At 44.4% G+C, this 72089-nt stretch overlaps 1 protein-coding gene across 1 annotated transcript; it reads right to left on the bottom strand.

The window, feature by feature from the left end:
* Nucleotides 1-12643: 12643 nt before the first annotated feature.
* LOC129709321 (calcium-binding protein 7-like) lies at nt 12644-71422 on the bottom strand. The gene is made up of 4 exons (XM_055655602.1): nt 70910-71422; nt 69673-69816; nt 13953-14065; nt 12644-12652 (listed from the first exon to the last, which is right to left on the bottom strand). Exons 1-4 carry the CDS (start codon nt 71016-71018, stop codon nt 12644-12646), a joined length of 375 nt encoding a protein of 124 aa, XP_055511577.1. The 5' UTR covers nt 71019-71422.
* Nucleotides 71423-72089: the final 667 nt, after the last annotated feature.

Raw genomic sequence — 72089 nt, 5'->3', positions numbered from 1 at the left:
CCGGGTCTCTGGCACTATAAGACAGCTACTCTAAAAGATGGAGTGTAGTTCTCCTCACGAGTTTTGCTCTTTGTCCACAAGGCTATACTCAGTCCTCTGCCACTTCACATTTGCAGTAAGTCTCCAAGAGGTGAACCAGCATCACGTGCCTGTTTGTAGGTTAATTGGTTTCCGTAAATTGTCCCTCGTGTGTATGGAGTGGACGCAAAAGTGGGTTAACATCGAACTAGTGTGAGCGGATGATCGATGGTCGTCGTGGACCCAGTTGGGTCCCACGTCTGGAAACTGAAAAGAAAAATGATTTTTAAGCTAAAGGGAGTTAATCTTAGGAATTCTCCACCCACGAGAGATATTGAGGCTTAGTTAAAATAAACCGATAATTATATTTGGATATTAGCGAAATTGAACGGATATAGGTGTTTAATGTTGGAAAGTTGAGCTGAGTTTAATCTCACTAGGTGGTAGAGCAGATGTGAGAGGCACAATGCCAATTGCTGCCCCTCTTACAATGCTCCTACACTTTCCAAGGGCAAAAGCAGCCTCCTCCACTGAAACACAATAGCCTTTCACCAGGTGGATGCATACAAAGCGATACCATTACATGGAAGGTCTACTGGCGCACTGAAAATGCTGAGCAAAAGCACAAGTACAGCCAGGTGACATTTCCTCCACACTGTGGCATGCATTGACCTATAAATGTGGATTCACTATATTTATTTTCCCACGGCTCTGTTCCGAGCCAAGTCATAGAAGCCATGTTTGCGGCACGGTGGTGCAGTGGTAGAGTTGCTGCCTTACAGCGCCAGAGACCTGGGTCTGATCCTGACCATGGGTGTTGTCTGTGTGTTGGAACTAGTGTTACGTATTGGAACTTGGGTTGTGTCATGCAACTTGCGATGCGTTTGCTGATAACAAGTTAAACGAGATGCACAACTCTATCAGAAAGGAGTGGCCTCGTTTGCTTCCTCCCTTGTCCTTATTTTCTTTTTGCTCTTCGGCCCCTACTGAGCCAGTCTGAGGCAAGGGCTGATCAGTGCAAGGCAAAGCATCATGAACCTTGATAAGTACTACCCTGCTGAGTTCGACCGGAATGCTCCATATTGGTCCGACTCACAGCAGAAGAATTGCTGCAATAATCCAATTGTCTGCAAAATGCCATCTTTTGGGTTTTAAAATGCTGTTGCTTTTACTGTATCCCCTTATAAAGTCTCCTGGCTGGATCAAGCATGGGAACTCCAATTCCAGCAGCTAACATCAAGGTCAGTTGGCAACAAGCAATTAAAGATTTAAGAGAGTCAAAATGTACTGTTTAATGTTCAGTCATTGTTGCTTAATTATATTTAAAATCTAACCACACAGCGGTGTTCAGATCCGAGACAGTGATAAATAACGTCTGGGTGTAAAGAGACAATCATATTTTTAATAGTGGGCATAATCATATCATTAAGTTGGAACAGTGTAATTGACCACAGAAGCATGAATGATTCTTTAATTTGCCAGTGTGGGAGGTTGTAAATTAATAAAGTTGTGATTTATCGATCTCCCATTCTCAAATTCCAGTGCTCTCATAAGGTAACATTTACACACTCCTCACCAAACATGAACCTGATTACAGCTGCCCCCATGAATTCCTTAACAAATGAGTTGGGTTTATATCCCAGGCAGAGTTATAGAGTCACAGAGTCATACAGCGCAGCAACAGGCCCTTCAGCCCATCTTGTCCATGCTGACCAAGCTTTCCAATGTTGGCCCATATCCTTCCAAACTTTTCCTATTCATGTTCCAGTTCTCCTTGAATAATTGCAGGCTCTTATCCCTCTCAACCTCTCCTGTCTATGTACCTGTCTAAGTATCATTTAAATGTTATTGTACCTGGAAAGGGTGCAGAGAAGATTTAAGAGGGTGTTGCCAGGACTCGTGGGTCTGAGCAATAGGGAGAGGTTGAGCAGTCTAGGACTCTATTCCTTGGAGCGCAGGAGGGTGAGGGGTGATCTATAGAGGCGTACAAAACCGCAAGAAGAATAGATCGGGTGCCTTGCCTAGAGTAGGGGAGTAAAGAACCAGAGTATATTGGTTTAAGATGAGGGAAAAGATAGGCTCCTGAGGGGGTAATTTTTTACAAAGGGTGGGTGTATGGAACGAGCTGCTGGAGGAGGTAATTGAGGCAGGTACTGTTGCAATGTTTAAGAAACATTTATACAGGCACATGGGTCGGACAGGTTTAGAGGGATTTGGGCCAAACACAGAGTAGTTGGCTGGTGTGGGCAAGTTGAGCTGAAGGGTGCTGTAAGACTTTATGATTCTATGACCTGCCTCACCACCTTCATCTGCCAGCTTGATCCATATACCCACAATAGGTGACGGTATTATGGCATCTTCCTGGTCTCAAACGACTTCATTACCTTTGCTGGCAATTTCCATCCTGCATTCACATTCACAGAGTCCATCTCTGTCCCTTCCCTTTCTTGACTCCACCCATTTCAGGGCATGTCAGTGATGATTATTCTCACTATAATTCCTCCCATCCTGTCTCCCGCGAGGATTCCGTTCCATTCTGCCGGTTTCTCTTGTGACTTTGCTTCTTCACGTTAGTTTAGCTTATTGTCACGTGCACCAAGGTACAGTGAAAAGCTTTATGTTGCATGCGATCCAGTCAGACTGTATGCGATTACAATCGGGCTGTCCGCAGTGTACAGATCCAGGGTTAAGGGAATAATGTATAGTGCAAGATAAAGTCCAGTAAAGTCCAATTGAAGATAGCATAGTTAAAGTAAGAAATACTGCTGTTTGAGTCGAGGTTTAAAAGAATGGAGTGATTGAGTGATTGCAGATCCGCTTCTGGGACCAGCAAGCAGAGAATCCCCTGCTTGGGTGTCTCTCGACGATGGCACTTTCCAAGCCTGTGCGTCTCAGATGTGGTTTCTTTCACTATGCCTTCACCTCTGTCATATTTTATGGGACTCCCAACTTTTGCACCTGTTCCATTTCCTGCACTTTGTTCTCAACAGCGGAGTTAACACAGGCGTCTGCAACTTCTCCCTGTGACAGCGTGGGTTTCCTCCGGGTTCTCCGGTTTCCTCCCACATCCCAAAGACGTGTGGGTTTGTTGGCTAATTGGCTTCTGTAAATTGTCCCCTAGTTTGTAGGGAGCGGATGAGAAAGTGGGATAGCATGGAACTAGTGTGAACGGGTGATCGATGGTCGGCGTGGACTCGGTAGACCAAAGAGCCTGTTTCCACACTCTATGACTACACAACACTACACTAAACTAACCAACTCTCTTCACTTTCTACCCCATCTACATCTATAATTCTCTGTCATATCTGTTCCCCTCAATGAGATTCCACCAGAAGACCCATCAACCCATCCCTTCTCCCTATTTCAGAGGGACAATCCTTTTGCGACTCCTTAATTTACCCTTCTGTTTTCAAAAATGCCCAGTTTCCTTCTTGTGGTACCTATCTATGCAACTGGAGAGGATAGAAACATAGAAACATAGAAAAATAGGTGCAGGAGTAGGCCATTTGGCCCTTCGAGCCAGCACCGCCATTCAATATGATCATGGCTGATCATCTAAAATTAGTACCCCGTTCCTGCTTTTTCCCCATATCCCTTGATTCCTATAGCCCCAAGAGCTGAATCAATCTCTCTATGAGAACTCTGTAGGATGCTACACATATTGTGGTAACATATTGTCCCAACATCTACAGAACCAAATGTCTTTCATGATTAAGTTATGTTTCTCTATAGTCTGTAAATACCAATAAATGGGGAATTCATAATATATTAGCACTTCATATTCGGTGGTATTTTGTTTAGGAGGCTTACAACCTAATGGTATGAACATTGATTCTCCAATTTCAGATAATACCCACCACCCTGGTGTGTACACAATCCTTCCATCATTTCTCACCACCCTAGTCATCCTGCACTTTTTTCGCCACCTCCGAACACTCTTCTTCCATTCCCAAGTGCCATATTTCCCTTTTATCCTCCTCTTTCCCCTCTTCTGCCCACCAGCTTTACATCTCACTGCTCCACTTCCCTCACTGAAGTAACCATTGCCCATTGAAATTAAATGGCACATTCCTCTGAAGCAGCATTCTATTTAGCCGATGACCCATGATTATCACAAAAAGATATACAGGTACCTACACATCTATTTCCTTCCTTTTCCTTTTCATGATAGCACCGAAGTAGAGATGGTTGAAATCTTCAAATTCCCGGGAGTAAATATCACCAACAACTTGTCCTGGCCCACCCATGTTGAAGCAATCACCAAGAGATCACCACCTTAGAAGGCTTAGGAAGTTTGGCATGTCCCCAACAAATCTTTTCAACGGCTGATTGGAGGCATCATTTTGATCCACGAAAAGATAGAAAATAATTGGAGCTCTGAGGCTAATCAGAAATTATTTTCTGCCTTTGGTTTGGTGTGACCCCATCACCAATCTGTATTGGCGTTAGGATTGCCTAATCACTGGCCTCCTGAATAGGTTTTTGTGGCAGTGTATATCTGGCATGATGGAGGTCTCACATGTCACAGCCAATGTTCTGCTTCATCTTTGCCCCATGTATGACTTCTCTCAGGGCTCCTGTTGGCAAAGCAGAGATTGGGCCAAATTGGAATGCTCATCGTGAACACGTTGTCCTTAGAGATGTGATCGTCACCTTCTCCTTAATTCTGCCCTCCCGGCGACACCACCCGGCGAGAACGGCCAGGAACATCGGGCCTCCGTAGAGGCAATAGCGGAGGCCTCAATAGGCCTGACTTTGGGAGAACTAGGAATGGGGACTGGACATTGTGCCTTCCTCCACAGTGGTAACCATTGAGGGAGGGATGAATTTTGTGTGTAAGTGATTATTTTAGTTTGTGTCCAAGATGGCTGTCGGAAGGGAGAGTGGACGCTGGCGCGGTTTAGCTGCCGCTGCTCTCTCTTCACATTGTGTTTTTGATTTTTTTTGTCTTTGGATCGAATTCTGTCTTTAATTTGTGTATTGGTGATGTCTTTATTATTTATTTTACTCCGATTATATGTTTTTTACTCTTGTTAAATTCTGTAAGGTGTCCTTGAGACTTTTGAAAGGCGCCCACAAATAAAATTTATTATTATTATTATTACACTGCTGAGGTCCTTGAATTGATTGAGAACATAGAACAGTGCAGCACAGGCCGTTCAGGCTCAATGTTCGTGCCGGCCATAATATAACCATATAACCATATAACAATTACAGCACGGAAACAGGCCAACTCAGCCCTTCTAGTCCGTGCCGAACACTTATTCTCCCCTAGTCTCATCTACCTGCATTCAGACCATAACTCTCCATTCCTTTCCCGTCCATATCCAATTTATTTTTAAATGATAGAATCAAACCTGCCTCCACCACTTCCACTGGAAGCTCATTCCACACAGATACCACTCTCTGAGTAAAGAAGTTCCCCCTCATGTTACCCCTAAACTTCTGTCCCTTAATTCTCAAGTCATGTCCTCTTGTTTGAATCTTCCCTACTCTCAATGGGAAAAGCTTGTCCACATCAACTCTGTCTATCCCTCTCATCATTTTAAAGACCTCTATCAAGTCCCCCCTTAACCTTCTGCACTACAAAGAATAAAGACCTAACTTGTTCAACCTTTCTCGGTAACTTAGTTGCTGAAACCCAGGCAACATTCTAGTAAATCTCCTCTGTACTCTCTCCATTTCATTATAATGCCAAATTAAACTAATCCCCTCTGCCTGCATGTGATCAATATCCCTCCATTCCCTGCAAATCCATGTGCCTCTCTAAAAGCCTCCTAAGTACCACAATCATATCTGCTTCCACCACCAACCCTGGAAGCATATTCCATGCACCCACCACTCTCAAATTGTCTTGACCCTGTATATATTTTTTCATCTTTGCCCCTTTCACCTTAAAGCCGTGTCATCTAGTTTTTTTTTACATTTCTGCCCTGCAAAAATGTTTACTCTACACATGCTTCTCATTATTTTAGATATTTCTAACCCCTCAGTCTCCAGATAATGTTCCATTGAGCCTTAGTTCAAGCATGCGTGTGAATTCTTGTTGCTGGCAGATCCGTCCATTATGATCAAGCCTGATGCTCGTCTCTGTGCTAGCCTGGTGAAGCTGTAACACCAGGACTAGCTGAGCACTTAATAGCAAAAGCAGCATGTGATAGACAGAGTGGAATGGAGACGTTGCAGACTGCAGATGGTTGAATCTGGAGCAAAAACCAAAGTGCTGGTTGAACACAGAGGGAGGAGAAGCAACCAATGGATTGTAGGAACACTGCTCCACCTGCGGACGTGAAGCGGTACACATATCCTGGTTTGCACTGACAGCATCGAAGTAGAGATGGCCGAAAGCTTCAAATCCCTAGGATAAATATCACCAGCAACTTGTCCTCTGGAGTAACCATATTGATGCTATGACCAAGAAAAGACACCAATACCTCTAGACAATAGACAATAGGTGCAGGAGTAGGCCATTTGGCCCTTCCAGCCAGCACCGCCATTCAATGTGATCATGGCTGATCATCCCCATTCAGTACCCCGTTCCTGCCTTCTCCCCATATCCCCTGGCTCCTCTATTTTGAGGAGCCCTATCTAGCTCTCTCTTGAAAGCATCCAGAGAACCTGCCTCCACCGCCCTCTGAGGCAGAGAATTCCACAGACTCACCACTCTCTGTGAGAAAAAGTGTTTCATCATCTCCGTTCTAAATGGCTTATTCCTTATTCTTAAACTGTGGCCCCTGGTTCTGGACTCCCCCAACATCGGGAACATGTTTCCTGCCTCTAGTGTGTCCAAGCCCTTAACAATCTTATATGTTTCAATGAGATCCCCTCAATGAGAATCCTTCTAAACTCCAGAGTGTACAATCCCAGCTGCTTCATTCTCTCAGAATATGACAGTCCCGCCATCCCGGGAATTAACCTGGTACTACTTTCTTAGAAGGCTAAGGAAGTTCGGCATGTCCCCGACAACTCTCACCAACTATTACAGATACACCATAGAAAGCATTTTATCGGGATGCATCACAGCATGGTTTGGGGACAGCTCCGTCTTTGCAAGAAGTTGCAGAGAATTGTGGAAGCATCCCAGACCATCACACAAACCAATCTCCCCTTCCATTGACTCCATCGACACGTCACGCTGCCTCATCAAGGCCATCAGCATAATCAAGGACCAGTCCCACCTTAGTCACCCCCTCTTCTCCCCTCTCACCTCTCCCATCAAGCAGGAGGTGCAGAAGTGTGAAAATGCACACCTCCAGGTTCAAGGACAGTTTATTCCCAGCTGTTATCAGGCAAATGATCCTACCAACAACTAGAGAGTGATCCCTAGCTACTATCTGCCTCATTGGGGACCCTCAAGACTATCTTTAATCACTTTACTGGACTTTATCTTGCACTAAACGTTATCTTGTATCTGTACACAGTGGATGGCTAATGCTCCAGAACACCATCCAGATAAGATCAATCCCAGGATAAAGAAGTCCATGACTAGAGGGCATAGTTTTAAGGTGAGAGGAGAAACATTTGAAAGAGATTTGAAAGAGAATAAGGGGCAATTTCTTCCTGCTGAACATGGTGGGTATATGGAAGTAGCTGCCAGAGGAAGCTGTAGAGGGGGATATAAGTGCGACACTCAAAAGACATTTAGAAAGGTAGACAGATAGTAAAGGATATGGACTGAATGGGACCAACGTAGTATGGACTGGCTGGCAGCAGGGCCTGTTTCCGTGCTGCGTGACTCTATGGCTGCACTACAACACAGGCATCAACCTGACAGTGTGAAAAATTGTGCAATTATGTCCCATTAGCAAATTGCAGAACTAATTCAACGGCTAATTATAGCCCAATCAGCCTGTTATCAATCACTAACAAAGTAGTGGGAAGTATTATTGATATTGCTACCAAGTGGAGTTTGCTTTCCAATAAACTGCTCAACAATTTATTTCAATTTAATACAGTTTGAGTTTTACAGAGACCTTTCAGCTCTAAACCTCATCACAGCCTTGGTCCAAACTTGGTCCAGAGATAACTGAATTAGTTTTGTTTGGTTTAGAGATGCAGCACGGAAACAGCCCTCTCGGCCCACCGAGTCCGCGCCGACCAGCGATCCCCACACACTAACACTATCCTACATACACGTGGGACATTTTACGATTCAGAGTGGGGGAGGAAACCAGATCTCCCGGAGAAAACCCACGCAGGTCACGGGGAGAACGTACAAACTCCGTACCCGGAGACGGCACCTGTTGTCAGGATCGACCCCTGGTCTCTGGCACTGCTGCACCACTGTGCCTCCCAAATTCTTTTCTAACTTTTTTCTTGTATTTTAGTAGAAGGATCCCCTGCTGCTTGTCTGAAACTTGAAATAAATAGTGTGGTCAGCAATGTTACAGGATAAACTCACAGTGCCAATGTGTGGTCCCAGCACATGGAAAACAAACATTATTTAAAAGTAACGAGCGATGGGTGTATTGGTGTCTAAAGTGGGTCAGGTGTGAGGATTCGGTCACTTTGAACCGAAGTTTCAGAACTGGGTGTGAGACTGAAGGGCCTGTCCCACTTAGGCCATTTTTCAGCGGACTGCCGGCGACTGTCAAGTTCACGGCACGCGCCTGAAAAACTGGGAACGGCGACTGTCAGAGTAACACACACACACACACACACACACACACACACGCACGCACGCACGCACGCACGCACGCACGCACGCGCACACACACACACACACACCGCAAAGGCGAGGGCCAGGGAAAGCGGGGGGAGCGCTGTCTGTAATTCACATGGTGCAAAGCCAAGATGATACAGACACACACTGCGATGAACAGGAACGTTAAGACGGCTAGCAAAGTGTTCAGCAAGTCCTTTAAAATAGGGAGGAGTTGGGGAGGGGAGAAGGGGGAAGAAGGGGGAAGAAGGGGGAAGAAGGGGGAAGAAGGGGGGAGAAGTGGGGTGAAGTGGGGAGAAGGGGGAAGAAAGGGGGGAGACACTTTTAAGAAGCCAGACAACTTTTAATGTCAGAGATACACAGCTGTGAAGTTTGGCGGACATTTAACATTACCGGTCGGTTATCCTTGTATCTGAAAACTCCTGTTTACGTTTTTGTCCCCAATGAGCCAATGAAAATGCCTGGTCAGCAAAGGCGATTAACTAAAACTACCAACGATCATCTCGACTACCAATAACTACATGGCGTCTCCACTACAACTGCGACTACAGGATTATCGATTTTCTCCATGGCGACCAATTTTTGGTCGCAGAATATTTTTCAACATGTTGAAAAATTTGCGGCGACCATACTGAGGCCGCGACTAGTTCTCAGAATGCGGGAACTCCTCGCGACCATGAAGGAGACTCGCCAGAGACCACCATCGAACATGTAGCGACCATGTGGCGATCATGAGGCGAGCGCAGTGTCTCAGTATCAGTATCAGTATATCTTTATTGTCATTTCCTGAGTACTCACATACCCAGAGGAAACAAAAAAACGTTGCTCAACCAGTGTCCATTCAGTGTGCAGTACAAATAACAACAAATAAATAGAAATAAAAAAAAATACAAATATCATGAACAAATTTAAATTTAAACACTCTACTCTCTACTAAACATCAACAGGCATTCCGATCGACAGCTGCTGCAGTGTGTCCAGGTTGGTGGTTGGTGCGCGATACTTTGGCAGGGGGCTAAGTCCGTTTATCAGTCTTATAGTCTGCGGGAAGAAGCTGAGGAGCATCCTGCTGGTTTTGCAGCTAATGCTCCTGTACCTCTTCCCAGATGGCAGGTTGGAGAATATGTGGTGCGATGGGTGGTAGGGGTCTTTGATAATGGAGATGGCTCTGTTGATACATCTCTTCCTGTATATGTCCAGCAAGAAGGGGAGTGGAGCACCAATAATCCTGCTGGCGGTCTTCACAATCCTGTCAAGTTGGTGCCGTTCGTACGCCTTGCAGCTCCCGAACCAGGAAGTGATGCCGTTGGTTAATGTGCTCTCGATTGTCCCCCTATAAAAAGTTCGTAGATGTGTAGTGGGGAGACCTGCTTTACGTAGTCTTCGGAGAGGGTGTAGTCGCTGCTGGGCTCTCTTGACCAGTGCTGTGGTGTTGGTTGTAGACATCAGGTCATCTGACAGGTGGAGTCCTAGGAACTTCACGCTGCTGACCCTTTCCACATCAGCTCCATCGATGTGCAGAGGTGTATGGTGTTGTTTTCCTGCCCTCCTGAAGTCAACCACCATCTCCTTAGTTTTTCCCACTCCTGCACTCACCTAAAAAGTTGCCTAAGTGGGACTGGCCCTTTAGAGTTTCAATTTCTCTGTGTGTTAGGCAAAGACTAACCATTGGCTCAATTGTAGCAATTCAGTGTAATTCCCTTGAATGGAAGGGAAACTAATCTGTTCCGATACATCCGAGTCTAATCCTGGGAACATATTTACTAATGATATTAATGCATAGTCCCAGGGTTAATGTGTTTTCTGCAGGCCTAATACTTCTTAAGCAGCTATTAATGTGAAGAAAGTAAAGTTGCTGATGATTGATTTAATTCCCATAACATTGCATTTTTTACATATATAAACATGTTATCCAGAGGAAGTATTTCTCAGTGAACTATAGCTTGGGAAAATTACAGACTTTTATGTTCCTGAATATTTTAAGTTGGAAGAGTGCAGCGGAGATTTATGGGGATGTTGCCAGAACTCGAGGGTCTGAGCTGCAGGGAAAGGCTGGGTAAGGTACAACATTATTCCTTGGAGCACAGGGGTGATCTTACTGAGGTGTATTAAATCATGAGAGGACTGGATAGGGTGAATGCACAGAGTATTTTACCCAGTGTTTAAGAAGGAACTACAGATGCTGGAAAATCGAAGGTACACAAAAATGCTGAGGAAACTCAGCGGGTGCAACAGCATCTATGGAGCGAAGGAGATAGGCAACGTTTCGGGCGCCCGAAACGTTGCCTATCTCCTTCGCTCCATAGATGCTGTTGCACCCGCTGAGTTTCTCCAGCATTTTTGCGTACCTTCGATTATTTTACCCAGGGTGGTGGAATCAAGGTCCAGAGGATGTAGATTAAAGGTGAGAGGGGCAAGATTAATCTTGAACGAGGGGCAGCTTTTCCATCCAAAGGGTGGTGGGTGCATGGAATGAGCTGGCAGATGAAGTAGTCGAGGCAGGTACAATGACAGCATTTAAAAGATACCAGGAGAGGTACATGGATAGCAAAGGTTTAGAGGGATGTGAGCCAGATGTGGGAAAATGGGACTAACTTAGATGGGGCATCTTGGTTGGCATTGACGAGCTGACCTGTTTCTGTGCTGGATGATTCTATGGCCCGATGGAAGAAACATTGAACCCATATCAGTAAGTTGGGAATGTGTAGAACATAGAACCATACAGTATACAGAGGGACGACAGATGGCGCAATGGGCTAAGTGTTCGGCTGGCGACCGGAAGGTAGCCGGTTCGAATCCCGCTTGGAGTGCATACTGTCGTTGTGTCCTTGGGGCAAGACACTTCACCCACCTTTGCCTGTGTCAAAGTGCTTCACATAATTACATTACATTTACACACAGGCAAAGGTGGGTGACCTTTGCCTGTGTGTAAATGTAATGTAATTATGTGAAGCACTTTGGGGTCAATGCAAGTTGACTAAAAATGTGCTATATAAATAAGATTATATTATATATAGGAACAGGCCCTTGGACCCCTACAATATCCATGCCAAATATAGTACCAAATTAAACTAATTTCCTGTGCCATATCGCTCCATTCTCTGCATATCCATGTCAATATCGAAATGCCACTATTGTATCCACCTCCACCACCACCTCTGATAGCAAACTTCAGGCACCCACCACTCTCTATGAAATAAACTTGCTCTGCACATCTCCTTTAAACTTTGCACTCCTCAGCCTAACTATGCTCTCGAGTCTTTGACACCACCACCTTGGGAAAGAAATGTCTTCCCTATCCATGCCACGCATCATTTTATATAGTTCTAGATGCTCCAGAAAGAACAAACCAAGTACTTTGATAATAGATTTTGCAGTAGGACCAGCAAAGTGCAGTGTGGAACACATCTAAAGTGACTGCACCTCGACAGGTATTGATTTCTGATCTGTCTTAGTCCATTTTTGCTCTGCTGAAGTTTCTGAACTCTAACAGAAGTCATCACTCAGGGAAGCTAGTGTATAATTTACTGCAAAGTTACTGAGGTAACAGATGTCTTCTTCACTACGTCTTGTCATACATTGATTTCAAATGTGACATACAGTCAGTGCATAAGGAAGGTTCCTTCAGTGCAAGATGGCATTGATTAAACTAATGTTGCTCTTCATATCTACTGCATGTGGGAAAGAGCATTTACTTATATCACTGAGAGGGTTCTAACACTGTAGATATTCAGATAATTAAACTTTTACTCTGGAGATACAGCGATGAAACAGGCCCTTCAGCCCACCAAGTCCACCGCGACCAGCAATCATTCTATCCTACACACTAGGTACAATTTTTACGGAAGGCAACTAGCCTGCAACTAACATACAAACTCCATACAGACTGGACCCATAAACAGGATCAAGCCTGGGTCAGTGGCGCTGTGAGGCAGCAACTCTACTGCTGCGCCACTGTGCATCCTAAAGTTGCTACAGGAGTTAAATGCACAACGTTTGAAAGAGTCTGGGGTCGAGGGCAGAGGAATAGTAGAGGATGTGAAATAGCAGAATTCAGTTGTTTCCTGATAAACAGAAACCAGTAGAGATCATAACATGAGTGGACTAACTACAGAAAAATTCTTATGAAGCAAGCAGTTCAGTTCAGTTCAGTTTAGTTTATTGTCACATGTACCGAGGTACAGTGAAAAGCATTTAGCTTAAGGGAAAAAAACCCTGCCACATTGAGGGGATTTGCTTGTTGTATGGTCCCAAGGTTGGATTAACTCCAAAATCTGACCTGCTGCATGGCATTGTCATTAACAGAAATATCTACACATGTTTACAGAAATAAAGTTGCTATGTTGCCGTTTTTGAGAACTATTTGAGAGAAACACAAGCTGTCTGCATCACATTCGGTAGAGCTTGAAGCATCTTGGGAGCTAAAGAAACCATTTTAATTAGAGAAAACGATAGTACAAGTTGAATGCAATAGTAAAATTTGTAGGTAGACAGAAATGCTGGAGAAACTCAGTGGGTGAGGCAGCATCTATGGAGGGAAGGAAATAGGCAATGTTTCGGGTCGTGACCCTTTCTTCAAGTCAGAAGAACTTGAAAAGGGTCTCGACCCGAAACGTTGCCTATTTCCTTCGCTACATAGATGCTGCCTCACCCGCTGAGTTTCTCCAGTATTTTTGTCTACCTTCGATTTTCCAGCATCTGCAGCTCCTTCTTAAACATAATAACATTTGTGAACACTTCTGTACACAATGTTGTGCATGAAGGAACTGCAGATGCTGGTTTACACTGAAGATAGACACAGACGCTGGAGTAACTCAGCGGGTCAGGCAGCATCTCTGGAGAGAAGGAATACCAGATGTTTTGGATTGAAACCCTTCTTCAGACCCTGACCCTTCAGACTCTTCAGTCAGAAGAACGACTTTGACCCGAAATTTATTTTCTCCAGAAATGCCACCTGACCTGCTGAGTTACTCCAGCATTTTGTATCTATCGTAGACACAACATTGCTTTATTGCAAGGAAATGCCCGCACTAACATATTAGATAAATAAATGTTGGACAAATACATTGGAACTCATACTGGTGCCTCACAATATAATTTCAGTATGAAAAATACTCAACTTCAGTACACGTTACAGCTATAAGAACAGATTAACCCGTGGAGTGTGTTTTGGTCACAGTGTATTGCATTGGTTTATTCTGATACTTGTGTCTCCCTTGTACACACCATTAGCACCCCCCTACCCCATCCCACCCCACCCTGAATGTCTTACCTTCCAAAAAACATTATCAAACTCAGTCCCGTGAAATTTCTCTGGGATTGCTGCGGATGAGAGTTTGGGTCCCAGCAGTGTCACAAACTCTTCAAAGTCCACCTGTCCATCGCCTAGAACACAATACATCACCATTAGCCTTGAATGTTCCACATCGCTCACAGTAGTAGATCACAGTAACAGTACGAATCACGTTGCAATATTAACATCTTCAACCATTGGCATGACATGGGATGGAAATGAGAAGCACGTGTGTCTTACAATTCAAAATCAGTAGAGCTGCGGTGGGTTTTAGTGACCCAGAGGCGTGTAATAGCAATCCAGATCCAATCAGTTCAAATCATTAATAATTGAAAGATACAGCACGGAAACAGGCCCTTGAGTCCACTGGTCCACGCCGACCATCGATCACCCCTTCATACTAGTTCTATGGTGTCAAGGAAAGAGCGTTCATGTCGCGACCCTGTTTCCACCAATCGTTCCACCACCACACACAAGAAGCACAAGACAGACACCATTGTATGCAGATGTCGGGAAGTGTGTTCAACTCTGGCTGAACAACTTCCAATCTTGTGTGTGGACTCGATAAGAAGAACTAGTTCTATGTTATCCCACTTTCACATCCACTCACCTACACACTAGGGGCAATTTTACAAAGGCCAGTTAACCTTCAAACCCGCGCATCTTTGGGAGGAAACTAGAGCATTCAGGGGAAATCCACGTGGTCACAGGGAGAACGTGCAAACTCCACACCGACAGCACCCGAGGCCAGGATTGAACTCGGGTCTCTAGTGCTGCGAGGCAGTAGCTCCGCTGGATGAACCACTGTGTCGTTAGTTGTGGAATTTAGATACATTTAATGTTCTAATCATTATGAACGATGGCCAAAAAAACTGCCGGGACTCGTTGTGTTTAGGAGAGGGAGAAGAAAGAAGTGTCCCCCGAGTCAGAAAAAGTGATTCCAAGCTTACACAATGTGTGTCGACACTGAAATGGGTGAACAAGCACTCCATTTGGAGATGGCCAGTGGCCTGAGTTTAATCCTCATGGTAGGCATCAGTTGCATCCACCAAGGGTAGAAAAGGGTGTTCTTGACGTGTACTACTTCTTTGTGCCCTCCCTGCTTATTTATCAGGTGGGTTGCCAGGTGATTTCTCCTTTTATAGATGGCCTTAATATCTCTCCCCCTGCATCGCCTCCATCTCCATTAACCCTTGGATTGACCAAGGCTAGAAGGGCAGATCTGGCATCTCTGACAGTGTCATGGACTCATACAGTAATGAAAGAGGCCCTTCAGCCCAACTTGCCCGTGCCAACCACGATTCTCCATCTACACTAGTCCCACTGCCTGCTCTAAAGGTAGTCAACACCTCATAAAAGGGGGAGGTGGATTCAGGTTGGCTCCTACGCGTAGAATGGCAGCACACAGGTAAAAGTGTTCTGCAGGTTGGGACCCTCGCTGGTGTCATGGCAGTGGCCACACACATTAAACGTTAAGAGCATCAGTGACCATCACAAGTTCACAAGTTATAGGAGTAAAATTAGGCCATTCGGCCCATCGAGTCCACTCCACCATTCGATCATGGCTGATCTCTGCCCTCCTAATCCCATTTTCCTGCCTTTTCCCCATAACCCTTGACACCCGTTCTAATCAAGAATTTGTCTATCTCTGCCTTAAAAATATCCACTGACTTGGCCTCCACAGCCCTCTGTGGCAATGAGTTCCACAGATTGACCACCCTCTGACTAAAGAAGTTCCTCCTCACCTCCTTTCTAAATGATCGGCCATTAATTCTGAGGCCATGACCTCGGGTCCGAGACTCTGACCTTGACAGAGGTGGTGAGGTATCTCCTGGCTGCCAATGGAGCATCCCATTCCGACATGATAGGTACAGCACTTCTGCTGCATGTCATGCAACCACATGCACATTGATCTTGTAGGTTTCCATTTGATGTTAATAAAATGAGCACAGTGCAATGAGATTTCCAGCCCAATAGGTTAACACAAATAGGTTATTTTCAGGCATTAGAACATGGGTCTGTTCCAATATTGCTTCATTGACAGTAATTATAAAACAGCCAGGCCTTCTTAGAAAACTTTTTTTAAATAGAAAAAGGAACGAAAAGGCATTTAAATGATATGGGATTGACAGTCTATTATTATGTTAATTTCTGAATGAAATTGTCAGCAAAAATGTTTCCACGTTGATTGAATATGCAACAACGACAGGAAAAAATAGTATATCACTGACAAACTGAAACCTTACTAATAATTGCTGTATTTATAATATTAGAATATTAGGGTTTACTTTAGACCTTAGAGATACAGCACGGAAACAGGTCCTTCGGCCCACTGAATCCGCGCCGATCAGTGTTCACCTCATACACTAACACTATCCTACACACAAGGAACAATTTACAATTTACACAAGCCTACTAACCTACAAACCTGTACGTCTTTGGGGTGTGGGAGGAAACTGGAGCACATGGGGAAAACCCACGCGGTCACGGGGAGAACATACAAACTCCGTTCAGACAGCACCCGTAGTCAGGATCGAACCTAGGTTTCTGGCGCTGTGAGGCAGCATCCCTGCCGCCCCCACCCATTAGTAACACATCCAACCTTCAGTTTTAGATGGTTTAGCAAAGGACCTTACCTCCTCCGCATTTCTGTAAAATCCATTTCAGTAAATTGCATATAGTAACTAATTTCTTAAGTGGAAATCTGGGGAAGAGTTTAAACTAATTGTGCGGGGAAAGGACAAGGCTAACCAGAAAACACAAGGGTGGGATAGAAATATGTACACTAATGAAAGCAAAACCGACACAGCGTTGCATGTACTTGTTGCAAATATCAATGTCGGTGGTGTAACTAATAGGGTTAGTGCATTGCGGGCACACATTACATTGGGCTTGCAGCAGAGATGTGGCTCAAACAAGGTCAGGAATGGACTCACAATATTAATCATCAACTGTGCTGCTAATTTCACCTCCCCCTCCCATGTCTCACCTTCACCTGGACAGCTTCTGAATCTGAAGAAGGGTCTTGATCCGAAACGTCGCCCATTCCTTCTTTCCAGAGATGCTGCTTGTTACTTCAGCATTTTGTGTCTAGCGTCTGAATCTTCCCTCCACTTGACCCCATTCCTGAGAATTGGACAGGCAACTAGAATTGTCATGGTCACCTTGACTACACTTCTTTTCTCTCCAGGTATAACTCTGTGCGATCACCCCTTTTCATTCTGCCAATTTTTATATTCCCCTCACCTCTGTGTTCATGAGGTCACTTTCCACACCAGTGCGAGACATGAGGAACTGCAGATGCTGCTTTACCAAAAAAAAATGTTGGAGTACGTCAGCGGCTCAGGCAGCATCTCTGAAGGACATGGATAGGCAATGTTTTAGGTTGGAACCCTGAGAGTCACATAACAGGGAAACAGCCCTTTTGGCACACTTGCTCATGCCGGCCGAGATGGACCATCTACACTAGTCCCACCTGCCCACATTTGGCCCATATCCCTCTAAACCTTTCCTATCCATGTACCTGTGCAAATGTTTTTCTTCACAGCGACCCTTCCAACGAGAGAGATGGTTTCGTAAAGTGCGATCCGGGTCAAACTATCGTTTTGGCAAAGTATGGGCTGATCAAAGAAGACCAGGATGCACTGGTTGAAAGCAAATTGTGTCTAAATAATGTGATTGAATGTTTTGAATGGAGTAACAAATGGTTTAGCGGGTAGTGCAGAAGATATGCAGTAGACAATTGAAAGGGTAGTCAACAAACCACCACATAGAAATGATTTACAAAGATGACCATTGAAAGCATTGGAACATTGAAAGTCCGTAGAATAAAGGAAAACAATGGTATAATGCAATAATTAACAGGAAGTGAAGAGTGTTCGATTAGACAGACTGAAGCTGTTTGCAAAGCTATTCACCAATGGTCAGTTTTGTGACCAAGAGTTCACAACGTTTATCTGAGATTTAATGCAGAGAGCAGCATTAACTCCAGGTGCACCATCGATATCCCGGCACTCTTGGTTCCAGAGCCTTGCCGGATTATCTGACCATCCGGACCAACAGAGGCCACGTAATAATAATTTAACAACACACCTCGGACCCATTAATGGTCCCCCTCCCGTGTCTCTAAAGCACCGTGAACACCTAGAAACTTAAATAAAGAATAAACAATTAACACATGGCAATAAACTAAACTAAACTCAATTAACCTAAACTAATCTGGTGAACAATTACATTTAACTCGATCCAATGCAGATTGAATGGGCTCTGTGTGTGCATTAGACTCTTTGTTTCTATCAGATTATGTTTCCGTAAATTTGATTTTTGCAAAAACCTTTTCAATATCAAGTGTCATCATGACTCTAATGATACCAGACTTGTTTCTGAATTAAAGAAATTGATGGATAGTTTCATTCCAACTGTTCAATACAGAACATGTTGCTTTGATAAAAGTACTAGTTGACTAATTACAAGCTAAATCAATCTCACTCCTTGCAGTTCAGCTAAATGTTAAATAAACGATTGTGTCCAGGCAAACAGCTTTCCTTGATGCAAGAAATGTTTAAGTCATCATCAAGGACCTACACCACCCTGGCCACACACTCATCTCCCCGCTACCTTCAGGTAGAAGGTACAGGAGCCTGAAGACTGCAACGTTCAGGTTCAGAAATAGCCGCTTCCCCACAGCCATCAGGCTATTGAACTCAACTGAAACAAATCTCTGAGCATTAATGGACCATTCTGTTTATTTACACTTTATCTGCTTATTTATTGATGTGTGTATATATTTATATAATGGTATATGGACTCACTGATATGTTCTGTTTTCTTGCCTACTATATTCTGTTGTGCTGAAGCAAAGCAAGAATTTCATTGTCCTATCTGGGACACATGACAATAAACTCTCTTGACTTGACTTAACTTGATCCAATTTGCTGAATATTGGACCTCGTTTTACACAAATATTTTACAGTAGTTTGGAGAGACAGCAAGGAAACAGGTCCTTTGCCCTCACTGAGTCCTTGCCAACCATCAATCCCTTTCACACTACTTTAAAAAAATATTATTTCATATTCTCATCCACTCTCTACATACTAGGGGCAATTCAATTAATCTACAAATCGTACGTCTTTTGGATGTTGGGAGAAACCGGAGCACCCGGAGGAAACACATGCACGCGTAGGGAGAAAATGCAAACTCCACACCGGCAGCACCCGAGGTCAGGATTGGACTTGGATCTCAGGCGCTGTGAGGCAACAGCTCTACAGAGCTGCACCACTGTAACGCCCTTCTAACATGAGATAACCTCTACCAGCTGAGCCACTGTGCTGCCCTATTTACCCACTTCGCAATAGAGATCGCACTTCAAAATGTGGTTCATAGAACATGACCTATTTGGTAGTGCCTGGACTGTACATTATACAAGTATGAGTTGGACATTCATTTCCATTTTAGCGGAATTTACGAACAAGTATTGACTTCCTTTCCTGAAAACACTTATATCTAGTATTTTTTTGGAGACAAAAAGACGGCAGCACACACAATTAATAAACGTACGAGTCACATGGCCGAAACACAAAACAATGGTGCTTAACTTTTTAGAAGTGCCGGTATATTGGTGCGTTCCATCACTAAGAAAGCACTGCATGTACCCCAATAATTAGCCTGTACCTGCATGGTGTTGTATCTTTTGTATCTTTCACCAACCATGTGCAAATTCACAATTTGAACTACAGGTGCACAACCTTTTATCCGAAAGCCTTGGGACCAGACACTTTTCGTAATTCAGAATTTTTCGGTTTTCGGAATGGAAGATTTTTAGCGTAGATTTTAACGGCTGGCTCAGTGGTAGAGTGCTCGGCTCGTATCCGTAAGGTCGCGAGTTTGCGCCTCGATCCCGGCAGTTACTCGATCGCGAGTTTGAGTCTTCAATGTAGGTTTTTCTTGCAGAATAGGAGAGAATCGGGAGGGTTAGGCTGGGATCCTTCTCTGCGAGATGATCTTAGTGCGGGAGACAAGTGTAGGAGAGGTGTACTGACTGTGTGGGCAGAACTTTGGAAGTGATTGCCCACCATTCTCAAAAGCCGCTGTGTCTCCCTGTCCCTCCAACTCCAGAGGAATCCGCTCCCCGATGCGCCGCTACGGCGACAAGTGGCAGTTCGCCCACAGCCCGAGCTGCGCCCCCTCATCCGCAACCCGGGTTCCTCTGGAGTTGGAGCGGGGCTGGGCTAGAGTTGTTGCTGGCTGTGAGTCTCTGGGATCTCCGTGCTTGCAGTGGGCCTGGGGGTCGGTGTCCCGATGAGGGGGCGCAGCTCGGGCTGTGGGCGAACTGCCACTTGTCGCTGTAGCGGCGCATCGGGGAGCGGCTTCTGGTGGTCCTGACGTCTCTCAGCTCCTGTCCAGGGGGACGGCCGGAGACGTCAGGACCAACAGGAACCCGCTCCCCGATGGGCCGCTACAGCGACAAGTGGCAGTTCGCCCACAGCCCGAGCTGCGCCCCCTCATCCGCAACCCGGGTTCCTCTGGAGTTGGAGCGGGGCTGGGCTAGAGTTGCTGCTGGCTGTGAGTCTCTGGGATCTCCGTGCTTGCAGTCGGTGTCCCGTTGGTCCTGACGTCTCCGGTCACCCTCCTGGAATGGAGCTGAGACTGGGAACTGTACCGCCCTTGCCCCCTCCCTCTGCAACTGCAAACAACCCCACAGTTCCCAGTCTCAGCTCCTGTACAGGGGGGTCGCCGGAGACGTCACAGCCCGAGCCATCAGCTTCTGTCCCTACGGGGACAGCGGAGAGCGTGTTCCTCTGGAATTGGAACGGGGCTGGGCTGCTGCTGGCTGTGGGTCTCTGGGATCTCCGTGCTTGCAGTGTGCCTGGGGGTCGGTGTCCCGTTGGTCCTGACGTCTCCGGTGACTGGCACTAGCTCCGACGTGAAGACAGTGCAAAGCCCCCGCGCCGGTGCAATGCGCGGGGAGCTGGAGAGGGGAGGGAAGAGGTCACACACATGGCCGGGAAGCAGAGGTGTGTAGGTGGGGTGAAACTGAAGGGAGCGACAATTTGCTGCTGCCCGCTGAGTTAAAAAAGTTCCCACGCAAGACTCACGGTACACTGTGTATCGTGAGTCTACCGTGGGAACTTTTTAACCTCAGCGGGCAGGCAGCAGCAGATTGTCAATTATTAACCCTCCCGCGCAATATACCCTCACCTTCTCTTTTATGAATGGGGCTTTAGTTCCCCTTTCTTCGAGGACCGACCGGAGGTTCCTCTGCGGGCCGCCCTCGGTGAACATTTTCAAGGACCTTTCTTCAAGGACTGAAAAAATGTCGCTATTCGGAGGTTTTCGTTATTTGGATCTTCGGATAAAAGGTTGTGCACCTGTACCAAAATTATCTGTATTTGAGTGAAACTTCGAAATAATAAGGAATTATCTTTGCGGACGACCTTGGAGATGAGCCCAGATTGGAGTTGCCTTTCTCCTGTCAAATTGATTAATTAAATACTCACTAAGTACATTGCAATCTGCACAGAAAGCTTTCTATTTTTTTTTGCCACTGATTGACCATTATGAGAGAAGGCTTATATATTTTATTGCAGATTTAAATTGCAAAATGTAATCATCCAACCAGTTAGTACAGGTACGGAGTCTCGGTGTACGACTAATGAGTAACTTACAAAAGTGACAAAGCCAGGTGCAATTATTAGTGGAACTTTAGAATTGGAGCAATTGAACACATGCCCACACTGTTAAAAAGCTTCAGATTCAAGTCTAAGGACTTATCTCACGTGAAATCAAATCTGCTTCCCTCGTTTCTTACTACTTTAATGAACGTGGTAAATCTATCCACTAATGGTTGAAATTTTGTCTGTATTGTTGGAAGCAACATTAAAATTTCTGCATGTATCAGTAGAGGACAATGAATCAAAATTAATGATCCAAGATATCCTAAATTGAATGTCCCCTCTGGAGAATCTGCATTTTGCCGTTTCGCTGGGCAAACATTGCTTTTGTTTTCTTTTTAAATGAAACTTCATGGATGGAATAAGAATTAAATATATGTGTGGGTCAACTTTAGTTTAGTTGAGTTTGTAATTTTCATGTTTACCGAGGTACAGTGAAAAGCTTTTGTTGCATGCTCTCCAATCAGCAAATAGACTATACAGGTACACCATCGATTTTCCGGCATTTTTGGTTCCAGCCATTCCAGATTATCCATTTTCCCAGACCAACAGAGGTCACGTAATAATAATTCAACAATACACCTCTGACCCACTAATTTTACCCCTCTAAAGCACCATAGACTGTTGGAAACTGAAATAAATAATTGACAATTAAGAACAAGCAAGCAATTAATGTTTAAGAAGGAAATGCACATGCTGGAGTCTGAAGTAGGGTTTCGACCCGAAACGTTGCCTATTTCCTTCGCTCCATAGATGCTGCCTCACCCGCTGAGTTTCTCCAGCATTTTTGTTTACCAGCAAACAATTAACTCTTTCCAGACAGAAGCACAGACGCTACATACAATGCTCTCGGAATTTTGCCCAGATTCAAGGAAGTGCCGGACCATCAGTTGCCAGAAGATTGGTGGTGGACCTGTACATGATTACAATCAAGCTAGCGGTCCACTGTGTACAGATACAGGGTAAAGGATAAAAATCACAGGGGCTTGACAGTGCATGAGCGAGGTTGAGCAATTTTATGTGATGTGATACATCTGAGCTTTCTTTGCCTGCAGTTTATGTGCAATATTAAAACCTCTGATCGTTATTGAGGAGGATCCTGAAAGCACTTGAACTCGGATTGCAGGCGGACTCTGAAACGAGTGTGCGGTGAAAACAGATGTAAGCAGTACAAAAGATAGACAAAATAAACCTGGAGTAACTCAGCGGGACAGGCAGCATCTCGGGAGAGAAGGAATGGGTGACGTTTCGGGTCGAGACCCTTCTACACACGACGTAAGCAGAACTTATTTCTGTTTCCATCTGCATTTCTCATCCACCACAAATGGGAAGTTCTAGGCTTATTGGGAGGAGAATCATTTCCAAAGATATCTTCCTTCCATCACAGACAATACATGTTCCAGCCGCTACACTTCATAATGTACTTTTTGTTATTTTTTATGCTCAATATTTCAAGGGATATCTGTACTGCAAAAGGGAATATTTATAATATTTGAGTGACTTGCATAGGAAGCGAATAAGTTACATTTCATTTCTCCTTTGCTTTCCTTATCTGACATTATTTTGTCTACTTTTCACCTCTAGCTTTTGTCACTTACTCAACGCATCAACCCCACCCCCTCCCCCGCTCCCTCACCTGTATCCACCTATCACTTGCCAGGTCCTTCTGTTCTAGCTGTCTCATAAGGTCATAAAGAATAGGAGTAGAATTAGGCCTTTCGGCCCATCAAGTCTATTCCGCCATTCAATCATGGCTGATCTATCTTTCCTTCCTAACCCCATTCTCCCCATAACCTCTGACACCTGTACTAATCAAGAATCTATCTATCTCTGCCTTAAAAATATCCACCGACTTGGCCTCCACAACTTTCTGTGGCAAATAAATCCGCAGATTCACCACCGTCTGACTAAAGAAATTCTCCTTATCTCCTTCCTAAAAGAACGTTCTTTAATAGTCAGATTAAACGAGTACTTACCAGTATGAAGTTTGATCTGTATTTTATGAGGAGTTACGGTGAGGGATTAAGTGAAGACCCCAGCTCCAGTGCGCATGCGGCATACTTCGAAGCAGCGGTGTGGAATCACAGAATAGACACAATATTTGAAGTAAGATAGTAAAGATCACGAGACATCAGTTTATTAGCTTGATCTATATAATGAGGGTGGGAGCGGCGGGCACTTAATCCCTCACCGTAACTCCTCATAAAATACAGATCAAACTTCATACTGGTAAGTACTCGTTTAATCTTACTATTTTACTTCGGAGTCACGTGAGTGATTCCGTGAAGACTTCAAAGGTCTGTGATTTCAAACCGTGTAACAGTTTTTATTTCACTCACTGCCGAAGTTTATGAGGGAGGAAGTGTTATCGTAATCAACCAGTGGATCTGCTTTCAAAAGAAACAGAAAGGTATTTGTTAACAATAACAACATAAAAGAGCTCCTCTGAGCTTAAATTAATATTGCAGTTTGTAATATTCTCCTGCAATTAAATCAGGTTTATCAACGGTTTATAATAAAAACAAAATGTTCTGAACGCCGTTCCCTTGACCATTTTGCTGTATTGAAAATGTGGTCAACCGGGATGTCCATTCGTTCAGCCGCTGATACCAATGCTGCCCTAGTGGAATGGGATTAAATGTATTATTATCTATTCCGGCAGCTTTCGGTACCTGTTTGAGCCACCTTGGAGTGGTTTGGCTCGTACCCCGTCTTGGGTTACTGTGGTTGACCCATAGGCTTTCCTCTCCCTCTAAGATTGTGGGTTGTGTCTATATATAGTAGTAGATGGGTCACCACACTCAACCTGGACTCTGGTGGGTAGGCCCGGAATCCCACCAGTGAATTGGGCGTTCCTGGTCCATATAGCCATATAACGACTACAGCACGGAAAACACAGGCGATCTCGACCCTACTAGTTCGTGCCGAACTCATAATCTCGCCTAGTCCCATATACCTGCGAGTTAGATTTTACCAGACCTAAATATGAACGTGATGCGTCTGGGGTAATCACCATGTTATCCAGTCTGGTTTATGGAGTGACCGGACTCTGTGAGCGTGTACGAGAGCCATAAGCATGAGCGTTTTTTAAAAACATAGATTAAGCAAGCTGAGGGATCTGGCTGGTGCCATCTCTGAGACATGTCAATGTCACACCAATATCCCATACATGGGTATATACCTGGGTGTTTGGGGCTTATATTATAGTTGCCCTTCATGAGTTTACCTTCAGTGGATGGGATCCCATGCTCTGCTGACATGCTGTTTTAGATAAGCAGATAAGGCGCTCCATGCTGTATTTACGGCACTGTAACTCACCTTTTAGTCATGGTGTAGATGTTCCAGGAACTCCAATACGTCAGTGGTTGAATAGTTCGTTGTCCCTGCGTCGTGGCAGTATTTTACCCATGTTAGCTTTTAGTGACTGTTCGCAGGGATGCCGACATGGTGGTAATGGTTCCTTTGGATAATCCCAGTCCCTGGTAAGGTCTATTCAAACCCTGCACCCAGGAGTTTGATGTTTCCCTGGCATGGGTGGCTTGTGCCTGATACTGGGTTGAGTCAGCAACCATGGTCCACTAGGGAAATCCATAGGTGACTCGCCCACCGTGTCGTGATGAACTGGGAACCATGGCTGTGTAGGCCGGTCGGGCACGTTCAATATCTCGGAGACAGATCCCTCTGTATTGCGAAGTGCCCGTCTGATGAGGCAGAAGGGAGGAAGGCAAAGCAGAAATTCCCCCTTCCAGCGTATAGGCATCTACCGCTGCTGCCTCTAATCTGGTTCCTAAGTCACATACATGGGTTACTGGTGATTCCGTCTTGTGCAACCAAATTGATATCTGGCTTTCAAACTGCTTAATAAATTTAGCAGATATTTTGGGTTTGACATCTATTCAATGTAATCATAGATTTTACCCCGTGACATGGTGTCTCCCACTGTGTTCTAGCTTCCTAGGACATAGGCAGCTGATAGTTAAAATGTCTTTTGACACACCATTGCCAGATTTGTTTGACCAATTTGTTGCACAATAATGATTATTATGCTCCCCATATGGTTGATATAAGCCACCACCATAGTATTATCAATCCGTAACCACATATGTACGTGCTGCATTTGAAATGCATATGCTTTTTAGCCCAATAGGCGATCACCAATCCCAAGTAGTTGATGCCCGGTATGTGTAGTAACGATGTTTGTGAATTGGTCCATCTGTTACCTGTGCTGGATATGGAGTTTAGTTGCTCCCCAGCCTAAAGTACTGGCATCGGTTTTTAATAACCAGGTTGGAATTGGTGATGATAATAGGGCTGAAAACTATGCCAAATATATGTCTGCCCACCACCTTAATTGTGATATAGCTTCAGTGGGTACATTCATGATTTGATTATAGTGACCCAAGTACCTTGGCAAAGTAACAGTCATATGGACGGAATTATTATTGAAGCCCAGATAATCCTTGGTAGTTAACGCTTCAATTCTGGTTTATCTGGGCGTGGGATAAACCTCAGCTTTAGGGAGCTGTTTCGTAGCTAGAACTGCTGCCACAGCTAATTCCTTTGTTTCCCCTAATATGAGGATATCATCCAATATATGCCATGATTATGCTTGTTTTCTTAATATTTTCATGGCCATTTGTAATAGTTTAGGGCTGAGGTTAGACCATAGGGAATGCTATATGCTCCCATGGTTGCCCTAACCGGGATATCCATTATCCAGGTAAAATTTTTTAGGTATCTATAATGATCCTAGTGTATGGGTATAAGATAGTTAGCATCTTCCATATCAATGCTCCCCATAGGTATCCTAGGGAGATCAGATGTCTGGCAGTGACAAGAACCCATCTCCATCTTAAAGTGTATATACTCAACAGATTTATTTAGTGATATTAGATCAATGATGATGCTACATTCACCATCTTTTGTAGTTTTGGTGAATATATTCGATACAAATTCCAATGGCTCATGTTTACTCCCATGATCCGTTTAGTAATGAGCCTTTCTAGTTCAGCTTGACCTTCTCACTTCTCTTTTCTTAGAGGGAGAAAATGCCCTTTGGGCGCATTGCTGAACTGGCGGTAATATGCCCAATTTGAATTCGTTTTTATCCTCTAAGACTGTTGAGTATATTTTAGTTATTTGTGACAGCATCCCATGCTTTATCCACAAGTGTAAATGCCCCCCCACGCAGTTAGTAGAACACCCTTGTTTAGTGTAAACGGGAGGAACCAGACTACCTACCTCCATGTTTGTTGTTTTTTCATGAAGGCGTAGTTTGCTGGTATGCTGGTGCTGTCGGTGGGGCGGCGCATCTTCCCACGGCTCCGCTCTGGGCCCCGTCTAAAAAGAACTTTGGGGGTAAAGTGAAGCGGTCGCCAGGCTTTCACCAGTCCTTGTTTGATTCACTGGTGGATGCCGAGGGGTGCTGCCAGCTGGGTGTTGGATGCGATGTCCTGCTCGTTCCATGGCCTGCCTTCATGAGGCGCACAGGTTTATCTGCCTCTCTTCCCGCAGCAGCGGTTTGCATAGCCCCATATATTTGGGGTTGCGGGCAGGTCTATATGCACCATTGTTCAGTCGAGTATCCCAAATTTGGGAACATCTTAGGCGTCAGCACCCTGGTAGTGCCATGGGATAGTCTCATCCTGGGAGAGTATAATCCGTGGAAAAGGCGAGCAAAGGCGGTAACATCTTGACCCTTCTGTAGAATTCGCTGCTTGTCTGCGAGTCTGCTGACCCAGCTGCCTGCGGATTTGCCTCTGGAAAGGCCTGCTCCTGCAGGACTTTTGTTGGGAAGATGGTCGCGTGGAGGAGCCATGTAGTGGCCCACGACACCCAGTAGCTCTTCCTGATCCTGCTCCCCTGGCATACTGCTGTTCTCGTCCGCCTGCCCAGCGTTTAAGCCAGCCCAGCCCTGGCCTCCTTAGCTAGCCTCAAAAGAGGGAGCAAAAGGGTGTGCTAAATTGGAGGAGGCATAGCTCAAACTCCGCTGTTGCATCAATCCCTTGACAAGGGAGATGGCTAGTGCAATAGCACTGGGGTAGGAGTCAGCTCCCTTGGCATTCAGCCAGTGCCCCTTTTCTCCTGGAGGTGAACTCCATGACCTCCTCTGGCTTGGGGAGACAGACATACTTATTTTTGCCTTCTCCAACCTGTTCCAGTTTTGGAGGAAGTTGGCTCCTGTAGAACCTGTAAATTGGGAAGATTTTTCTCTTACCTGCATGTAGAGGCTGCCTGCCGTTTTCCAGGCGGCATTGTGGCGGTTCCCGGGCGGTGATTCTCCTGGTCAGGAGTCTGCAGGGCTGCTGGTCGGGTTTTTTAAACTTCCCGCCGGTCCGCCGCTGTTACCAAACAGCTGTTCAGCGGACCGGTATAGCGCAGCTCCTTGCAGCGGTCCGCAGCGTTAGCGGTCCGGGTGGCACCTTTGGTCCGCAGCGTTAGCGGTCCGGGTAGCGCTTTTTCCCCGTCCACTGTCGGCTCCACGCTGGAGTCGAAACGGGGGCCGCTCACCATGCCTCTCTACTTTGCTCCCCCTGGAGCAAAAACCACAAGGCCCGATTAAGGTAAGTACTTACCTCTCGTTCCTTGGATGCGGGAGCTAGCCCGACTCCCGCTGGCCGCGTTGCACAGCTGTGCGATAATGCCGCATGCGCAGTACCTGCTGGGTTCTTCACGGAATCACTCACGTGACTCCGAAGTAAAATTCTGAGGCTATGATCTCTAGTCCTAGCCTCTCCCACAAGTGGAAACATCCTCTCCAAATCCACTCTATCCAAGCCTCCACCCTACTCAATCAGTCTGAAGAAGGGTTCCTGACCTGAAACATCATCTGTCCACTACCTCCACAGATGCTGCCTGGCCCGTTGAGTTTCTCTGGCACGTTGTGTTTTGCCCATTTTAATGGATGGCAAAACCCAAACACAGAAGTAAATGCAGACTTAAACATTTTCCATATCGGACAACTATTTGGGAAATCAAAATACTCTTGTAATCCACAATCAGCTAAATTATCTGTCCTCTATCAAGAATCTGCTGATTGCCAATCTGATTTTTGTGCTGGGTTTCAAATGGATGTGAGCTGAATTAAAATGCCAGTGGTAACAGTTCCTATTTGGTCTCCTGAAAAATAATGTCTGAACAAGAAAAAACAAGCTCAGTCTGAAGAAGGGTCCTGACCCGAAATATCACCCATGTTCTCCAGAAACGCTGCCTGAGCCGCTGAGTTACTCCAGCACTTTGTGTCATTTTTTTTCTGCAATCATTATTTGATTATGTATTAACAGGATGCTTATGGATATAAACAGGTACATGGCTAGGGAAGGTTTAGAGGGATATCATGAATGCCAAATGCTGGCAAATGGGACTAGCGTAGATGGGGCGTGGGTGAGTTGGGACAGACGATATATATGCCTGCTGCACGACTCTTTGATTCTACTAATGAGCAGTTCTAACAAATGGGGAAATCGAATAGACGAAAAAATCTAAAAGTACGAAAACATTATTCAGTTCAGGAATGAATTAGTTCAACTATAAACTGAATAAATTCTCTTAAAATGTGAAGATAGATGGAAGCAAATGGGCCTGGATGACAAGGAGCGGTTAATGGGGAAAGTATCCGGGACAAATATAATTTCTATACTGAACTGGAGGATATAAGATAGTTACATCTGATACAATAGTGGCATTAGAGTGGCTTTTGGATCGGCATATGAATATGTAGGGAATGGAGGGATATGGATTGTGTGTAGGTAGATGAGAAATGGGCTTGGCAACATGTTCGGCACAGACATTGTTGGAGAAAGGTCCTGTTCTTGTGCTGTACTGTTCCACCTTCTATGTTCTATGTTAAAGACGGACATTGGCAAAGAATGGAAATACTACGGAGCAAAATTAAACTGAAGTCTAGGAATATTATAACTGAGAGTGTCACTGACGCCAAGGTTTGTCTATTAAGCAACAAACAACCCAGAAACTTTGGAGAAACGTCACCTATTCCTTCACTCCATAGATGCTGCCTCACCTGCTGAGTTTCTCCAGCATTTTTGTCTACCTTTAGAAGCTTTGGAGAGTCAGAAAGATGCAGTTGCAACCGATGCTGTCTGACCGGCTGAGTATTTGAAGTAATTTGTGTTTTTTATCTCAGATTTTCAGCATTGGCAGATTTCCTTTTGTTTTTCTTCTACCATGGAATCATTGCCACTTCCCTTGTGGGAACGGCAGCTTTGAAGAGCTTTTACTCCTCTATTCTGGCAGAAACAGGAAGCTCTCCTCAGTGGAAAAATACCACATTGCTGTGATTCATTCTTGATCTTGGTTGACGAACGAGATTCGATCCAGACTAAACACCAGAATCTTTGTAGATGCTGTCATTTTTCCCTTAATAAACAATGAATAACAGATTACTATTTAAAATATAAAATGAACAGACTGAGGTAAAATAATCAGTTTCATACACTGACTGATTGTAAAGCCTCCGTTAACTTAAACTTGTCCAACACATAGCTTCTCTTATCTTATTACACACCAAACCCTTTTGATTGATTTAAAGATTGAAGTTGGAATCTGGGCTTTGGGCCCACTAAGTCCATGCTGACCGTTGATCATCCACTCACTCTAGTTCTATGTTATCCCACTTTCTCATAAACTCCCTACACTCTCCGGGCAATTTACAGAGGCCAATTAACCTATAAGCCTGCATGTCCTTGGCATGTTAGAGCATATTGGAACACCCAGAGGAAACCCACGCAGTCACAGGGAGAAAGTGCAAACTTCACACTGACAGCACCCGAGGTCAGGATCAAACCGGGGCCTCTGGCGCTGTGAGGCAGCGCCTCTACCATTTCCGCCAATGCGCCCTTGTTTCACGTGTTGGCTTTCCATTGCACTTAAAGTCCACATCTTCAGATCCATATCTGACTCTGGTCCCTGCAGCTTTACCCTCAATTCAGCATCTTTTACTCATTTGACTGGTCTTAATGTTAACGCACCTCCTCCTTCCAGCTATCAGCTGTTTTGATGGTTCCCTCCCAAGCTCCCACACTAGACCAGCTCTTCACTTCACCTACCCACTTTAGAAAACCAGTGGCCTAGATTTCGGCAGTAGTAATGATGTGGAAAATAGTGCACTATTAAGTCGTCTGCAACTTGAGGATTTCCACACGTACATTGTTAAAATGGTCCCAGAGCAGCTGACAGTAATTCAGTACTGCTGTGCAGACGAGGCTGTTTGTTGCTTGTCCAATGCGATCAAGGGAATTCACTCAAAGCGATATAAATTTAAACTATTTATGAATTACTACCATGATTAAATGTCCTGGAAATGTTACATTGTGTTCCCAGGTGTTTGTGCATTTGTAATGCCCCACATTGCAAACTCAGCCTAAAAAAATAATTTTGTGTTTTATAATACATTCTAATTAATATTTAAAAATACAAGTACTTACAATTTTAATATTTTAACAGTTTCATTATTATGTTTTATCTCCTGGTTTAATTATCTGTCTGTGCTCTGACCTGTATGGGACTGTGTAATGTTTAAGTGAAAAGTTGTGACTTTGCATTCTAGTGTATCGTGTCAAAATGTGTTTATGACGTTACAGCTGCCAGATATTAGTAATCACTTCAGTGCTCAAGAGAAACCTTCTTTGCACAGACTGCTGGATTCTTTCAATGTGGGCAGCCAGTGTCTTAAGCCAGAAAGGGTTCTTGGGAAGAAAGAGCTACCTTAAGTTTAGTTGCATCTGGTTGGGTAACTATTGTACGGTGAAGACTATTCCATGCTTTAATTTTGCGGGGGAAGAATGAATTGCTGTACACATCTGTCTTGGTAGCTGGTATCTCAAATTGGATCGAATGCCCTTGTCTGCTCCTAATTGGTTTGGGTTTGGTGTAGATTTTGTGATTTATGTCGAGCTGGCCATTTAACATTTTGTAAAAACAGGTCAAACAGTGAGCTTCATGTCTGTCTTGGAGAGGCAGTTTTGGAATTCACCCCAGTGAATTCAGAAGTTTGGTAACACTCGCTTCTCTCTCATAAATATTAGTAACAAATCGAGCTGCCTGTCTTTGGACACGTTCGATGGAAGAAATGTTTTTATTTGTGTATGGGTCCCATGCTGCAACTGCGTAGTCCAAATGAGGTCTAACGAGGGTGAAGTATAGTTTCTCCCTGACAGAAGTTGAACAATGATGAAAGTTGCGTCTCAGAAAATTTAGGACACCTGTTGCAGCATCTGTGGAGTGTAGACACAAAATGCTGGAATAACTCAGTGGGACAGGCAGCATCTCTGGAGAGAAGGAATGGGTAACATTTTGGGTCGAGACCCTTCTTCAGTGATGTCAGGGGAGTGGGCGGGACAGATACAATGCAGTCAGATACAGTAAGACTGGTGGGAGAACTGGGAAGGGGGAGGGGATGGAAAGAGAGGGAAAGCAAGGGCTGTTTGAAGTTTGAGAAGTCAATGTTCATATTGCTGAGTTGAAGCTACCCAGCTGTTTAACCACAGTATCTGTGGAGGGAATTGACTGAAGGAAGAACCCAACCTAAAACATCATCTGTCCTTTCCCTCCACAGATGCTGTCTGACCCACTGAGTTACTCCAGCACTTTGTGTTTTGCTCAAACATCATTCCTTACTTTCTGACCAAAGAGATTCTGGGCCACTTTCTTTTAATTGCTTCTTAATCCCACATTTAATATTTATTCTCCAATTATTATTGTTGTGAATGAAAATAATAGCCACATGATGGGATCATAAAATTTGGAGTACCTCAACGGGTCAGACAGTATCTCTGGAGAACATGGATAGTTGATGATTCGGGATGGGACCCATATTCATGTTCCCCATGACTGCTGAGTCATGGAGAACTCCAGCAGATTGTGTCCTTTTTTTTCAATCCAACACCTGTAGTTCTTTGTTTCTACATTTCCATAGCTTTTATTATCTGGGTAGTGCAATTTCTGTTCAGCGTGTTACAAATCCCAAATCATCTTAACCGGTGTGTTAGTTAAAAAGAAACTGAATTGGAAGCTTGCTCCACACACAAACAATAACAAATTCTTCATCAAATGAATCACCATTGCACATTTCAGCTTAATGTTCGGTTTAGTTTAACGATACAGCAAGGTAATGGGCCCTTCGGCCCACTAAGTTAATGCCGACCTTCAATCACCCATTCACACCAGTTCTATGCTATCCTACTTTCTCGTTCGTTCTTACACATTGAGGGCTATTTTACAGAGACCAATTTGTAAACCCATACGTCTTTGGCCTTTAGGAGGATAGCAGAGCACCTGGAAGAAAATAAAATGACCACAGGGAGAATGTACAAACTTCACACAACCAGCACCCGAGAACAGGTTCTAACCTGAGTCCCTGGCGCTATGTAACAGCAGGTCTACCAGCTGCGCCACTGCGCCACTCTAATATGCATGTTTGCAGGCTTTCACGGTTCTTAATGCTAATTTGGCTCTTTCGGCTATGAGGACACTAATAGGCACGTTTTAAAAGCTTTGAAAATTCTTTGCATTTAAGAAGCAAATGACTGAACGCATACAATTTGCGCAAGTCTAAATACATTTTTAAATTAACTCAGTTACAATTAATCGGATTATTCTCGTGAAGGAATGGAAACTAATTAAAAATGTTGAATTATTGTGAAAAATAAAATTCAGCTGCATTGGTAAAACCCGTATCAAAACAATCAGGGAAATGTGTGTAAAAAACAATTAATTGAGGAGTTCAATTTGAAGTACATATATTTTGGGGAAGAAATAATTACATTATAAATTCCAACTTGTGCCGAGTTCAAGTCACTGCAAGGACTTCCAACACTTGCAGCTTCATTGGAAGCAAATGTTTCATAAACTAGAGCGGCACGGTGGCGTTGCGGTAGAACTACTGCCTTACAGCACCAGAGACCCTGGTTCGATCCTGACTACAGGTGCTGTCTGTACAGAGTTTGTTCGTTCTCCCCCTGCCCTGCGTGGGTTTTCTCCAAGATCTTCGGTTTCCTCCCATGTTCCAAAGACGTACATGTTTGTGCGTTAATTCGCTTGGTATAAAATGTAAAATTGTCATTTTGTGTAGGGTAGTGTTAATGTGCTGGAATCGCTGGCCGATGCCGACTCGGTGGGCCGAAGGGCGTGTTTCCACGCTGTAATTCTAAACTAAACTTAATCTGAGGTGGCCACTGTCTCTCACAAGACACTGCAATTAAAGCCTGATTGATTGCCATCAACACTTGAACAAATTTGTACATAATTTGTCCTCAATCTATGGAGTTTTACCATGCAGACACCCCCAATACCTGAAAACTGTAACATCCAGTTTCAGGAACAGCTTCTTCCCTACAGCCATCGGGCAACTAAACATTACAACCTCCAAATAAGCTCTGAACTACATAGACTTGGGCAGATTGGACAGACTTTGATAGTTTTCTCTGCAACACTGTAGGTTGAGGGAGAAAAAAACGATGCAAGGCATAGATATGTTCGACAGAATCTTTATCCCCATGGCGGAAATACCAAAGACCAGAGCTTCAAGGTGAGGGCAAAGTTTAAAGGTTGTGTGCAGGGCAAGTTGTTTTACGTAGATGGTGGTGAGTGCTTGGAATGCGCTGCTGGGGTTTGTGGTGGAGGCTGAATACTGTAGATAGTGGCATTACAAGGCTTTTGGATAGTCACATGGGTTTGCAGGGAAATGGATCATGTGCAGGTAGATGAGATTAGTTTATTTTGCATCAAGTTCTGTATAGACGTTCTCAGACAATGTCCCTGTTCCTGTGCTGGGCTCTTCTATATTCTAATATATAACAAGGAATTTTTTTCTACAATCAGCAGATGATTTTCAGTGGAAAATTGTAAACAAAAACCATCAACCATCAATATAGGTGGAAAATTAGCAGAACTAAGTCACTGATGGCTCTCGAAACATAAATTGAGGCTTACAGAGTAAAGCAGCCTCATGTGTGTATAGATCAAGAAATTCTGGCAGCAAGATGAAAAGATATTAATTAGCTGCCCTCAAACATCCTATTTTTAAATTGTGAAATGGATAAATATTTAAAAATGAATAGCTGAAGAGTTTTCAGTAAAGAAAGGAAGACAGAACTTCCAACTAATGGGCCTGTCCCACTTAGGCGACTTTTTGGGCGCTTGCAGGAGACTATGCAGTTGCCACATGTTTGTGGGCGGTTGCCGGGGAGTCGCCTTCATGGTCGCGAGGAGCTCCCGCATTCTGGGAACTAGTCGCGGCCTCATTATGGTCACCGCGAATTTTTCAACATGTTGAAAAATTAGCGGCAACTAGAATTAAGCCGCAATGGAGTGTAGCGAGAATTCTCGAGCCGTAGGTGGGTCGGCAGGAGGTCCTAGAGGGTCGCCAGGAGGTCGAAGGTTCTCGGAGGTTCTTTTTAGGTTGGAGCCGGTGCTGACCGGTGAATTTTATTGGTTGATTGGGGGAAAAAAAAGGTAAGCAGTAGTTTTCAGAACCAAGGATAACCGACCAGTAATGTTAAATGTCCGCCGAGCTTCACAGCCGTGTATCTCAGCTTCTTAAACGTTGTCTCCACTCCTTCTCCCTCCCTCTTTTAAAGGACTTACTGTACACTGTGCTTTTGCTGTCTTAATTACAGCGCCAACCTTCCTGTTCATCGCGGTGTGTGTCTGTATCACCTTGGCTTTCCAACGTGGGAATTTTTTAGACAGCGCTATCCCGCTTGCTCTTGCGATGAGTGTGCATGTGTTCCACTCTGACAGTCGCCGTTTCAGTTGCCGGCTTTTCAGTCGACTGCTGGCAACTTAACAGTCGCCAGACGTCTGCTGAAATATCGCCGAAGTGTGACAGGCCCATAAAGCTTTTCACTGTACCTCAGTACACGTGACAATAAACTAAACTGAAACTGAAAATTAATTGTGTAGAAAGGAACTGCAGATGCTGGTTTATATCGAAGATAGACACAAAGTGCTGGAGTAACTCAGCGGGCCAGGCAGCATCTCTGAAGAAAAAGGAAAAAGGATGGGTGATGGTGTGAAGAAAGGTCCCGACCCAAAACGTTACCCAGCCTTTTTCTCCAGAGATGCTGCCTGACCCGCTGAGTTATACCAGCACTTTGTGTCTATCTAGAACTCGGTAGATTCATTTTCTGAGAATTGGCTTTGGGATAAAAAACTTAATAATGATTTATATGGTAACTTGCAATGTATGTTTAATAAGGTGGAATTAAGCGGCGGTAACCATTTTTGAAATGCGTTACAATATGTGGGAATGGCTGAATCATTTGTCACTGAAGGACATTATCCAGCCCGTTGACCTTCTGAAGGAGGATTTAGCCGATCATACTCAACGCTTTTCCCCAGTTCTGCAGTTTTCTTCCTTTAAATACTTCTCCAGGTTGCAACTGAATCTATTTTCACCAATGCATTCAGAACCCTAATCAGTTCCTCATTCATGCCTATCATCCTAAATATGTGTCTGCTGGTTACTGACATGTCATCCATTCGCAACATCATCTCTCTGTAATCTTCCTTATTTTTAAATATTTCCATCAGACCTCCTTCCTGTGCTTTGAAGAGGACAATCTCAACTCTTTGGCCCATTCACACAACTGCAGCTCTACAGCATCTGGTCCAAGCAATGAATCTCCTAAGCAGACACGTAAGACGACAGGTGCTGGAGTCTGGAGCTAAGAAAATAACCTCCTGGAGAAGCCCAGCTGATCGCGCAGTGTTTGTGGAGAAACAGGATGGTCGACGTTTCAGGTGTCAATGGAGGGTCTCAATATGTACTGTTAACCCCCCCCCCCCCCCCCTTTGTTTCTGCAGATGCTGCTCAACCTGATGAAACCTCTTGTATAGTCTCTCTATAGTGGGCATGGTCTTCCTCATATTGATGCCCAGATTAAAGCACTAAGCTCCGATGGGACCCGCTGCTGAGTGAACAAAGAGGGACCCGGCATGGGGGGGCATTCATTCATTCATTCATTCATTCATTCATTCAATCATCATTCATTCATTCATTCATTCATACATGCATTCATTCAATCATCCATTCATTCATTCATACATCCATTCATACATACATTCATTCATTCATTCATGCATTCATTCATTCATCCCATTCATTCATTCATTCATTCATTCATTCATTCGTTCATTCATTCAGAGTTTGACTTTATGCTCTTGTCCCTTTGTTTTATAAAGTCCCATCTCACATGCTCATATATGGTGCATAAATCTCATATGCTCTGCCAACTACTTTGTTAAACTGTCATGCCACCTCCAGTGACTTGTGCACAAACAGCCCCAGGTCTTTTTGTTCTTGCACCTCCTTTAAGATGGTAGCATTTATCATGTAATGTAATGATAAATAGGTGCAGAAGCTTGGATCAGCTTACAACTTTCTGTGGTGAATTCCAGTTGTCATATTTCTGCATATTCCGCAGGTCAGTTAATATTACTAGCTTCCTTTCCTCCTTGCTGTATATCAAGTTTCACATTATCCGCTAATTTCAATATGTACCTACCAATGCCAAGCCCCTGGAACACCACACTCTACCTGCTCACACGCTGAATGAGTCGTTTAATGCAAATCCGTTATCTATTCATTACACAGTTTTGTATCCATGCCTCAAATAGCCACTTTCTCCAATTGTGTAGACATCTATAACGTGATACTTTATCAAACCCACGTGTACATCAATGACACTGTTCTTAATCACTCTTTGCCGCCTGATCAAATTCCTCAATCAAGTTAATCAAATTTGATTTGCCTTTTCCCTCTTTTTATTAATTAATTGGCTGTTAATTTTCTCCCTGATTATCGCTTCTAAATACTTCCCCATCACAGATATTGAACAGACTGGGCTGTAAATGGCACACATTGGTTTTTATGCACCTTCCCTGGAATATATGCACCATCCTTGGGATTTGATGAGGATTGGGAGATTGTGGTGGGAGCATCTCCAAGTATTCCATGCCACGTTCCATTCAGAAACAAGGAACTGCAGGTGCTGGTTTACCAAAAAAAAAAGACCTAACGTGCTGGAGTAACTCCATGGGTCAGGAAGCATCTCTGGAGAATATGAATAGGTGATGTTTCGGGTTGGGATCCTTCTTCAGTCCAGTTTTCCATTTTAGCTAACACCTCATCTCATTTTTATTTTTATTCGTCTTCCCCCCCCCCCCTATCTCCTGACACTGGTACACACCCATACTCCCTCCATCTCACCCCACCCCACATCCCCCTCCTCCCACCCGCTTGCACCTATATCCCTCCCGCTAGCTTTACTTTTCACTTCTCTTCAACTCCTCTGTATCAACACCATTTTTTCTCCTTTAGTTCCCTCTTGTGATCATTATATTATTTGTTATTTCTAGCCTTCATCCAACCATTTGCCCATTCGGATAACTCCCTTACCAGTATCCACCTATCCCTTGCCAGGTTTTGTCCTGCCTCTATCACTTTTCCAGTTTTCTCTCCCTTATAAACAATCACTTAAGGTGGATCCAGCCCCAAAACGTCGCCTATCCATGTTCCCCAGAGATGCTGCCTGACCTGCGGAGCTACTCCAGCACTTTGTGTTCTACGTCAGCCTTTCTAGGATTTCCTCTTTAGCCCGATTCTCTTACCTCATTCAGTATTCTGACAACCTCTCCATCTATCCTAGTCTTGGCAAAGCCCTCTTTGTTAGTAAACAATTCACCCACTGAATGTGTAGGAAAGAACAGCAGATGCTGGTTTAAATCAAAGGTAGACACAAAATGTTGGAGTGGCTCAGCGGGTCAGGCAGCATCTCTGGAGAGAAGGAATGGATGTCGTTTTGAGTCGTGACCCATCTTCTCACTACATTCTATCTCCATCCTGCCAACTCCCCTGTCATCAGTCTGAAGAAGGGTCTCCACCCAAAACGTCACCCATTCCTTCTCTCCAGAGATGCTGCCTGTCCCGCTGAGTTACTCCAGCATTTTGTGTCTACCACTGAATGTTGCTCCTTTATATCAATGCTGACATTCAAGTTTCCCAAGAATATTGATAGAAACAGCATGTGAGTTTCAAGAGGCAGTCTAAATCTCATTTAGCAAACATGAAACATAAATTAGTGATCATTGGATTTCCAATATCCCCTCCAATGCCAATGACACCTATTATTTAAGCAACCACCATCATTTTCATAACGTTTTTCTCGACTCATTTATCAACAGATTTTTTTTCCATCTATTAAATAAAAATCATATCAATGCATATTTAATTATATTCCAACCAATCAAATACTTCAAAGGAATCTATATTTTAATGATGCAATCATTCCATGTTCAATTTCTAATAAACTTTGATTGCTTTTTTCTGTGCACTCGGACAACTTTAATCTCAGTCTATGGATCAGCTTAGTTCAATTCTGGTACCAAGTCTGATGTTGAAACCGTGAGGATGATAACATTGAGGTGTGGAATGAAAAATTAATCTTTTAAGGACCCTGTAGCTTCACTCGATGGCACAGGGATGATTAACAAGTCGAAATGCTGATGGAACCACAACATTAAGTACAGTAAGTTGCTTATAATTTCAAGGACAGCTGGTCCAACTCACAGACCTGCTTCAGAATAAAGGCAATGCGTACTTGAATGAATCTCATGGAAGACCGTGTAGTGCCCTGGGGCATTAGACAAATGCAGCCATCTGAAAATAAATTGCTGATTTCAAAATCCATGTCGCAAATCCTAATTTTCTTCCAGCAAAAAAAAACCCGTATCTGAGAGATTGTATTGTGTAGTCCAGATAAACAAAGTTTCGATGGAACATTGAGGCTAAAGTATAATGATCTCAAGGAACAATTTGTTACCAGGAGGAATTAACGCACGGTTTTAATGATTCCCTTCCTGAACTTGGAAGGATGAACAGCAATGCCTGCAACAGTTCTCATCATTCAAAGGATCTTTTTAAACGTATGCACCAGTGTGAACATTCTGCGGAAAGACTCATTGCCAATTAACGTGCAATTCATGAAATTTAGGGGGTCTATTTTGTTGCACTACAGACTTTACCATGGTACCAGCGTTATGATAAATAATTGATTTATATTTTAAATTATTATATGTATCTGTGTATGTTGCGTTTATGAGCCAGTTGGGCTGCTGCAGGTAAGAACTTTACTGTCCTGTTGTCGGTGCATTTAACTCTTGATTTCCTTGACAGAAGGGTTACTGTTTATGTGGTTATAGAGGGGAGGATTAAATCACCCCGAAACTCACAGTCTCTCCCTCTATCACTACAGATTCATGGACGATTTACACTCTAATAACATTGTGCATTTTAAATATGCCAGCGTTTTGAAAGCAAATTCGGGTTCAAGGTATGAGCGTTTCATTCTAAATTACAATGAATTTATCCCCAGTCAGTCAGTTTATTGTCACGTATACCTAGGTACAGTGAATAGCTTGATGTTGCGTGCTAACCAGTCAGGAGAAAGACAGTACATGATTACAATAGATCCACTTACAGTGTATAGATACATGATAAGGGAACAATGTTTAGTGCAGGGTAAGGCCAGCAAAGTCTGATCAAGGATAGTCCGAGGGTCATCAAAGAGGTAGATAGTAGTTCAGGTTATATTTATTCACTGTATCTTGTCTTCTTGGTTTTTCTCTATTTTCTAAAATAGAATCTAATCCATTACACAAATCTTCTGTGAATTAATGTATTACAAAGCTGGTGGTATAAAATTGAAATCTTTGAGTAATATGTTACCGCCTTTTAGGGTCCCGACCCGAAAGGTCGCCTGTCCGTTCTCCCCGCAGTTGATGCCCCAACTCGTTGAGTTCCTCCAGTTTTACTAGCAGTATGAAACGCCTGCTTATTTCACCACGACACACCAGCTGTGTCGGGAGAGCAAGCAGCACATTCTCAGCTGGGTTGACAATGATGCATCCCACCTTGAGCAGCATGAGTACAAATGGCAACATTCGCAGTGCCCCTACTCAACAGAGCCTCCCCACAGCTAATTGTGAAAGAGCATTGATTTGTGGGGAGCGCCACAAGCCGTTCAGCTTAACATGGACTTCGTGTTGTAAGTGATCTCAAGCGTCTAATTGCAGTGACGGATGCAAGTTCAAAACAACTCTGCACAGAAATAAACACAAATAAATACTATGAAAATGCAAATTGAACACTTAATTTATGATCTCTCTTTATTACTGTTTGAATTACTGCATCTCCTTACTTTACGTAGACTGCTGGGAGTAGTTATTGACTGTAAAATCGGTATTCTATATTCTGCATCTTGATTCATAGTTTATTCATAGAGTTACATAGCATGGGAACAGGCCCTTCAGTCCATCTTTTCAGTGCTGACCAAAAAGCCTATCAATGCTAATCCCATTTGCCTGCATTTAACCCCTGTGTCCCTCGAAACCATTCTATCAATGTTCCTTTCCCATAAAGTTTTTTTAAATCTTTAATGAGTTTTCTAATTTCCTATCCATGCACGTAAACTTTAATGGGTTTAATATCTACTGATGTGGTTTTTTTCTAATGATCGCAATATTAGAGTGGGCAGATATATTTGAACAGAGGTTTTTTTTACTGCAGTTACAAAATAACCTAGCATTTAGTGGTTGGGAGATGATTTAAAACAGAGATCAGGGTGAGTTTTAGTCTAGTTTAGAGATACAGCATGGAAACAGGCCCTTCGGCCCACCGAGTCTGCGCCGACCAACAATCACCTGTATCCTACACACAAGGGAAATTGCACAATGGCACAAGACGCCAAGTAACCTACAAACACACGTGTCTTTGAAATACAGGAGGAGACCGAAGCAACAGGAGAAAATCCACACGGTTCCAGGAAACGTACAAACCCGTACGGACAGCACCCCATAGTCAGGATTGAACCCGGGTCTCCGGTGCTGTAAGGCAGCAACTCTACTGTGTCACTGACATTGTGGTGGCAGTGGTTAGTAGCATTCTGTACTTCAAAACGGCATCTCAAGGAGCCTCTACTTTCCTGTGTGGTTTTATTTTTTACAAATGTACCTTTCGAATGTCCAATCTGCCTTCAGGAGCACTACATGTTAGATGTGTAGTGCCTAATGCCCGGTCAGATACTGACATAATTGCTGCATCCATAGAGCTCGCAAAAAAACGGGGAAGGCACAGTGCGGAGTGGTAGAGTTGCTGCCCTAACAGCGCCAGAGACCGGGTTCAATCCTGGTAATGTGCGCTGTCTGTACGGAGTTTGTGTGTTCTCCTGTGACCGCGCGGGCTTTCTCTGGGTGCTCCGATTTGCTCCCACACTACAAAGACGTACGGGTTTGTGGGTTAAATGGCTTCGGTACAAAAAATTGTAAATAGTTTCTAGTGTGTAGGATAGTGTTAGTGTAGGATAGTGTAGTGATCGCTGGTCGGCACCAACATGGTTTGCCGAAGGGCCTGTTCCTGCACTGTATCTCTAAAGTCTAATGTCTAATTCCAAGATATATTGGAAGTTTATGTTAGGTTGCCTGATAAATTGGTGCAGCAATGTTGAATTTCTTGTTTTTATTTTGAAGAAGACTCTTCTCTCTTCATCCTGATGGGCCTGTCCCACTTAAGCAAATTTTTCGGTGACTGTTGGCGACTGCGGATAAACCGCCGACTGGACCCCCCTACGACATTGTCTACAACAACCTACCACCTAGTCGGCGTTCAGCTACGGCAAGGTACCGACAACCGGCGACCCATTAGGACGTCCACCTACGACCACACCTACCACAACCTACGTCCACCCGCGACAAGCTACGGCAAGGTAAAACGATTCAGTCGCCGGTACCTGTTGTAGGTTGACGGAGGTAGTTGCCAATGGAATTCACCAAAGTTAGCTCCGACAACAACCTACATCATCCTGGCGACAACTTACGACAAGCCAACAGTCGCCGAAAAGTTTTGAACATTTGAAAATCCAGCGGTGACCAGAAAAACGCTACGATTCTTTGCACGACTGAGGAGACCATAGAGGCGACACCCTGGCGAGCATGTGGCGACACCCTGGCGACCGTGTGGCGACAGCCTAGTCACCTGTAGTCGCCTAAGTGGGACAGGTCCATAAGTCCTTTGGGTTTGGGGATGCCTTTGTGCTCTCCTGCTCTGTGGAAAGATGCGACTGTTGAGACCACTGTTGGATCTGCAGATTTTATAAGAGGCCATGGCAGAAGATACTTGGCAGGTGGGTAGTTTGGGAGATGATGTGCTCCCACTCATATCACATATCTCTGTGATCACCGGCATGTGGACCTGAGGTTTTCAAATTCATCTTCTCCACTTGGAGTGCTCATGAGTTAAGCTTTCCCAGGAATCAATGGGAATGTTGCACTGTTTCAAGGTGGAAAAGGCTGCTTTAAGGTAAGGAACTTGAACGTGGTCTACCGCGAGAGGAGATTCCTGTCCTCCTATACATTCCTTATTCATGAGCCACATGGGCAGAGATTTCTGGAAACAGGTCTTTCCTCCCACCGAGTCCACGCCGACCATCGATCGCCCATCCACGCCAAGTCATCCCATTTCCTCATCCACTCCTTACAGGCCACGGATAATTTACAGAGGTCATTCAACCTGTAAACCCGTCCATCTTTGAGATGTTGATAAGAAGGGGGAGCACCAGGAGGAAACTCACACGGACACACTGAGAACGTGCAAACTCCACTTAGACATCACCTGGGGTCAGGATCAATGCTGGGTCTCTGGTGCTCTGAGGCAACAGCTCTCTCAGTTATGCCACTGTGTGGCCCCTTGTCAAATAACTAAACACGTACTAAGCTTTGGCCTGGCGAGGGATAGCCAGTCCTAGAGAGGAAAGCTCAAACCAACATGAAGTGGAAATCAATCAGAAACTTGTCGGAAGGAACTGCAGATGCTGGTTTAAACCAAGGATAGACACAAATTGCTGAAGTAACTCATCGGGTCAGACAGCATCTCTGGAGAAATGGGTCCTATTTCTTTACTCCAGAGTTGCTGTCTGACCTGCTGTGTTACTCCAACTTTTTGTGTCCATCTTCAATCAGGAAAATTTACTTGGAAAATGACTAATGACCCTTGACCGTAATTCACAGAAGCAAAGGCTTGGACCTTCCTTCAGCTGAACACCACAAATGTGTGTATATATATGTGTGTAATATCAGAGGACATAGAAGAAGCCGATTTACACTGGAAGTTCCCATTTGGCGAAATAAATAGCATGGAATAACACAGGTTTATACAGCATCAATAAACATGTCACATCTTCTCTCTATACTTAGGTACACACAACATCCAGCTGAGTAATCCTTGTATCTGTTGGAGATGTAAAGCTTCAGTAGTAGCACCATGTCTTTCTGCAATCATATTTGGCATGAAGCCCAAGACAGATTAGTATCTTCTCACTGCCTGCTCCCAGACAATAGACTGTAATATCTCTCAACCAAAGTATCAAAGGTATCTCACTGGATATCTTATCTCAATATGAAATAAGGACACACTGTGCCTGTTGCAAGTAATACGTGTCTTAGAAGATCACATCTGCCTGGTGGGCCATGAGTGTTGTGCTGTTCTTGAGCTTTTGACTTCAGACAAATATTTCCTCATCGAGTCATATAATTATGCATCATGGAAGCAGGCCCTTTGGCCCAACTCGTCCATGCTGACCAAGATGCCCCATGTGAGCTAGTCCCATGTTCCACTGTTGGCCTATATGCTTCTAAACTTTTCCTGTTCATGCACATGTTCTCCTTGAATAGTTGTAACATTTCCTCCAACTCCAGGGAATCCCTGGCCCGTGACCACTCAAAGTGGACAAGGTACTTTCAGGATGACATTGAGAACTTTGAGTCCTTGGACTGTGACCACACAGACGTGCTTTGTAATGGTGGTAGTGATCAAGATTGCAAAGTCTAATGCGGAACTCATCTCCAGCAACTTAATCCACATTCTTATTAATGGGCCTCAGTAGAATGGTCTGCTTGTCCTGACGCTAACTACATTCTAGCCAAACTGGAACCCTCAAATTTAGTAGCCGCAGTTTCTGATAAATGACCAAAGTTCCTCTTAGCCCCATACCTGACACAACAGATGGACTCAATGAGCGTTTGTCCGCACTGGGCCTGTACTCGTTGGGGTTTAGAAGAATGAGGGGTGACCTCATTGAAACATGCAGAATAGTGAAAGGCTTGGATAGTGTGGATGTGGAGAGGATGTTTCCACTAGTGGGAAAGTCTAGGACTAGAGGTCGTAGCCATGGAATTAGACATTCTTTTAGGAAGGAGATGGGGAGAAATTTCTTTGGACTGATGGTCGTGAATCTGTGAAATTCTTTGTCACAGGCGGCTTTGGAGGCCAAATCAGTGGATATTTTTAGGGCAGAGCTAGATAGATTCTCGATTAGTACAGGTAAGAGGCTCTGGGGAGAATGGGGTTAGAGGGAGAGATAGATCAGCCATGATTGAATGGCGGAGTAGACTTGATGAGCCGAATGACCTAATTCTACTCTTATCACTTATGACCTTACGCCACCCCTCGTCTTCATGCCTAAGATATCTTTTGGCATGAGGGAGGAGGGTAGCATACTTATCAGGAGATGTGGTGTCTAGTGTTTCTCACTTTATGGATGAATTAAGGTCAAATAACATTGTCTGAATTATATTTTGAGCAGTATTTCTGAGCGTATTATTTGAAAACCGAACCTGGGGAGGAATAATTTTATGAGAATACAATCATGAATACATAATTGTGTTTTGAATAAAAACTATTTTGATGTATATGACATGGACAATATATTATTTCAGAACCTGCCTGGAAATGTAATAGCATAATGTAGTTTGTCTGGCATTGCATAATTGAAAATCAATTTTTTCTTGGAGTGAAAAATGATAACCATTAACTCTCAGATGGCTGGTATCACCTTGGAAATTTCATTAGTAACGTCCATGCAAAATTAACACAATATCCTGGTCAGTTACGTGCAGCCCCTCCATTTAGAGCAGTTTGGGGAATCACAGAATGGGCCTTCAGAGACTTTTGTGATACAGTGTGGAAACAGACCATTCGGCCCACCGAATCCACGCTGACCACTATCCTACAGACTTGCAAAAATGGACAATTTTTCCCCAAACCAATAAACCCACAAACCTGCATGTGTTTGGAGTGTGGGAACAAACCGGAGTACCTGGGGAAAATCTACACGGTCACGGGGAGAATGTACAAACTCCGTACAGACAGCACCCGCAGTCAGGATCGAACCTGGGTCTCTGGCGCTGTAAAACTCTACTGTTGCAGCACTGGATTGTCCCAGAAGAAACCATCACTTGCAGGGCACTATGATATGGTGCACTAGCATTCGATGGGAGAGTTTGCTAAGGCAAGTTCTCTAGTCACCTCCAATGCGTACATTTTTTGTGATGGTATGTTCCGACTCCTCCAGAAGCATAAAAGCAAGTTTTTTTTTTAACATTTTTAGAATTTTAAATAGTTTTATGCTTTTTAGTTATGAGTTTATTAAATGAAAAATTGGTCACAAAATCAAAACAGACGAGGGTAGTACATTGGTGGAAAAAATGTATTCCAAAATGTATTAGACTAAATCTATTCAGTCTAATCCTGCTTCTTACCTGAAATTAGTTTGATTGGTTTATTAGTTTGGAGATACAGCCGTGACTTTTACCCCTTCTTGCCACTTGTCCCTCACTCACCACAGCTTTCCAAATGTCCTCCCATGATCATACTTAATTTTGAAAATGTTCAATGCCTATCGGGCAAATGACAAATGTTGTGGGATCCCACAAAGTATATGATTGTTTAACGCTCCCTTGCAATGTGGTTCATTTTGGTGTTGCCAGAATTCCATAGTCATACAGCAAGGAAACAGGCCCTTCAGCCCACAGTGACCATGCTAACCAACAAGCATGCATCTGCAGTAATCCCGTTTACCTTTCACATCTCTATCAACTGTTCCCGCCCCAACTCTCCTCTCACCCAATTATAACCAGGGATAATTTAGCGTTAAGGGCCTGTCCCACTGTACGAGGTAATTCAAGAGCTCTCCCGAGTTTAAAATAAAAATCAAACTCGTGCTAAGTACGTAGAATGTACGTAGCAGGTACGTCGGAGTTCGGGACGTCTTTTGGCGGCTCGTAATGCTAACGGCAGGTACTCGGGAAACGCGGTAAGCTTGTGAAGATTTTTCAACATGTTGAAAAATGTCCACGAGAGCCCCGAGTACCTACGAGCGGCTATTACCGTAATTCTCCGAGTTCGAGTCAGGGGAAACTCGGAAGAACTCTTGAATTACCTCGTACAGTGGGACAGGCCCTTTACTAATTAACCTGCTAGTGTAGAAATAGTTTCAATAGAAATACAATGCTACAGTGGGACTGTTGGAATCCTACAATCAATGAAGAAGATTGTTCAGACTGTCATTATGCTGACCATTTAAAATCTGTTCAGTCTAATCCTGCTTCGTACCTGAAATTAGTTTGATTGGTTTATTAGTTTGGAGATACAGCGTGGAAACAGGCCCTTCGGCCCATCGACTCAGCACCAACCCGCGGTCAATTGTGCACTAGTTCTATGTTTGCCCAATTTTTGCATCCTGCACACGAGGGACAATGTACAGAAGCAAATTAACCTACAAACCAGTAGGTGTTGGACGTGTGGGAGGAAAGCGGAGCATCCCAGAGAAAACCCACGCGGTCACAGGGAAAATGTACAAACACCGTACAGACAGCACCCATAGTCAGGCTCAACACCCGGGAAAGGCAGCAAATGTACCACTGCGCCATTATACCACACTCATCTTTCAATCAGGTTACTGTTCATCCAGATAGTTTTAAGATCGAGAAGAAAGCTGTACAGTACATCATGTGTATGTCAGCTCAGAGCAATCCCATACCCCCACCTAATTCCCTTTAACATATTCCTTCGAGCATACCCATCAATTCCCCTGATTGTCCCACTGCCCAACTACACAAGGGACAATGTACAATAGCAAATTAGCCTCTTCTTCTTGCGTACAGCGTGCACAGCCTAAAGTTGTAGGACAACTTGTTCTATTTGATTGTGCATGCTGGGTTGATTTCATTTGTCGAAACAGGGCAGGCCACGTGAAGGTTGCAATCTCCCACCCCCTGCCAATTAGCCCATCAACTAGCACATCGTTGGAATACAGAGGAAACCAGAGCACCCGGAGGAAACCCACATGATCGCAAGGGAGAACGTGCAAACTCCACATGGGCAACACCAGAAATCAGGATTGAAATTGGGTTGCTGGAGCTGTGAGGCAGGCAGCACAGTTTACTGCAGTCCTCCACTCCACTGTCCGTGGTGAGAGGAGCTACTTCAGAGAAGGAGTCATTGACCACTGACTACGGACACCAGCCACCTCCACCTCTCCCAAGCAACATCATCGGGCGTCCTCAAACTTCCTTCTTATCCTGGTTAATTCTCCAGGTGCAAACCTCACTGCTAAGTAAAACATACCATCTCCACACTATCAAGATCTCTCATCATGTTAAGGTTCATCGGTTAAAAGTACCAGAAAATACTGATCGTTTCGATCGACCACAAACGGAGTTGGGAAAATATCAATTTAAGCAGAAAAATACCTAACGTTCCATTATATTGCAGATTGAAGACAATTTCTTAAACAGGGAACTGTGATTACACTCATCTTTTCAGTAGATCAACGTCAACTGATTTATATCAAATGTCATTGCAAACAACACCATAGTAACATTCCCACATCTGAGTGAATGGGGATATGTGAATGATTACATGCTTAGATGCTGAGGATTTGGGCCAACATTTCTCAAACCATGAAATAAGAGATGTAAAGGTTTACAGTCTTTCAGAGGTACAGTAATGCCCCTGTCCCACTTAGGAAACCTGAACGGAAACCTCTGGAGACTTTGCGCCCCACCCAAGGTTTCCATGCGGTTCCCGGAGGTTCCCAGAGGTTTTTGTCAGTTTCCCTACCCGCTTCCACTACCTGCAACCTCCGGCAACCACCTGCAAACTCCGGGAACTGCACAGAAACCTTGGGTGGGGCGCAAAGTCGCCAGAGGTTTCCATTTGGGTTTCCTAAGTGGGACAGGGGCATTACATTGTTTAGCAATCCCGAAGGTCTGGCATCTGGTTCAATAACCTGCATTCCTCCAAACGCACTTGGGTCCCATTTCTGTGCTCCCTTTGAATTCACCGGACTTAGTTTAGTTTAGTTCAGAGGTACAGCATGGAAACAAGCCATTCGGCTCATCGAGTCCGTGCCGACCAACAATCACCCCGTACATTAGCACTATCCTACACACTAGGGACGATTTACAATTTTTACCTAAGGTAAATTAACCTGCAAACCTCTTTGGTGTGTGGGAGGAAACTGGAGCACCCGGAGAAAACCCATGCCGACATGGGGAGAACGTTCAGACAGCACCCATAGCCGGGATTGATCCCACGTCTCTGGTGCTGTAAGGCAGCAACTCTACCACTGCGCCACACTAGACTTCTGGTCCCACTGTACTTATAGCTCACTGGGGCCCTGTTTTCTGTCCTCCTTTGAGCTCATCTGATTCACTGGAAGATTTATTTTACTACAGTTTTGCAGTTTTTAAAAAGTGAACAGGAAGTGTGTTGGCCTATTAATCAGAGCACTATCAAATAGACCGGATAATGGGGAGACACAAGAAACTGGAAGGTTGAGCAAGAAATAGACTGCTGATGAAAAACGGGTCCGACACAAGTGGCTGATTCCGAGGAAGGGTCTCAGACTTAAACCTAAGTTTGTTTCTCTTTCCACAAATGCTGCCTGACCTGCTGAGTATTCCCAGCATTTTCTGGTTTTGTTTGACTATGTTGCAGTTGCAGAAAGGCAATTTCTCCACAAACACATGCCTTGTCTTCGTCACCTATAAGGACAAGGATGGAAGGCTGTTAGATGGAACTGCAGATACTGGTTTAAACAGAAGAAAGACACAAAATGCTGGAGTAACTCAGCAGGCCAGGTAGCTTCTCTGGAGAGAATGAATAGGTGACGTTTCGGGTCGACAGCCTTCTTCAGAATGCAGAAGGTTTGTGGAACACTCCTGACTTGGAAATGAATGGCTGTTCCTTCAGTATTGCTGGGCTAAAATCCTAGAACTCCTTTGTCAAGACCACGATAGGAATACCTCCACCAAGCGGAGGTTGGGCGATCGTTTCGCCGAACACCTCCGCTCGGTCCGCAATAACCAAGCTGACCTCCCGGTTGCTCAGCACTTCAACTCCCCCTCCCACTCCGTCTCCGACCTCTCTGTCCTGGGTCTCCTCCATGGCCACAGTGAGCAACACCGGAAATTGGAGGAAAAGCACCTCATATTCCGCTTGGGGAGTCTGCATCCAGGGGGCATGAACATCGAATTCACCCAATTTTGTTAGTCTCCTCCCATTCCTCAGTCCCCCTGCTGTCTCCTCCCATCCCCCAGCCTTCGGGCTCCTCCTCGTTTTCCCTTTCTTGTCCCTGCCCCTCCACCCCCGATCAGTCTGAAGAAGGGTTTCGGCCCGAAACGTTGCCTATTTCCTTCGCTCCATAGATGCTGCTGCACCCGCTGAGTTTCTCCAGCTTTTTTGTGTACCCATGATAGGAATACCTTGGCCGCATGGACAACCATAGTTTAAGATGGCAATTTATTATCACTTTCCTTGGGGAATTAAAGTTGGGCAATATTTGCTGGTCTTGCCAGTAATGCCTCTATCCTGTTGGTGAAATAAAATTCTTACCAGACTTTTCTTCATTTCCCTCAACTCCTCAAATCTCTGAAAACTCTCGACCATCGAGCCACGCATCGGAACGGCGTTCCTTAGAAGGCTTACAAAGTTTGGCATGTTCACAACAACTCGCACCAACTTCTACAGACTCGCCATAGAAAGCATTTTATCGGGATGCATCACTGCATGGTTTGGGAACAGCTCCATGTGAGACCGCAGGAAATTGCAGAGAATTGTGGACGCAGCCCAGACTGTCACACAAACCAACGTCCATTTACACCTCACGCTGCCTCAACAAGGCCTCCAGCAAAAGCAAGGATGTGTCACACCCCTATCACTCCCTCTTCTCCCCTCTACCATCAGGCAAAAGGTACAGAAGTGTGAAAACACACACCTCCAGATTCAGGGATAGTTTCTTCCCAGCTGTTATCAGGCAACTGAACCATCCTATCATCAACAGGAGAGCAGTCCTGAGCTACTATCTACCTCACTGGAAACCCTCTGACTATCTGTAATCAGATTTTACTGGACTTTATCTTGCACTAAACATATTTCCCTTATCATGTATCTGTACACAGCGGATGGCTCGATTGTCATCATGTATAGTCTTTCCGCTGACTGGATCGCACGGAACAAAGGGCTTTTCACTGCATATTTCACTGGGTATACGTGACAATAAACTAACTTAAGCTAAACAAATGGAATGCAATATAGGTTAACATACCTTTTGGTTGAAAGAATAAAAATGACATTTAAACGTTGGATGTGGGAAAGTTGGCCGACATGGATAGAACGATTCAGTGGTTCAATTTTCCAAGACGTTAAAATCTCTCCTACTAAATAAGGCTGTAAAACTAGTTAATAGGATACTGAGTATTCTGGCACGAGGTGTGAATTCTAAATGTCAAGATACGGTGATTAATCTAAACAAAATCATAAAGTTCACAGCTGGAGTACTGTACATGGTTTAGGCTCCACTGCAAGACGGAGTCTAGTGAACTAACAGCCCACAAAATAAGATTTGCCACAGTGCTGCCAAATATAAGAGAACAATTGGAAATTATTTCACGAAAAGATGTGACGAGAAGGGATGATTTGATAGGACCATTTTTAAAGTTATGAAGGTGGGGATGGACTGAACTTGTGATCTGAAAGAAAAGAACGGCAGCACAGTGACACAGCGGTAGAGTTGCTGCCTTACGGCACCAGAGACCCAGGTTCGATTCTGACCACGGGTACTGTGTCTACGGAGTTTCTACGTTCTCCCCGTGACTGCGTGGGTTTTCTCCGGCTACTCCAGCTTCGTCCCACACTCCAAAGACAGACAGGTTTGCAGGTTAATTGATTCTGGTAAAATGGTAAATTGCCTCTGGACAGTGTTAGTGTCTGGGGGATCACTGGTCAGTGCAGACTCAATGGGCCGAAGGGCCTGTTTCCACGCTGTATCTCTTAAGTCTGCAGTAAAGTCTAAACATGAAAGGTCTGGGACAAAGAAACAGGAATTGAGGTGGTGATTGAAGCAGGGGTTAATATTTAACAACAAGAGGTTAACGTTGAAGAAGGTTGATGGTTGAAGAAAAGGGCAATAAAGACACTTGAGAACAAGATGTGGCTTTGGATTAGATGTGCTGATTGCGTGGAGGATAAACATCAACTCAGTTGGGGATGCAGAGATTAAATGGCCAGATTCCATGCTGCCTGCCATCACCATCAAAACACATTCAATCCACAAAAGTACCACCCTGCCATTATTTATGAACACAAACTCACTCTCTGGTAATTGTTTTACACAAAAATAAAAGTCAGCGTTATCCTATACGCTGAGCTGTCCGCATGGGTTTGGGGTGGATTTTCTGCAGCTGAGGAGAGCAACTGAGGAGAGCAGTGGTCTGCGATGTCATCAGTAATGAATCACACTGAGCTGACTGCCTCTGCAGATCTTCATGCATCAGAAGACACTTCTGACTCATGATCCTCCTGCAGACTTAAAGCCTCTCCACATGCTGCAGATCCATGACACTGAGTCATACAGCGTGGAAACAGGCCCTTTGGCCCAATTTTCCCACACCGCCCAACATGTCCCATCTACACTAGTCCCACCATATCCCTCAAAAGCTATCCTATCCATGTACCTTTCTAAATGTTTCTTAAACATTGCAACAGTCCCTGCCTCAACTACAGGTGCACAACCTTTTATCCGAAAGCCTTGGGACCAGACACTTTTCGTAATTCAGAATTTGTCGGTCTTCGGAATGGAAATTTTTTTGCGTAGATTTTAATGGCTGGCTCAGTGGTAGAGTGTTCGGCTCATATCCGCAAGGTCGCGAGTTTGCGCCTTGATCCCGGCAGTTACTCAGTCGCGAGTTTGAGTCTTCAATGTGGTTTTTTTTTGCAGAATAAATGTTTGTATGAAATGCAGTGTAGGAGAGGTGTACTGACTGTGTGGGCAGAACTTTGGAAGTGATTGCCCACCAGTCTAAAAAGCCGCTGTGTCTCCCTGTCCCTGGGATAGCAGGGGGCGATCAAACAGCACAATACTCCCCTCCCCCTCCAACTCCAGAGGAATCCTCTCCCCGATGGGTCGCTATGGCGACAAGTGGCAGTTTGCCCACAGCCCGAGCTGCGCCACCCCAAGAACACCTTGCACACCATCAGCTTCTGCCCCTACGTTTTCCTCTGGAGTTGGAGCGGGGCTGGGCTGGAGTTGCTGCTGGCTGTGGGTCTCTGGGATCTCCGTGCTTGCAGTGGGCCTGGGGGTCGCTGTCCCGTTGGTCCTGACGTCTCCGGTGACTGCACTATGCTGCTAGCATCGCGACGTGAAGACAGTACAAAGCCCCCGCGCCGGTGCAATGAGCGGGGAGCTGGAGAGGGGAGGGAAGGGGTCACACACATGGCCGGGAGGCAGAGGGGTGTAGGTGGGGTGAAACTGAAGGGAGCGACAATCTACTGCTGCCTGCACGCTGAGTTAAAAAGTTACCACGCAAGACTCACGATACACTGTGTATCGTGAGTCTACCGTGGGAACTTTTTAACGCAGCTGGCAGGTAGCAACATATTGTCAATTATTAACCCTCCCGCGCAATATACCCTCATCTTTTATGAATGGGGATTTAGTTCCCCTTTCTTCGAGGACCGACCGGAGGTTCCGCTGTCACCTCTGCGGGCCGCCCTCGGTGAACGTTTTCAAGGACCTTTCTTCAAGGACCGAAAAAATGTCGCTATTCGGAGGTTTTCGTTATTTGGATCTTCGGATAAAAGGTTGTGCACCTGTACCTCCTATGGCAGCTCGTTCCATACACCTACTACCATTTGCGTAAAAAGGTCATCCCTCAGACTCCTATTAAATCTTTCCACCTTCACTTTAAACCTTTGTCCTCTGGTTCTCGATTCCTCTACTCTGGGCAAGAGATCCTGCGTGTTTACCCAACCTATTCCTCTCATGATTTTGTACTCCTCTATAAGATCACCCCTCATCCTCCTGTGCTCCAAGAAATAGAGCCCTAGCCTGCTCAACCTTTCCCTATAGCTCAGACCCTCGACATCCTCGCAACATCCTCGCAAATCTTATCTGCACCCTTTCCAGCTTGACAGCATCTTCCCTATAAAATGGTGTTGAAAACTGAACACAATAGACTAAATGTGGCCTCACCGACATCTTTGACAGGAAAATGACCTCCCAACTTCTATATTCCGTTACCTGACTGATGCCAATGTGCCAAAGGCCTGTTTGACCACCCTACCTACTCACGACTCCACTTTCAAGGAAAATGTCATGTAACTTAAGTGCTATTTCAAAATTGCTTCGATATCTTTCACACCAAGATTGCTACATTAAATAGACACAGACTTCTGGAGTAACTCAGCGGGTCAAGCAACATCTTTGGAGAACATGGATAGGGGACATTTTGGGTCAGAACCCTTCTTCATGGGTCAGAACACATCTGAAAGAAGCCTGGTCTACTGAGCTGAATTTCGAGGTGTCTGACGACATTTGGAATGAAGGTTTGACCAGAATCCAAACTTGTTCGATCAATGTCAGGTATAAACTGATTCAGTTTAAAGTCATCCATAGACTCCATTACTCAAAGACCAAATTACATCGAATCTACCCATCTATTTCTCCATTATGTGACAGATGCAACGGTGCAGTTGGCTCTTTAACACACATTGTTTGGCTCTGTCCTCATATACAAAGATACTGGTCTGAAATATTTAAGTGGTTCTCTGGTGTTTATGGAAAAGATATTCCCCCTGATCCAGAATTGGCACTTTTTGGATGCTCAGAGACGGCTTTGTACTTTACGTCTGAAGAACAACAAACACTGATGCTTGGTATGGTGGCAGCCAAGAAAATGATCCTAACAGACTGGAAATCATCCACATCCCCCTGCTTCGAAAAATAGCTCAATGAAATGATAAAAATCATATAGATGGAAAGGATATGCTTCTACAACTCCAAGGTACACGACAACTTTTTAAGTGTTTGGGGACCATTTATCAACCATCTCAAAGACCAATAATTTCATAATTTCATATTATCTGTAGTGATGTCGTCCTGTGCTCTTTACTTATGCGCTTGCAATTCCTGACTGTGCAGCACCATGTGGATTGCACCAATACTGTTATGTCTGGCGGCTTTTCTCTGTTGTCTTTTGTTTCTTTCTTTTCTTTCTCTTTTTTTGTTTTATTGTGTTACATAAAACATTGGGGGAAAAAAAAGAAAAGAAAAAAAGAACCCTCCTTCAGACTGAGAGTAGGTTAAAGAGGTTGAGGCGAGTGAAGAACAGAAGCATGACCACAAATGAGCTCAGGCAGGGCGGGGTCCTGGTGGGCCCATTGTTGGCCAGGGAAGGCATGACCTCAAGAGGGAAACAATGTGGAGAACTGTGGAACTGGTAACATGGTGGCGGAAAGGGGCAAGAGGGGAGGGGAGTGTAAGTAGAAGTTACTTAAAAACAGAGAATTCAATGTTCATGCCACTGGATTGTAAGCTGCCCAAGCAAAAATACGAGGTGCTGTTCCTCCAATTTGCATGTGCCCTCACTCTGGCTTGCTATATTGCGAATTCTCTGAGGACATTTTTTGTCTAATTTGTCCGGCAGTAAACCAGTAGGATTGGAATTTTTTACATTCTTGCAATTTACAAGAAGCAAATTACTGCAGATGCTGCAAGTCTGAAATAAAAATAGAGTGGGAATATTTAGCAGGTCAGGCAGCAGCTCTGGGGAAAGGTTTGGAGTAAAAGTTGCAGGTCGATGACCTTTCACCAGAACTAAGCAGCTTAGCAACTAAATGTAATTTAAGTTGCAGAGTAGGGGGAGGGGTGGTGAGAACAATGGGAACGCCGGTGATTCTCTCCACAGATGCTTCCTGACCTGCTGAGTAATACCAGCATTTTTGACGTTTTGGGTCGGGAATTTTCTTCAGACTGAACCTTTGTCACTCCCAAGTTGCGTGGGCTGAAGAAGGATCCTGACCCGAAATGTCTCCTGTCCAGTCTCTCCAGAGATGCTGCTTGCTTGACCAGCCGAGTTACTCCAGATCTTTGTGTTTTACTCAAGATTGCAGCGTCTGCAGTTTATCGTGATTCTATCCTATCCGTTTCTGGTGAGTGGATTATATTAAACTGCACCCAAAGTTTATGTATTGCACAAATGCTGATAAAGTTAATCCATAGTCTATTTAATTCTCTAATAGTTGAGGTTATTAAAAACTGTCCTATTTTACTGCAAGCTCCAATCACCAATCATCCCCATGCTTGTTGACATTCAGCGATCCCCATTGAACAACCGCTCAATGTTAAAATTCATGAGGTGCTGTTCCTCCAGGTGTCAACTTGTCTACATCGGCAAGACCAAGCGCAGGCTCGGCGATCGTTTCACTGAACACCTCTGCTCAGTCCGCCTCCCCGTGGCTCAGCATTTCATTTCCCCCTCCCATTCCCAATCTGACCTTTCTGTCCTGGGCCTCCTCCATTGTCCGAGTGAGGCCCAGCGCAAATTGGAGGAACAGCACCTCATATTTCGCTTGGGTAGTTTACACCCCAGTGGTATGAACATTGACTTCTCTAACTTGTGATCCCTTGCTTTCCTTCTCCATCCCCTTCCCCTTCCCAGTGTCCCACTAGTCTTACTGTCTCCACCTACATTCTATCTTTGTCCCGCCCCTTCCCTGACATCAGTCTGAAGAAAGGTATCAACCCAAAACGTTGCCCATTCCTTTTCTCCAGAGATGCTGCCTCACCCGCTGTTACTCCAGCATTTTGTGTCTACCTTTGATTTAAACCAGCATCCACAGTTCTTTCTTACACATGTTAAAATTCATACCCGTTTTTACAGACCTCTCGTCTCTACCTTTATAATCTGAAAGGGTCCGTCTACCCTTTGAAATACCTGTGTCGGACTAATTCTGGCCTTACGATTATCCTAGATTTCTCTATCATGGATGAAGATGCCTTCAGCTCCCTAAACCATGCTAACTTACTATCTGTCTTTCCTTAAGTCTCTGCTTTAACCCTTAGTGTTTGATCAAGCGTTTGTTTATGTTTCCTAATATCTTCTGATGAGAGCCAGTGTCAAATTTGTTTGATTACGGATCTGTACAACACCATGTTTCATGAAGCCATTGTTTGACACTTCACACCCTTCCTGACTCAGTCATAAGCTTATTCACGCTCTGTGTGACTGATAAAAATACCTATGTTTTGATTTTCTATGTAACTGAGCCTATTTCACAGGTATGTAATAAATTACCTTTGACAAGTGGAAACTGAGTAAAACTTTTCAAAGTTTGCTGATGTTTCATTATTTAATCTTAGGAAAGCAAAAATCTTCAAAGCAGCATGAGAGAGACTCGTGTGCTCCGAACTCGTTCTAACTATGTTTATGTCTATTTTATTTCTATAAAAATCAGAAACACCATCGCATAAATTACTTTGTACATCTGAACTTCCAAAGGGAACGATGTAAGGATATGGTGATGCAAGAACAAATTTTGGGCAGCACAGTGGCACAGTGGTAGAGTTACTGCCTTACAGCGCCAGTGACTTGGCTTGTATTCACTGGAATTTAGAAGGATGAGAGGGGACCTTATAGAAACATATAAAATTGTTAAGGGATTGGACACGCCTGATGTAGGATACATGTTCCCAATGTTAGGGGAGTCCAGAACCAAGGGCCACAGTTTAAGCATAAGGGGTGGGCCATTTACAACTGAGATGAGGAAAAAACGTTCTCACACAGATTGTTGTGAATTTGTTGAATTCTCTGCCTCAGAAGGCAGAGGATGCCGATCCACTGGATGGATTCAAAAGAGAGTTAGATAGAGCTCTTAGGGCCAGCGGAATCAAGGGGTATGGGGAGAAGGCAGGAATGGGGTACTGATTGTAGATGATCAGCCATGATCATAGTGAATGGCAGTGCTGGTTCGAAAGGCCTAGTCCTGCACCTATTCTCGATGTATCTATGACCCGGGTTCAATTTTGACTACTGTTGCTGTCTGTACAGTTTGAGAGTTTGCATGTTCTCCCTGTGACTGTGTGGGTTTTCACCGGATGCTCCAGTTTCCTCCCACATTCCAAAGACCTGTTTGTAGGTTAATTGGCTTCTGTAAATTCAAGATTCAATTTTCCCGTACTGTGTAGAATAGAACTGGTGTTGGTCGGCGTGGACCCATTGGGCTGAAGGGACTATTTCCTTGCTGTTTCTCTAAACTAAACTAAACTAAACTAGTGTACGGGTGATTGCTGGTCGGCAGTGGGCTGTAGAGCCTGTTTCCGCACTGTATCTCTAAAACTAAAAACTAAAATAGATTATTTGTAATTTATAACTTGTCCTATGGAACAAAAAATGCCACATACAGATTATCTCTTCATTCATTCATTCATTGGGGAATCTGGGCGTCACTGGTTAGAAACATAGAAACATAGAAATTAGGTGCAGGAGTAGGCCATTCGGCCCTTCGAGCCTGCACCGCCATTCAATATGATCATGGCTGATCATCCAACTCGGTATCCCGTACCTGCCTTCTCTCCATACCCTCTGATCCCCTTAGCCACAAGGGCCACATCTAACTCCCTCTTAAATATAGCCAATGAACTGGCCTCAACTACCCTCTGTGGCAGAGAGTTCCAGAGATTCACCACTCTCTGTGTGAAAAAAGTTCTTCTCATCTCAGTTTTAAAGGATTTCCCCCTTATCCTTAAGCTGTGACCCCTTGTCCTGGACTTCCCTAACATCGGGAACAATCTTCCTGCATCTAGCCTGTCCAACCCCTTAAGAATTTTGTACGTTTCTATAAGATCCCCTCTCAGTCTCCTAAATTCTAGAGAGTATAAACCAAGTCTATCCAGTCTTTCTTCATAAGACAGTCCTGACATCCCAGGAATCAGTCTGGTGAACCTTCTCTGCACTCCCTCTATGGCAATAATGTCCTTCCTCAGATTTGGAGACCAAAACTGTACGCAATACTCCAGGTGTGGTCTCACCAAGACCCTGTACAACTGCAGTAGAACCTCCCTGCTCCTATACTCAAATCCTTTTGCTATGAAAGCTAACATACCATTCGCTTTCTTCACTGCCTGCTGCACCCGCATGCCTACTTTCAATGACTGGTGTACCATGACACCCAGGTCTCGCTGCATCTCCCCTTTTCCTAGTCGGCCACCATTTAGATAATAGTCTGCTTTCCTGTTTTTGCCACCAAAATGCATAACCTCACACTTATCCACATTATACTGCATCTGCCAAACATTTGCCCACTCACCCAGCCTATCCAAGTCACCTTGCAGTCTCCTAGCATCCTCCTCACAGCTAACACTGCCCCCCAGCTTCGTGTCATCCGCAAACTTGGAGATATTGCCTTCAATTCCCTCATCCAGATCATTAATATATATTGTAAATAGCTGGGGTCCTAGCACTGAGCCTTGCGGTACCCCACTAGTCACTGCCTGCCATTGTGAAAAGGACCCGTTTACTCCCACTCTTTGCTTCCTGTTTGCCAGCCAGTTCTCTATCCACATCAATAATGAAACCCCCAATGTGTGCTTTAAGTTTGCATACTAATCTCTTATGTGGGACCTTGTCGAAAGCCTTCTGGAAGTCCAGATACACCACATCCACTGGTTCTAGTTAGGCTAATGTTCATTGCTAATTCCTACTTGGTTTATAAATTGGATGACTGTACGTATGCTCAATACCCACAATTTTGGTTTTCTCTCTCAATAGTTTTAATTTAATCTGTTCACGGGATATGGAGGCCGCTGACAAGACCATTTTTCCCATTGTCTGCTCCCAAAAATCCCAACAGTACTGATCAATTTACAGTTTATTTTTTTTAAAGTCATTTAAGGTTCGGAGTACTGTCCTCAGACTCACATTTATGATGCCTAAAACAAATAGGATGCTAATTTGTTCCATGTGAATGAATGTAAAAGATTAGTTTTGAAGATAGACAAAAAATGCTGGAGTAACTCAGCGAGACAGGCAGCGTCTCTGGAGAGAAGGAATGGCTGGCGTTTCGGGTCGAGAGTTTCAATAGGTAGCAAGTAGTATTTTTTTTCATTGACTTAACAACGTATTGTAAATATCTGCCCAGATGTTGTGCACAAGTTGAGAAGTGTTAATGCCATTTAAGGAATTCCAATGTAACATATAACAATTACAGCACGGAAACAGGCCATCTCGGCCCTTCTAGTCCGTGTAGGTTTTACACAGCAGTAAGCCTTTCAAGCAATTATCAGAGACAGGTGTTATGCATGCAATTAAATTTGGAGACTTTGCTGAAGGAGATTGTTGTCACCATCTTACTGAATGACTCAGAGATCAATGAGACTGAATGGGATCTTGCATTGATTAATTGATGGGATCAAATGGAATTAAATCGATCTATGATCAAGGGAACAATGACACTGAATGAAATGAGTTGCAGAGATGTACAGTACAGCACTATTACAGGCCGTTTGGCCCAACTCCTCCATGTTGACCAAGTTGCCTAACTGAGCTAGTCCCATCTGACAGCACCTGGTCCATAGCCGTTCTTGTCCACTCCTCCAGTCTTTTAAGAGGAAGGAGCTAATGTTCAAAGTGAGTAGAGACATGACTCCTGATGGCCATGTGACCATGTTTAATGTCCTTCCTTTACAAACTTTTAGAGATACTGTGGAGTGTGGTGCAGCTATCTAACTAAATGGTCATGATATCATAAAGTTGTAAAGTCATGGGACTATATAGCATTGAATAAGCCCTTTTAATCTTGTCAATGCTGGCCAATCTGGCATTTTGCCAGCTGGTGCCACTTGCCTGCATATGACTTATTTCTCTTTAATCCTTTCCTATCCTTATATCACTGCTTGCCTCATTAAGAAGATCATTGGACAGTTATTTAGAGATTAGCAAACTTCCTAAATTGAAATAATTTTCACTTAATTGGTTAGCTGGTATATGTACAGTGCATTTAGAAAGTATTCAGACCCCTTCACTTCTTCCACATTTTGAATTGTTACAGCCTTATTCTAAAATGGATTAAATAGTTTTTTTAAATCATCAATCTACACACAATACCCCACAATAAAAGAGCAAAAACAGGTGTTTAGAAAATTTTGCAAAGTAATTAAAAATAAATAACTGGAATATCCCATTGACATATGTATTCAGACCCTTTACTCAGTACTTTGTTGAGGCACCTTTGGCAACGATTACAGCCTCAAGTCTTCTTGGGTATGACGCTACAAGCTTGGCACACCTGTATTTGGGTAATTTCTCCCGTTTTTCTCTGCGGATCCTCTCAAGCTTGGTCAGGTTGGATGCGGAGCATCGATGCACAGCTATTTTCAGGTCCCTCCAGAGATGTTCGATCGGGCTCTGGCTGGGCCACTCAAGGACATTCACAGACTTGTCACAAAGCTACTCATGCATTGTCTTGGCTGTGTGCTCCGGGTCGTTGCCCTGTTGGAAGGTGAACCTTCACCCCAGTCTGAGGTCCAGAACATTCTGGAGCAGGTTTTCATCAAAGATCTCTCTGTACTTTGCTCCGTTCATCTTTCCCTCAATCATGACTAGTCTCCCAGTTCTTGCCGCTGAAAAACATCCCCACAGCATGATGCTGCCACCACCATGCTTCTCCGTAGGTATGGTATTGGCCAGGTGATGAGCGGTGCCTGGTTTCCTCCAGACTTGAATCTTGGCATTCAGGCCAAAGAGCTCAATCTTGGTTTCATCAGACCCGAGCACCAGAGAAAACAGCCCTTTTGGCAAACCCCTAGCAGGCTGTCATGTGCCTTTTACTGAGGAGTGGCTTCCGTCCAGCCACTCTACCATAAAGGCCTGAATCGTGGAGTGTCATCGATATAGTTGTCCTTCCGGAAGTTTCTCCCATCTCCACAGAGGAATTCTGGAGCTCTGTCAGAATGACCATCGGGTTCTTGGTCACCTCCTTGACCAGGGACCTTCTCCCCTGATTACTCAGTTTGGCCGGGCGGCCAGCTCTATGAAGAGTCCTGGTGGTTCCAAAGTTCTTTCATTTAAGAATTACAGAGGCCACTGTGCTCTTCAGGACCTGCAATGCTGCAGAAATTGTTTTCTACCCTTCCCCAGATCTGTGTCTCGACACAATCCTGTCTCGGAGGTCTATGGACAATTCCTTCATCTTCATAGCTTGGTTTTTGTTCTGACATGTACTGTCAACTGTGGGACCTTATATAGACAGGTGTGTGCCTTTCCAAATCATGTCCAATCAATTTAATTTACCACTGGTGGGCTCCATTCAAGTTGTAGAAACATCTCAAGGATAATCAACGGATGCAGGATGAACCTAAACTCAATTTTGAGTGTCATATCAAAGGGTCTGAATACTTATGTAAATGTGATATTTCAGTTATTTCGTTTTAATTACTTTGCAAAAATGTCTAAACGCCTGTTTTCGCTTATTCATTCTGGGGTATTGTGTGTAGATTGATTATTTAAAAAAAAAGAATTTAATCCATTATAAAATAAGGCTGTAATGTAACAAAATATGGAAAAAGTGAAGGGGTCTGAATACTTCCTGAATGCTCTGTACTTCACATTGTTTCCATGTTAATTGCGACAAGGATCGTGAATACTAATTTTTAATTTCTAGGTTGAAGATTAAATAACTTGTCATTAAAACACACTGTCTCTGAAGTGAACTGTTAACTTTGTTTCCACAGATACTGTCTGACTTGCTGAGGGTTTCCAGAATTGTCTGCACGGCAGGGTCTGAGCACTGGTTGTCAACCACACAGTTGGCTAAATTGGAAATTAACCAAAGTATCGTGTGGAGAGGATCATGGAACGAGGCGTGATGGTAAAACAAACAGGCGTGTGAGGAGGAGCTGAGGGGAAAGATCCAGTGTGCAGAATGTACTTCTGCAGACTCAGTGAGCATAGTAGTGAGTCTTCTCAGCGCTCCCAGATCTGCCTCAGCTTGACCCATACTGCAGTTGTTGTTGCTCATAAGATCATAAGTGATAGGAGTAGTATTAGGCCATTTGGCCCATCAAGTCTAATCCACCGTTCGGCTGATCTATCTCCCTCCTAACCCCATTCTCCTGCCTTCCCCCCATAACCTATGTCACCGGTACTAATCAAGAATCTATCTATATCTGCCTTATAAATATCCACTGATTTGGCCTCTACAGCCTGGCAAAGAATTCTACAGATTCACCACCATCTGACTAAATACATTTCTCCTAATTTCCTTCCTAAAAGAACATCCATTAATTCTGAAGCAGTGACCTCCAGTCCTAGACTCTCCCACTAGTGGAAACATCCTCTCCACATCCACTCTATCCAAGACTTTCACTATTCTGTCTGTTTCAGTGAGGTCCCTCCCTCATTCTTCTAAACTCCAGCGAGTACAGACCCAATGCTGACAAATGCTCATCGTAGGTTAACCTACGCATTCCTGGGATCATTCTTGTAAACCTCCTCTGGACCTTCTCCATAGCCAGCACATCCTTCCTCAGATATGGTGCCCAAAATTGCTCATACTATTCCAAATGCGGCCTGACCAGCGCATTGTAGATCCCCAGCATTATTCAAGGAGAGAAGGTACATGGGAAGCCCTGCTCTCACTTGGCAGAAGATTCCTGCAGTCTCACAGCATTCGGCCATTCTGAGAACTATATTCGACTCTCTTGTATCTATGTATGACATATCTGATCTATTTGGACAGCATGCTAAAGAAAGCTTTTCACTGTACCTCGGTACATGTGACAATAATAAACCTAAATTCTAATTCTATTCTAATTCAATCCAATGGTTGTTTATCTTCACATGAAATTCCTCACCCATCTCCATCCATCCAATTGGTCTCTAAAACCTTTGGTCAAATGTACTGGGCATCTATAAATTGGGCATTTGTAACCAAGGGTGGTGCTGTATTTATTTCCAATTATTCACTGGCATGTTCAATTATTTTACTTTTCATTTAATAATTTGGAATGTTGCAACTTACTAAATTGCAACACATGAATGCGTCATTTCACGTTCATCGAGCCAATGTGTTATCGTTGAGTTACAATGGCAGCTTGGCTTGCACCCTTGCTTCTGGGTAGCCAGGGTTCCAAGTCGCATGGATGCATGCAAGCACGCTTCAATGCAGCACTCTGTGTCCAATGTGGTGCATTTGAATGAATCTTTAAATTGATGGCCGTCTCTATTCAGGCTATTCAGGTGAAATTAAAAGTAGCATTAATAGAACATGATGTTCTCCTAATACACAGGCCGACATTCATTTCCGAACCATCACATGCCAAAATAGCTTAGTTGCTCACTTATCCTTTGTGCTATTTTCAGGATATTGTAGCATACTAATTAGGGAACTATCCAAATAGATCAGATATATCAAATATCAAAATGTTCCTGCTATTACATTCCTCAGTCCTGGTTGTATAACATTCTCAACAATTCAAATTTTTGAAGAAATCACCTAAATCTTTAGAATTATATAAATTTCGAGGATGATTGGATTTAGTAACTATACTGCGTAATTTTAGCAACTACTTTAGTAACTACATAGCCAACTATTCTGAAAGTAGAGATTGATAGGTTCTTGATTAGGATGGGCATTAAAGGTTATGGGGAGAAGGCAGGAGAATTGGGTTGAGAGGGAAAAATAAATCAGTTATGATTGAACGGTGGTGGGGACTTGATGGGCCAAATGGCCTAATTCTACTCCTTTGTCTTATGACCTCATGAAAACTTCTCTGTTTTGGAATCTCTGCTATTATAGTGAGACAGTGCTGGTTCACTTGCACCTTCTCCAACCTCATCTACTGTATCTGTTCTTGGTGTGGGCTCCTATATATCGGCGACCAAGCACAGACTTGGCCATCGTTTTGTTAAGCACCTACACTCAGTCCGCCATGGCCTATACGATCTCTCGATTTCCAAACATTTCAACTCCCCTTCTCATTCCTATACTGACCTTTCTGTCCTGGACCCCCCTCTGTCAGAGTGAGGCCACACGCAAACTGGAGGAACAGCGCCTCATATTTCACCTGGGCACCTTAAAACCCAGCGGTATGAACATTGATTTCGCTAATTGCAAGTAACCCCTGCATTCTCACCATTCCCCCACTCCCCCACCCTGATCATCCTACTAGTTCCACTGTATGCAGTCCAGTTTCCCTTCCTCAACCAACAATGGACCAGTATGGGCTCCACCCTTCCTAGGTCATCTGTTGCTGGCGCTGCCTTGTTCTTGCCTTTTCCTACCTCCAGTTCCCTCCCCTCTACTGCCAGTCTGAAGAAGAGTCCCAACCCGAAACATCACCCATCCCTTTTCTCCTGAGGTACTGCCTGACCCACTAAGTTACTCCAGCACTCTGTGTCCATCTTCTACGATAGTGAGAACTTGTTTAGTATTTTATTTTCAGAGATTTCCTTGCTTTCCTGGTGCTTGTGTTACTTCTGTTGGAGGCTTCATTCCACCCCTTCAAACCACTACCCTTCACTTTATGTAATCCAATTATCTTTAGACTTTATGTTATATGTTCATTCTTATAGTTGTGGATTAACCTTTGAAAATTCTGACTTGCTGCTTGGATAGGATCGTAATTTATTTGAGCTCATCATGGACTTTAAGGAGCATTTTAGAAATGTGAGTTATACGTTCCACTACACTGGGCACCAATTTCAGATTCTGCTTCACACGGCCATTTAGTTTCCTGTCAGAAATTACCAGCCTCCATTAATCTGACACACAGGTGGGTGGCCATCTGACGGGCACGTTAGTCTGGTGTTATCCAATCAATCATTTTAACATTGCATAAAATACGCTGATCATTTAGACAAGGAAACAGAAATATATTTGTAATTTTTAAATTGTAGTGCATCGGAGTATTAATATATTAGAAGCAAGAGGGTATCTATGGTAAGGGGGGGTGCCTTTTAGGGATTAGACAGGAAGCGTTTTGTGGAGCCATGGGTATGTGTGGAGTCCTGAATGAATATTTGGTGTCAGTTTTCACCAAGGGCAACACTGGGGAGGATGGAGAGTTCCGAGAGGTGTATATTGATAGTTTGGTTCATGTTTGTACCAGGCAAGAGGAAGCGTTGGAGATATGATCTGCAGATGCTGGTTTACACTGAAGATAGACACCAAATGCTGGAGTAACTCAGCAGGGCAGGCAGCATCTCTGGAGAATAGGAATGGGTGATGTTTCGAGTTGAGACCCTTCTTCAGACTGAAAGTCACGGGAAAGGGAAACGAGAGATATAGAAGATGGTGTAGAGAGATATAGAACAGTGAATGAAAGATATTCAAAAAAGTAAAGATGATAAAGGACACAGGCCATTGTTAACTTTGTTGGGTTAAAACGAGAAGCTGGTGTGACTTGGGTTGGGGAAGGATGGAGAGAGGGGGAATGCCAGGGTTACTTGAAGTTTGAGAAACCAATATTCATGCTATTGGGCTGTAAGCTGCCCAAGTTTATGCTAAAGATAGACACCAAATGCTGGAGTTACAGGACAGGCAGCATCTCTGGAGAGTAGGAATGGGTAAAGTTTTGGGTCAAGATCCTTCGTCAGACTGAAGAAAAGTGTTAGAGATAGGTCGGCTGCGGGAGGTCCCCCCAGGGAACAAAGGTGGACGGGCGAGGAGAGGACATCAGTTGCTGGCCGATCAAGGGAAGGTAATGGCTGGAGGCCCTGCAGCAGCCAGGCATGAATCGGGGGCACCACTTATAACAACTGGAGCATGGACTGGACTTGGAAGATGGCGCCAAACATGGCCCCTCTTGCATGCGGGTTCAGTGGACTATTTCTGTACACTTGCTAATCGTGAGTGGTAGGGTGACACTTTGCTTAGCTGTTTGTAAGAAACTAATTTAATTGTGCATAGAGACTTACAGTCTTATTCCAAGGACGGCAGAGTCTAAAACTAGAGGACATAAGTTGTAGATGAGAGGGGATATATTTAAACCAGAGCTGAGGGGCAATATATGATACTAATCCTCAGTTGGGATAATGTTAAAATAAGGCTGCTAGTATGGTGTACAATTTTGGTGCAGGAAGGAAAAAAAAAGAGAGAGTACAGAGGAGATTTACTAGAATGTTGCCTGGGTTTCAGTAAAGTTACAGAGAAGATAGGGCTTTATTCTTTGGACGCAGAAAAGGGGGGACTGATAGAGTTTTTTAAAATGATGAGAGGGATAGACAGAGTTGACGTGGAAAAGCTTTTCCCACTGAGAGTAGGGAAGATTCAAACAAGGGGACATGACATGTGAATTAAGGGACTGAAGTTTAGGGGTAACATGAGGGGGAACCTCTTTACTCAGAGAGTGGTGGCTGTGTGGAATGAGCTTCCAGTGAAGGCGGTGGAGGCAGGCTCGTTTTTATCATTTAAAAATAAATTGGAGAGTTATATGGATGGGAAGGGAATGGAGCGTTATGTCTGAGCGCAGGTATATCTAGGGGAGATTATGTGTTCGGCACGGACTAGAAGGGTCGAGATGGCCTGTTTCCGTGCAATGGTTTAGTTATATATGAAACTGCTAGATTATGCAGAAACAAAGAACTGCAGATGCTGGTTTACTGAAGATAGACACCAAAGTGCTGGAGTAACTCAGCGGGCCAGGCAGCATCTCGAGAGAAATAGGATGGGTGACGTTTTCGGGTCAGGATCCCCCTTCTTTCAGTCTGATGGGACCCAATCTGAAACATCGCCTATCCATGTTCTCCAGCGATGCTGCCTGACCCGCTGACCCTGTCCCAATTAAGAAACCTGAACGGAAACCTCTGGTGGTTGCCGGAGGTTGCAGGTAGTGGAAGCAGGTAGGGAGACTGACAAAAACCTCCGGGGACCGCACGGAAACCTTGGGTGGGGCGCAAAGTCTCCAGAAGTTTCCGTTCAGGTTTCCTAAGTGGGACAGGGGCATTATTTTACTGCAGCATTTTGTGCCTAAGCTGTTAGAGAAGGTGGTACGAGGCAGGTACAATCACAGCGTTTAAAAGGTAATGGAACAGGTAGGTTGATAGGAAATGAATGGAGATCCAGGGCCAAAATGCAGGAAAAACAGGGATAGTGTAGACGAACAACTCGGTCGACATGGGCAAGTCGGGCCGAAGGGCCTGTTGGAGAAACAAAGATCAGCAGATGCTAGTTTACACCAAAGATAAACACAACATGCTGGAGTAACACAACGGGCCACAGGCAGCATCTCTAGAGAAATAGGATGGGTTAGGTTTCAGATCAGGACCATTTTTCCCGACCCCAAACATCACCCATCTATTTTCTCCAGAGATGCTGCCTGGCCCGCTGTGTTACTCCAGCATGTTGTGTCTATCAGACGGGCCTGTTTCCTTATTACACGCCCATGACACATCGGAGGCGGGGAAACTACAACAGTGCAACACGCAACTGAGCAAACACCTTGCGACCAACTTCAGCCATTGATTTTTCTTTGGCAAAGGGGAATGATGATGATATATAACATCAGTTGTTCATTTCCTTAAGGACAATCCTTTCCTCTATCATTCCATCCCGTTGTCACAACTTGGCGATTGTCGATGGCCAAAAGACCAGCGTTATGTACAACGATGGTCTCCAGGCATGAGGTCAGGCAACTGTTGATTTAGATCGGCAACATGAAGACAGTTCGTTGCAACTCCACGGTCACATTTCTTGACGATGACCATTGCATATCCGTGGCGAGACACAAAATGATGGGGTAACTCAGCGGGACAGGCAGCATCTTTAGAGAGGAGGAATGGGTCGAGACTCTTCTGCAGACTGTGGCGTATCTCCTTCATATCCGTGGCGTTCCTTGCATCAGGAGGGTTGCGGGTCTCAGTTATCCAGGCCACGATGACACGTTGTTGGATTCGCTGGAGGCCGTGGAGCGTGAAGTGTGCAGGAAGGAACTGCAGATGCTGGTTTACACCAAAGATAAACACAACACTCAGCGGGACAGGCAGCATCTCTGGAGAGAAGGAATATGTGACGTTTCGGGTCCAGACCCTTCTTCTGACTGAGAGACCGGGGAGAGGGGGACACAGAGATATGGAAGGGTAAGGTTTGGCGTGAAGGTGAACATATACGACTAGCTTTGGATCAACTACGACTAATTGACACAAAGGCCTATTCCCTTTGCTCTATCCTGGGCTATTGTATTTATTTTTAGCCCTTCAATATTAACACACCGATCTAACTTCATTTCGTTTAGATTCAGATTCAGATTCAATTTTAATTGTCATTGTCAGTGTACAGTACAGAGACAACGAAATGCATTAGCCAAGTTTCAGCCAAGTTTCATCATTTTAATATAAAACCTGTTGCAATCCAATGCCCCTTTTTTTCTAAATAATGTAATGTAACAGTAACGTCTTCATAACACACCATGCTATCGAATTCCGATGATCAATTGAATAAACTTTTACCAGTAGCTTAAACTGACAGGGACTGGGCTAGATGATGTTCTCAGAGAGAAACATAAAATGCTGGAGTAACTCAGCGGGACAAGCAGCGTCTCTGGAGAGAAGGAATGGCTGACGTTTCGGGTCGAGACGCTTCTTCAGACCAGTTTGTGATCAAACCGTTTGCAATGAACATCAGCGAAGGGAGGAACTAACTGCAGATGCAGATTTACACCGGAGACAGACAGACACAAAATGCTGGAGTAACTCAGCGAGTAATTCTGTCCCGCTGAGTTACTCCAGCATTCTGTATCTATCTGCAATGAACAACATATGCGTAACAAGTCCGGGTGAGGGAGAGAGAGAGAGAGAGCGTCTGAACACTGTACATGAAGGAATGAATGCTGTCTGCCTCCTACCGTCCATATCCAGTCGCTGGATTATCACCTCCAGCTCCACTTCATTCGGCATGTAGCCCAGAGAACGCATCGCCATTCCCAACTCCTGCTTCGAGATAAACCCGTTTCCATCGCGGTCAAAGACTTTAAAAGCCTCCCGGATTTCTGTAGGAAGGAACTGTGTTAAATGAAATCTATGCTGAGGTTAATTGTATAATAAATGATAATCGATTGATAGCATTGCGGTTATTTATTTAAGTTACATCCATATTGGAAGCGTTGATTAATATTATTGCGGTTATATATACGTTGGCCCACGTCTGGGGAAAAATAGACCAAAGTCCCATAACTCGAGTCGTTTTCAATCAATTTTTGTTCGGCGATCTCAGCTTGTTATTGACTTGGAACACCTTAGCAAGATTCATTACTGAATCTGTCGCTCTCCTCACCATTCACCTGTGGAACCAATTCGTGAAGGCAATCGTGACAGAATTGTCAAAGACGCCAGGGGTTTCATGCACGCTTGCAATCAAGCTGTATATATATTGGGCAGCGGGTTATTAAAGGGGGATATTTATTACATGGTCTCAAGGATCTCTGAATCGCCGATCAAAGTTATCCACAGAACGGAAAGAGATGGACGGGGAATCCAGCGTTAGTACAGGAACAGTTCGGATGCCCAGTTAAGGTTCAGTCATCTGCTTCTGATCATTTTCTATGGACGAATTGAGAGGATGTCTGGCATTAAAGGTGAAAGCGAGTGGGCGCTTCTACGAGAAGATGCAATTCGGAATAGTTCGGCCCCTCAGAATAAAAACAATTAATCCCAACCTGGAAGAGAGACAATTGTCTTAGTTTTTCTCCCAACAACAGCAAATGAGAACTGTAGCGGCTGACGCGCGTTGAATACCAATGCTTCATTTCCAAGCCAGTTTACACAACTGCTTGCGACGTTATCTTCTCCCTTCATTGATACATAGTGTTTGTGATCGCGGGGCTTTTTCACTGCCTGTCTTTACACCCGCTCTGTCTGTCACCTGTCCACAACCCCCTTCTATCTCTCACCTCCAAGACACGACCCTCCTATTTTAAGTACGGGAAAGAGAGATCAGACTAATCCCGGGTGCCGTTTGAGGCGGTGATAGAACAGTTTACCCGCTATCAGCTTGGTGACAATAGCATAGAAGCAACATATATCTCACTGCCCTCTCAGGTAACAGGGCGAAGATGTGAAATGATAGAAAGACATCACACTCACCTTCCAGTTCGTCCTCGGGTATATCGATAGGATCCCGGTTGGTGAGGATGTCGGGGATGGTGTAGATGCCTCTATACATTAAAGTGGCGGTCACTGGGTGCATAGGCATGTTGGATGCTTTAGTTCTTCAACCTGGTCTTCATACGGCGAGTTTGAGAGAACCGACCCTCGCGGTCACTTGCAATGCATCAGCACTCGGGAGCCAAAGGAAAGACATGATGCCGGGGCTTTAATACACGCGAAGGAATCCACTGCTAGCCTCCATACATTTCCCAACGATTTTCCGATTCTGAGCGAGTTGGTGCCCCTGCTCTCTCCACCGCCTCTCTCTCTCTCTCCCCTCCTCTCTGTCTCTCTCTCCCTCCCTCTCTATTTCCCCCTCTCTCTCCCCTCTCTGTCAGCCCGCTCCGACAGTCTGACACGTGGCTTCACTCAGGAAAATCGCATCTGACACTGAAGATGCAACCTGCGAGCCAGTCAGGTCACTAGCTGCGAAGCTGCCCCGGCATCTACACTTACTTGAAACCTAGTTCTGTTCATCGCAGTTCCACCCTCCCCTCTCTCTCTGTCTCAAACCATCACCCCGGGCTTCGCAAAGCAGGAGCGATTCATTTCAAAATACAATGCATTTGCTTTCATGTCCACAACAATCAGATCTTCTGTCAGCGCCGACCCATTATTTGCAAAACAGACCATAACGAACGGTGGAAGCCAGAAAAAGACACCCCGGAATATTGTGTCTTTTGATTATCAGTCATAATCCGGTGCAAGTGAAGGTGGCAATGGAACAGGTTGAGATCCACGCCGCCGGGAAAGCGCCAAGACCCGGGAAGCTCCGTCAATCCATCTCGGGGGATGCAACCAGTTACACGGGGAACGGAGGGGACACGAGGAACTAACTGCAGATGCTGGCATTGACTGCCCACCCTCGCCACTCAAATGCACCGAGTGAAGAGTGGCGTTGAATTAGCGAGCGACGGGAGAGGCAGGCAACGCGAGAAACCAGCAGCTCCCGAGGCAACCTGTTCCTTCTCAACTCTACGGACTTGTATTTACGACGCGGGTTTCACAACCAGGCAGATTCATGACATCCTGGATTTTTGCGGTGCTGACAAATTGTGTAGGGAGGAACTGCAGATGCTGGTTTACACCGAAGATAGACACACAATGTTGGAGTAAC

This window comes from Leucoraja erinacea, chromosome 25, assembly GCF_028641065.1.
Source record: "Leucoraja erinacea ecotype New England chromosome 25, Leri_hhj_1, whole genome shotgun sequence".
NCBI lineage: Eukaryota > Metazoa > Chordata > Chondrichthyes > Rajiformes > Rajidae > Leucoraja > Leucoraja erinaceus.
The sequence above is the reverse complement of the archived record's forward strand: the minus strand, read 5'-3'. Positions and strand labels throughout refer to the sequence as shown.

What these genes read in the sequence shown, in the direction of transcription:
- LOC129709321 (XM_055655602.1), bottom strand. Translation starts at nt 71,018, where the DNA reads ATGCCTATGCACCCAGTGACCGCCACTTTAATGTATAGAGGCATCTAC. An exon ending in ACCCGAGGACGAACTGGAAG is followed by an intron (nt 69,817 to 70,909) that starts GTGAGTGTGATG and finishes TCCTTCCTACAG; the next exon opens with AAATCCGGGAGGCTTTTAAA. An exon ending in CCAGCGACTGGATATGGACG is followed by an intron (nt 14,066 to 69,672) that starts GTAGGAGGCAGA and finishes ATTGTGTTCTAG; the next exon opens with GCGATGGACAGGTGGACTTT.